Source organism: Pyrus communis, chromosome 15, assembly GCF_963583255.1.
Source record: "Pyrus communis chromosome 15, drPyrComm1.1, whole genome shotgun sequence".
Lineage (NCBI taxonomy): Eukaryota > Viridiplantae > Streptophyta > Magnoliopsida > Rosales > Rosaceae > Pyrus > Pyrus communis.
Genome location: NC_084817.1, coordinates 24,068,663 through 24,138,836, shown reverse-complemented (window position 1 = coordinate 24,138,836; position 70,174 = coordinate 24,068,663). Strand labels below are relative to the sequence as shown.

Sequence of the window (70,174 nt, the reverse complement as noted above, 5' to 3'; positions counted from 1 at the left end):
TTCAAGAAAGTTTGGGTGTACTTCATGATGGAGAAATCCGAGGTCTTTGCCAAGTTCAAGGAGTGGAAAACAGAAGTAGAATAGATGACGGGTAGGAAAATCAGATATTTAAGAAGCGACAACGGGGGTATAGAGAAAAGAAATTCTTCCAGTTTTGCAAGGAAGAAGGCATCACAATACACTTTACGGTGGAGAAAACCCCTCAACAAAACAGAGCTCCAGAGAAGATGAATAGAACTTTCTTGGAAAGAGAGAGAAGCATGCAGTTTCATGCGGGATTGCTTGACGCGTTTTGCATAGAAGCGGTTAACCATGCTTGCTACTTGTTAATCAATCACCCTCAAGGGTTCTTGACTTCAAGTGTGCAGTAGAGGTATGGCTTGGTAAACTTGTTGATTTTTCCAAACTAAAGAGTTTTTGGTTGCGCTTTTGTAGCGCATATGCTCATATTCCAAGCAATGTGAGGACCAAACTCAAACCAAAATCTCTTGAATGCACATTCATTGACTTTGAGAAAGGAATGAAGGGCTCCAAGTTATGGGATCGTATCAACAAAAAGAAGGTTTTAAGTAGGGATGTCATATTCGACAAAAAGACTACGCTGCTAAATAAAGTCAAGACAAATGAGGAGAAGAAGACTGATGTTGTAGAAGAAGCAACTGAATTTCTTATAACCAAATGGGTCATGGAATCCAGCTCAGGTCGAACACGAGCAAGCGGAGCATGACAATGGGGTTAATGGAGAAGAAGTAGAGCAACAACAACAATCACCAGTTTAGGCTCAAGTGGAGCTATCACCATTGTGGAACCAAGACTTCCAGGTTCCTCAATCACCTGACAGGTATGGATTTGATCGAGATCAAGTCAATTATGCTCTAAGTGTTAGTAAGGAAGATCCAACCATGTATCAAGTAGCTATAGCAAATAATGATCGGGAAAATTGGTTGGTTGCTATGTCTGAACTGATGAAATCTCTTTTGTAAGAACTCTATTTCGGAGCTAGTTTCTAAACCAAAGGAGCAAAGGATTGTAGGCCGTGAGTAGGAGTTTTGAAAAAAACAAGGAACACATGAAGACGATGCCATGAGATATAAAGCTCGGTTAGTGGCAAAATTCGCAAAAGGATGTAGTTAGATTATGACGAGATATTTTCTCTAGTGGTTAAGCATACTTCTATAAGAATTCTGTTATCAATAGCAGCTCAACAGGATATGGAAATAGAGCAGGTGAAGGTTTTGTCAAAACAGGAAATGAAAATCTGGTTTGTCAATTGGAGAAGTCTTTTTATGGGCTAAAGCAATCTCCAAGGCAATGGAGCAGGCGTTTCGACTCATACATGTTGTATATTAATTTTAGAAGATGCTTATATGATTGCTGCATTTACTACCATGTGTTCAAGGATGGTACGGTTATACTATTGCTGCTTTACATAGATGGCATGTTGATTGCATGTGAGGATGTGTCTAGAATAGTAGAATTCAAGAGTTAAAGACGCAACTGCGTAAGGAATTCGACATAAAGGATCTAGGGGCTGCACAACAGATCCTTAGAATGCAAATTAGGAGGGACAGAGAAGAGGGTAAGATGTGGCTGTCACAGGAAAAATATATTCATAATATATTGGAGTGTTTCAATATGGATGGAGCGAAGCCCGTGTCTACTCCATTGACAGCAAACTATCAGTTGAGTGCGCAACAATGTCCAACTACAGAAAGAGTTGGAAGCGATGAGAAAAGTGCCTTATGCAAGTGTAGTAGGATGTCTCATGCATGCAATGGTTTGCACAAGACATGACCTAGCTCAAGCATTAACTGTTGTTCCAGAGTATATGGCAAATCCAGGAAAGGAGCATTGATCTGCGGTTAAACGGATTCTCTATTACTAGAAAAGGTACAAAGAGTCTGAGAATCTTGTTTAAAAACGAGAAGAGGAAGCATGTGGGCTGGGTTATGTAGATGCTAACTATGCGGGAGATTAGACAAAAAAAAAGGTTCACTACAAGTTACATTTTTGTTTGTGGTGGAGGATCAATCAATTGGAGAGCTACTACAGTCAATTACATCATTGTCTACTACTGAAGCAGAGTATATTGCAGTAGCAGAAGCTGGAAAGAAAGCAGTTTGGATTAACGGTTTAACAAGAGAGTTTGGAATTACTCAAAAGTTCCACGGTGATTAGATGTGACAGTCATAGTGCTATTTACTTAGCAAAGAATCAAAGTGTTTTGTGGGAAATCGAAGCATATTGAAGCTCGATATCACCGGATTAGGGACTAGGTAGAATCGAAGGAAGTTATAACCTAGAAGGTTCATACACCGGAGAACATTTTAGATTACTTGACTAAACCGGTTACAACAGAGAGGTTCAACTATTGCTTGAACTTGCTCAATCTTACAACATGCTAAGGATTGGATGGAGCACCTTCTCACTTGTTGAGGCAAGAAGATTTTTGCCAAGGTGAAAGTTCTTGAAGGTTTCCAGAGTTACTTCAAGAAGTTCGAAGATATTCTGGGGCGCAACAATTATTTCTTGGTTTTGACTCACTAAGGTGGAGATTGTTGTGATTTGGCTCGTCAAAATACTGAGGCCAAATAGGTTTAGGTTTCTAAATGGTGTTGGGAAAGGAGAAAGGAAAGTGCAGAAATTATCTCTCATAAGAACTGGGAAATAGGTTTTCTTTGTAATCCCAACCAGTTTAGGATTAGGAAATAGGTTAGTTTTCCCTATTTTAGAAGGAATTAGGAATCCTATACTTGTAAGGCATGTAATCATCGGTCTATGTACTATAAATAGCCTTGTTGGGGGCTGTATTCACATGAACATCAGAGAACTGCAAGGGTAGAGAGCCAAGAGTGATAGAGAGAGATAAAGCAAGGTTTTGGGGTTTAGCATAAGGGTTTTGAATAAGTTCTTCTAACCGAGTTGTTGTTCTCCATAGTGCAGGTGATTTCTCAAGAGAGATCACATGAGTAGGCAAAGTTTGCTAAACCTCGCTAAATTGTTTGTGTTTGTGTGTGGCGTGTTTACTTTGTTGTTCATACATTCGCCTAGCATCATCTTATAAGTGTGCGTAAAGACTATAGACAAACAAGATCAAATAAAGGGGATTAAATCAACTACATAAGTGGTATTTACACAAAGATGAGCACACGTTGATTGTTGACTCTTGGGAATTCATGTGTCGGAATTCCTTTTGCACCTCAGGAAATATCAGCACACAAGTATATACTGCGGTAAATATATATCGTAGGGAACAGTACTGTGGTTTTATTTTACTCTGTTGTGCTGGTTCTATATATGATATCTTATTATAAGATGACACACAATGGTTGATGGTTCATTGGCCAATTTGAAGTAGCTGTGCAATTTATTTTTGTCCAACAATAGATTTGTTAAATTAGATGTCAGATTAGGGAGTGGGGTTCGAACCAATATATTAAAAGCATGAGGCGTGGGCGAGGCGTCCGAGGGATAGCCCAGCCTAGGCGTCACGTGACCTAAATTTTTTAATATATACACCGAGCATACACATATTATATTAAAAAAAAAATTATTAATCAATAATCATCCTGAGCACACACATATTATAAATACATATACACACATATATATACATATATTATATATATAAAATAGAGGATGAAAAGCACAATGAGCACACATATAACAATGCACGTAGACGGCACATACATCCTTTATATAAAAAATAAAAATTAGAAAACAAGGCAGAGAAATGATAGTGCAAGGAAGAGGTATGAGGTGGTTAAAACCCTACCCAAAATTTGGGTTTGGGAGTATTTAAAAAATAAATCTCCTGAGGCTTGCCTAGGCAGCTCCGGCAACGCCTTCCGGCGCCTTCCGCCCACTCCCTCAAAACAGAGGCGTCAACCCTCAAGCCCAGCCTCAGAGGATGCCTAGGCGCGCCCTGAGGCGAGCCTTTTAAAACATTGGTTCGAACCCATGCCGTGGTGCAAGGACAACACTCCTCTCCACCACTGTGGTAGAGGGCCACTTGCAAGTAGTTGTGCAATTTAATTTCATAGAAGACTTGAGATCCTCATCAGCTATATAGGGTTCGGGAATAAACATTACTTGGGATACTAAAGCTATAAACATTACTTGCTTGTCTAAATATAAATTTTACAAAAAGCTAGTGCTGGATTATTGTTGCTAATTTTGATCCTCGTCTTACACAAGCAGTAATCTGTTGAATTCATGATTCATATAGGTTGAACAAAGGAAAAAAGCAGCACTTGCCGGAGCAGGTGAAGAGGGACCTTCATCATTGGAAGGTTCATTGCAAGATGTTGCATCACGATATAGTTTCATGGATCTCTGGCCCTGCTCTTCAAAGGACTTGGATCATTTAGCCCGACAAGAGGTACCTTTAGTGAAAATGTTATGCTAGTATGTCCATTTCCACCATGAACATCTTTGTCATCAGCCTTTTCCTTTTTCGTAGTATGTACACATGCCCCATACTGCCATCTATTCAAAAAGCTGATGTCTAAGAGATTATATTTATTTATTTATTTTACATTTTCTTCATGCTACCGAAAACACTAAAATCATAAGAATGAAATATGTAAAGGGGACAGTTAAATTTAATGTTGAATCAGTATTCATTCACCATCCAAAGTGGAATAGTACTAGCTTATGTGTAGAGTAAACCCCTAGACGCTAGTAAGCTCTAGCCCTTGGCATGGACAAGGGCATTATTAAGCTTATTGTGGAAATGTATTCTGCGGCTGCTGGTACTTTCGCTGCAACTGGATGCAGCTCATTAGTTTCACTGTCTTGGCTCTCTTTTGATCAGTTGCCATAAGATTTGCAGCTTTGAGATCAAACATTTTTTTGTTGTGAATATCGCGTTTAAGAATGGGAAAATCAGAACAAACTCGGGAAATTGAAAAACAAAGTAATCAAGATAAACACACCAAGAATTAACATGGTTTGGCTATATGTGTCTATGTCCATGGGACAGCAACAACAATCTTTCAGATATCAATAATAAGTACAACGGATAATCTTGCCCAAGTCTCTAGAATTAAGACTTGACGAGAAACCTGAAAGAACAAGAAGAAAAAATACACTCTTATCTCTTTTCTTTTCTCTCGCACACACTTTGCCTTTACAATATTCTCTCACTCTTAAGTCCTTGAGTGGTATACAATTTATTGTTTTGCTCCAATTCAAAACTAGTACAATATCCCCTTTATGTAGACATATTAAAGGTCTTATTCAATAAGGATTACTAATACTAATAGGAATCTAGTTATCAATCTTTCTCCAATTGAGAAACCAACTCCAATTAGGTAAACAAATCCATTTGGTTTTCCCAATTCCAATTGGGTAACTAACTTCAATTGGGAAAACAATTTAATCCTCTAAGACATTTCCCAATAGCCTTAGGACAACTCATCATGGGCTGGAAAAACCCAACAATCTGCCCCTCCAGACCATGAGGAAAGTATACCAAAATATGATTGCTCCTATTGATCAAACTCCCATTGATCGAACTTCTCATGACCAGGCTCCCCCTTATTGAAATACTCATGACCAAGCTCCCCTTGATAGAACTACTCATCTTCATTGGTAAAGGCAACTATAGACTTCTTTGCCAGAAAACATCGATCATCTACATTAAGAAGCTCTTCATCGTAAGTCACAACACTTACAGTATTGTTCTCATTCTTTTGTTCCTTTTTCCATTTACGACAATGCTTCTTCATGTGACCCTTTTTCCCACAATAGTGGCAGTCGCCTCTGAATCTCGTCTCACCTGAATTTTTGCCTCTTTTCTCTGTGGCAAAGAGTTGTCCAGTGTCTGCACCTGGAGCTTTTCTCCTCGTTTCTTCATTAAACATGCTACTTACAAGTTCGCTTGTGGGGGGTGGGGGGGATGGGCCAATGTATTAGGATCCCTACAGGCTGTCATGATAAAACAACTTATAAAATAAGTGCAGAAAAGTATCTCCTACTAATGGACTACCGCTCGCTGCCAGGTCAATTGTAACATTGCTACAGAAACACTTCAAATTTACAAAGGATGCACTCCACTGGGTGTGCCTTTTGGCTTCTACATCAAGTCTCTTTGTTCCTCTATTGATTAGTACCTTTCTTTGTTTCTGATCTTTCAGTGGCTTGCTAAAAATATCCATAAAAAAGTGGAGAAGTCAAGTATGTTGAATGCACCTGGGTTTGCAGGTACCTCGATTGTCATATATCAGATCTGTTGCTACTGTTTGCTTTTTACTTAATAATTTGTGGCCTTTTTTGTGTAGAAGAGGGTTCTGCAAGCCTGATAAGCAATTTAGCGGTGTCATCACAAGTAGTTTATCCCGATACTAACCAAATGGTTATCTATGATCCAAGGCAAAAACCTGGTAGGCAATAATATATTACCTCTTTTGTATGTTTTAAGCAATATGGGGTGCAGTGCACATTTACACTAATAGCTACTTGCCAAACACCTTGTGAAATGGAATGGGTTTGAGAACTTCTGAATGCCTTGTATATGGTAAAGAGATCTAGAACAACTAAATTGGACAAATAATAAAGGAAAAAGCATCGGAACTTTTATCTGTTAATTGTAGCATGAGCTTGATATATTCTTGGGGTTATGTAGCTTATGCTCAAATGGCTGAACTGTATCTGTTAATTTTTTACTGCAGGGGCAGAAAATTTTCAAACCACAACAGCAGCTGGAGTTCCCACTGCGTCTAAATCCACATCAAATCCCATGATTGCAGCAGTGTGTGGTCAAACAATCAGTGCATTTGATGAAATATTAAAAGCTACACCACCTGCTTTGGTAGCGTTCTTAGCAAATTTGCCAGTCGTTGAGGGTAACTTTTTAAGTTTCTTTCAGTTAAATGCAATGTGATTTCTTTTTTAGTTTATGCTTTTGCTGAATGGAAATTTTATTCTTATAAATTTTCAGGTCCAACACCAGATGTTGATGTCGTGTTATCGATTTGTTTGCAAAATGATGTACCAACACCACAACCTGGGAAGTCAGGGACTGCTCCAATGCCATTGGCATCTATACCCGTCCCTTCTACGAGTGATCTTTCTGTTTCAAGCAAGTCTCATCCCATCCTAAGTGGGTCATCTTTCAAGCCAAGCAGGGGGAAAAGGAAACATTTAGATAGTACGTATATCCTTTCTTTGTTGAGATATAGGTGTGCATGCTACTATACGATTCCAGAAAGATCGTATAAATCTAACCCAAGCTTCTGGACTAGTTGATATCTCATGGTAACAAATTATCTTATGATTGATAGGCCAGGAGGACGACGAAATGACAGTCCAGAGTCACCCGCTCCCAAGAGATGCTTTCAGGATACGGCAGATCCAGAAGGCTCGCGGTACCACTTCACAGACTGGATCAGCTTCATATGGAAGTGCAATTTCTGGAGATGTATCTGGCAGCACTGGCTAATTTGCATATTTTGTTTTTCTTCCCTTACTGATGTACAAGATTAGTTGTTTTTTTCTTTAAATGAAATTTCTGCTGTACAACCTTTTTGTTTTCTATTTATATTAATTTCTTGTTTTCCGTTCGTTTGAAGATGAGATTCCCGAAAAATCTAATTGTCAATGTTTCTTGGTGGTTACTTCCCTTTTCGGACATTGTTACTTTCATTTAGGGGAAATAAATTTAGGATTAACCCTCGACCTATTTCAGCATGTAAGGCACCAGCCAGTAAGGATTTGCCGCATAAGCATTAAATAAAAGAAGGAAAAGAAAATAAAAAAAAATAAAAACAGAAGAATTATAAAGAAAAGCCCGAACGGATGGTGATTCACTAAAAAGGCCATCCATTCGATTCATGCTTACACAGCTACACGGTGCGATTGAAATGTCCAACAGAATCTACTGAACATAATGAAAATCTGCAACAAGAGTCATCAATGACCTAGGAAAGTAGGTGGAATAAGTTTACCAGGACTGGTGTCTTGGCCAATGCAAGTTGGGAATATTTTTGCTCATCACTTTCAAATGATAGTCATGGAGCAAAAAATAATCTCAAAAATTATGGAGCTGAAATGTGGACTATTTCCCAAGAAGGACAAGACTGCTCTTGTTAAATGAGCAGGGAGCATTCTCATTCACCACGCGCAGTTGAGATAGAATAGGCAAAGATCAACGATTACTCAAGGCACCCCTGCCCATAGGAAAAGTCAAAGGTATTTATGATAGAATAATTCCTTATTCATATTATAAATACATTCATAAGCAGAGAGGACTTCTTTGAAGTAAGTAATCCTAATTCAATTTATTTACCTAATTACTCCAAGATATTTATTTACACAAATATCTTGAATATTCTCACATAAAATACTATCCTAGGGCCTCTTGCCTTAGGGTTTCCTCACCATGAGTGGCTCTGATTCGAAGACTTGAAGAAGATTCTAGCTTTCAACTTCCTTTGCTCGTAGATCCATGACTACGATGGAAGGAAATTCAGAAACTACAATCAATGACTCTTGAAGTTGGGAAGAATTTCTCTAAGAATGCTTTCTTCATGCTTTCCCAAGAAGTAATGGTTCCAGGTGCTAGTTCATAGAACCAATCTTTAGCCTTGTCCATAAGAGAGAATGAAAAGGCTTTCATTTTTAAAATATTCCCATCCACGTTGATTGGTGTCATGCTCAAGCACACCACTTCAAATTCCTTAAGATGCTTGTTCGGATTTTCCATGGACAGCCCATGGTATTTGGGAATGTGATGCAGCAAACTAGACTTCAATTCAAATTCATCGGCCTTCCCTTGAGCTGCCCTAGGGTATTGAATGCAAAGAGGGACGGCATTGTCTAATCCCGAGGCTAAAAGTTCCTTGATTGTTCAATATTCCATAGCCAAGTCTTGTTCCTCTTCCTCTTCTTCTTCAAACTCGGATTCAAAGCTAGAACTAGGTGGGTTGGGCTCTGGCTCCTTCCTCTTCCTTCTCAAAGTTCGTTCAAAATCGTCGTCAAACTCCAATATATGCTCACGAACAGGTTGAGAACTTCGAGTCATAAACTAATACCTATAACAAAGAAAACTAAACAAAACTAAAACAAAAACACAAGAAAAGCAAAAACAGAAACAAAAGGGAGATTAGCAATTTTGCTAATTCCCCGACAACGGCGCCAAAAATTTGATGTGATAAAAAATAGCACACAAACTTAAACCCTCTTTTTGATAGTTGTAGTATATGCAAGTAGGGATCGTTCTAGGCCGGGGATCAGGAGGGATGCTAATCTACACTAATTAGACTCAAAAACATAAAACTAAGCTAAACTGACTCAAAACAAACTAAACTGACTCAAATAACTCAAAACAAGCACTTAGGGGTGATTTGGACGAAAATCTAACTAAATTGACTCAAAACATGAAAGGGGGGTTTGTTTGGACGAAAATTGACTTAAAACTAATAAGTTGCAGAACTAAGTAAAGGTTGCACGAAATTAAGGTGACTTAAGGGGGTGAAAGGCTAGCTAGAGGATTCTTCTCCACACATGAACCATATGCATATAAATCGATTTCCAGTTATTATTCCTATAAACCATGAATGACAATGCCCCAAGTTAACCGTGAACTGCACAAATTAACTCTCAGATTTTCCTAAATTCATTGAATTGGACTCAGCGACGCAACCAAATTATTCTTATCAAGTTCCCTATATGAACTGTATAATAGAGATACATATCAAAGATCATTAAGTTTTGTGAAAATCATAAGCATTGACATGGCATTCGTAACTATGAACTGCATGATAGTCCTGCCAGGAATTTACTTAACACGATTGTGACTAGCAACCTCTACTACTTGTAAATATAAGTTCATAACTATTAGGTGAAACTCCCTTATATTTTAGCATCAAATTCAAGCATGCAAACTAAGTGGGCCCCCTTAATCAACACACAAGAATAAGTTATCAATCAAACAGTTAAGTAAATTGCATTCACAATTTATGAAACAATAACGAGATGTAATCAATTCATATCACATATATGTTCATAGCTTTGAATTCACCTCTAGCTAAAACGAAATTAGTTCCTCATGTTCATCATAATTGAAAACCAAATTAAAATAAACATTAAACTAAAACTAAGGATAGAATACACCTAAAAACGCTCCAGCAATCCAAAGGTCTTGAATGGCAAGCACGGCTCCAAGCTTCTTCTTCTCCTTCCTTGCAAAATTGCGACACAAGTGTGTTTTTTCTGATTTTTAGGCTCTTGTGTGTGGTGATCTGAATGGTGCGGCATTGTGGTGTATTTATAGGTTGAGGGCACACGGCACAAGGTAGTTTTGGAGAAAGATTTGGCACTCCAAAGGTTGTGTTGGAAAAGGATTGCACAGCACAAACCAACAAGGACAAGGGATAAGGTATGCGACACCCTTTTAGGAAAAGGTAAGGCCTTCTAGAAATCAGGTTTTTTAGATGTCCTAATATGAAATAACTCCCCCTTGCAGCTAGAATTTAGGTACAATAGGATTAGGATAAGGTTAGGATAAGATAAGATAAGATAAGATAAGGTTTTGGATAATATTCCTTCTCTTTAGCTGATTCCTTATCTTTTATGTCTTGAATTAATTTCTTCAACTCTTTAGCACATTCCTAGTCTCTTTTGATCTTCAAAAACGTCCATCCACCTCTCTCCATGCATGTGCTATCCATTCCAAACCCAAAACTGTTTTAAAATGCTCCAAATTGCATTTTCTTACCACTTTTGCCATTTGAACCTACAAACACACGAAAATAGCTTAAAACACTCTAATAAATATAAACTAAGTAAATGTAAGGAAATATGCTAACAAAATCATATAAATATGCTCCTATAAGTAATCCCCATATTAAGCAGTAATTAACACAATATTCTATGAGAATTCCACAAGGGACCAATGCAATAAGGAACTCTGCACTTATTATATCTTAGATTTTATCTATTAGAATTATAGTTTGGAGTTTATTAGGACTTAATTACCTTGTTATTTCAAAATTTTACTTATTATATCGATTGTTTAAATGATAGGCGGTCTAGTGGTATTTATTTTTACTTGAAAGTAAGAGGTCTTAGGTTCGAATCTCGTGGATGGTAAATTTTATACCAAATTAGAATGCCTATTGTGTGACTTTACCAAACTTCCCCTCCTATTAGTGTTAAAATATCAATGTACTCAAAAATAAAATAAAAGGGATTGAGTCTTGAGTTTATACAGCGTTTCCTCATCCTCCTCGATCTTTTTTTAACTTCTTGTCTTACCCCCTCTTTGTCCTATATTAATTAAGCAAACTTCAATCTCAACTCTCACTGTCATCCTTGTGAGCATGTTGACCATGTGTGAGGCCCCTGTGACAAATCTACGCCATAACAAGTGTGGCCCCATACACCATAACCAAGCCATCAGCTCTTTTGTCGATCATCTGTGACTGTTTTGTTATGCACGCCAATGAACTCAAGACAATTGTGGCACAAACTATCAAAAACCACCAGTCTCAGTCTCACCACTGGTTGATCAACTACAACAACAACAACAACAACAACAAAGTCTTTTCCCACTAAGTAGAGTCAGCTATATGAATCTTAGAACGTTATTGCGCTCAGTTCTGTGTCATACCTCCGTTAGATCCAAGTACTGGTTGATCAACTAAACATAAAAAAATTTAGTTATCTACACAGCCCGAATGTACTTCTGGTCAAATGCCACCAAGTGCACACACAATAACTCCAATCTGACTCGATAAAAACTTACCTGGAATCTTTTGGAGTTGCAACAGTACCAGTAATCACTCAACATTAGCTGAAACTTCCTAATTAGCAGAACTTACCCAGAGCTTCTTCAAACTTGATAAAATTATCTTATTCTGCCTGATATAAACATGTTCCAACCATGATATGCTTTAATCGAGCATAATCTGACCCAGTTTAAGACTATATAAGCTTTTTCACAAAAAAAACAAAAAAAAAAAAAGAAGAAAAGAGCACTGTTTTGTTTTGGCCTTTCATTCCGAACTGATTTTTTAGCAACTACAGTGTTTGAAAATTTGTTCTTATCATATCAAGAACTAAAAACAACGTTTTGCAAAGAAAGATCTTCTAGATCTCTAGCAATACTATACTTAATCTAAGGATTTACATGAACACATATTTAATTAAACATTAACTGCAACAAAGAGGATGAAATATTTATTTGTACGTAGAAGTAAATTTTGACAATGAAATATGTTGTTTGTACACATAGTTAAGTATATGGTTACATGCAAATTAAATGAACAAAAGAGGTAATTATAAAAAATCATGAACAAAGTTGAGAGGATGAAACTGGCGAAGTTGTAGTTGTTTCGTTGGCAGCTGTTTCTTGTTGTACCATATCAATTTGAGATAACTCTGTATTCATCATGTTGTGTGTTTGTGTTCTCTTTGACAGAGATCCATCGTTATCTGTTTTATCTTGCTTGCCTTTTGCATCTCCCACCCACGAACCGATATATTGTTGTACTTTTTGATCAAATATTCCTTCCTTGTACATGCTACCCATCTGAATCATCCAAACGGAAGAGATTATTTACAGTACAAATGAAATGAAAAAGACAAGGAAAAACAAAACAAGCAGTGAGAGAGAGACCAAGAGAGAGCTTACCTGGCTGACAATTGTAAACAAAGGTAGCATGCTGTAACTGCAAAACACTTGAACAATCACACTGCATACGGTGATGGAACCATGAGATGAGAGTAATTAAGTACACAAGTTGCTATATTTTGTCGAATTGTTTCCTTATAGAATTCCATTACCCCATAATTAGTCTCGGCACGATGTACCCCAACTTTTCCATGATGCATGAATGAAATCCATACGTGGTCTGCAAACAAGTGAATCTTGACTGTCAGTCATACGCAGATCCAAATCTGGAAGAATTGTAAGATATATGCATTGCATAGTGCACACATACCCAGATCCAGAAGAAGAATGCAATCTCAAATGAATTCTGGAACAATATGAAGTGGATCAAATTCAGAACAATGCGAGGGTTGTTAAACCAAAAGTGTTTGTCTGAAGGCTTCACTGTTGCAGCTGCTTCATGATCATCCTGTGCTGTCGTCCCTTGCGTAACCTCCTGAGCCAAACAGATAATTATGTGTTCCAGCTTAGCGCCCACAAGAAGCAGAAGCTGTCATCCCATATCAAACATCAATCATTTTACATGCGATCATCTCCTCAAAGTCACTCAACAAGATTAATAGGAAATTATTGATTTCCAGTTCCACTTAAAATTAAGGGACCTTAAGGCAATACTCACAATCAGCGGCAAAAACGCTAACCAAAAATAGGTATGCCATCCTGCACATTCGAAGATATAGATTGTCAAGTACTTCACTCAGATATTTAATTCAGCTCAAATTGAGATTTTATTACAAGAGCTTACCTTCCACGTTCAGCAACAAAAATTGCACAACGAAGAGCCATAGGTACCAGCTACATACATACACACATATATAGGGTTGAATGAATATGTATTACTATATTAGTCGACAATCAAATTCCATCTAATCTTAATGCACAGCTCCGGCCACAAAAGGATCTTCATACATATACGCAGCTGAGCTGCTTAACAAGAACAACAACAAAACCTCAACAACCGGGCATTACCTTATCCCAACAATTTTTCTAAAATCAATTTCAAGTGTCCGCATCATGTATTTGTGAAAATCAAATCGAGGATTCTGAGGGAAGTGCTCCTGAAATGAAACCAAGTCAGTCCCATACATTTTTTGTAATGATATGCCCACGGGAGAAACTTTAACCTTGATATGTGAACCACATAGAAACAAGGAGATATTAACCTTGATAAACCCTTGTCGCAATGCAATGTAGTCCGACTTAGTGACAGAACCATAAAATTGTTTGAAGAATGATATCTAGGAAAGTACATTAAACTGAGTGTTATCAGATATCTTAATCCTTCATATTATATAGGAAATAATATAAAGCAACAAGGAATTTTCAGAACCGTGCATGTAGAGTCCATAATCTCCAACAACAAAACTATAGCAAACTCACCACCCAACCTAGGGGCTGGAAAAAATTCCCGAAAATCCCAAACCAAACCGAAAAAATCCCAAACCCAAACCGAAAAATCCCAAACCGAAACTATCCCAAATTTTGGTAATCCCATACCGAAATATTCGGTATGGAATTGGTTCCCAGATTTCTTTTCTTCGGTATTCCCGAAGTCCCGAAATCTTTTCTTGTTTTTGGTTCCTACTTTCCAAACAATGAAAAAATAAAACAAAAAGCAGAGCCTTTCGGTTCCACTAGCAAAGGAACAAAAATAAAATAATATGAACAAGGCATGTGATGGTGATGCCTTGTCGGTTTGGGATAAAAGCACAAAGCTTTTTGGGAAACTAAAAGCACAAAGCTTTTGTTTTGGTTTTGAATCTTGATTCTTGATAGTATCATTGTCTGCCATCTTCCCACTCCCACTGACAGCCATCCTCTACCTCTTCTCTCCCTCCACCGACTCCCTCAAATGAACAGAAGGAAGAAAGCCCAAGGCACTCTGTAGCTTCTCTTTTTTCTTTTTCTTTTTTCTTGTTTCAGATCTAGAAAGCTTCACGAATTCAGGATTTGGAAACAACCATACATTGATGTCATGGCATCAGAATTCTACGAAGCAGTGCCATCGCTGCAAAGCAGAGTAGCCCTCCGATGGCGATTTCGTTCGGCAAAACATGGAAAAGCTCACACATCGACGAGGATGGGTACCTAATTATGTTCGGTGCACGTCACAAAGCTCTCCGACTCCCGAAGGCAGCAAAGACAAACCCAGGAATGAGAGGGATGGAGATAGGGGTGGGTAGGTCGACAAATCTGGGACGAGGTGTGGCCGTGTGGGCTGGTAGGGGAGTGGGAGGTCCATGAATCTTTGATTTTAAATTGGGGTTTTAAATTTTGATGCAGGTTCGGTTCGGTTCGGTTTCGGAAAATCCCGAAATACCGAAAATATTTCGGGAATCCCGAACTTCGGGAATACTGAAATTTTGGTTTGGGATCGGTCCTTAGATTTTCATCCCGAAAATAAACGGTTTGGGACTGGATGTGCCGTTTTCGGTTCGGTATCCCATACCGAACCAGCTAGCTGCTCTTCGCCAATATCCTACTCCTCGTTTACTGAAGAATTCATGATGTTGGCATTGAGCATGCACATTTTCACGACTAGTTAGATCTGCATAGGATAACATATATTCAATCATACAAAGCGGATACAAGCACTTGGATTGGCTAAAATATACTTGCAAATCCAATTTCATATTTACCCATCCCAGATTTTGTAATATTCTGCCTAACATAATCCTCCCAGTGCTTCCATTGACGTACCTACATATGATAAACCGTATGTGTTACAACGTAGAGATACAAACCATAATCATTGCAGCACTATACAAACTGCAAGGTCCCAAACCATAAAGAGGTGGAATAGGACACCATGTTGTATCAAACATGTTGGGGAAAATTTAGAGTACACAACTCTAACACAAGTGTTGGAGAGACAATACAAGTAAACAAATTACTTGTATTACACAAACAAATATTACAACACTCTCAAAGACACTTTAGAAGCAATGACACTCACTCACTTTCTAGAGACAAACTCTAGAGCACTCACACTCTTACAAGACTACTTACAAGGCTTCCCACTCTCTTACTTAGCTCTTCTTAATTGATTGGTTGGTTGTTGATTTGTTGATTTTGTTGATACAAATGGTGTGGATGTCTTCTCCTTTTATAGGCATTGATGGAACCTATGAAAAGCATGGACACACCATGCTAGAGATATCTAGATAATTCCACTAACTTCCTAAGCTAGAATTATCTACACTAATCTTGCATGTTGGTGGAAACCTCACCATTCTTCTAGACTCTTCCACCAACTCAAGAAACAACATTCTAGTCATTTCTACAAAGTACTACTTTAACTTGGATAATCTAGCTAACCAACCTTAATGAATGTTCTAGAATTCTTTATTCTAGATTTGTGTAGGTTCTTTAATGAGATGGGGTTGATTTCTTTAACAAAACATATTTAGATAATCATCCAAATAGTAAAAAGATTCTGAAGAAGCATTACCCTTGCCCCTCCAAGAACCATAGTAGTGACACAAAAGATCACATGAACAACTGCCAATACAAAGATGAAGATGTGTAGATGATGTAGTGCTTCCAATGATAACAATGGAGCCTTCCCCTAAGGAAATAGAAAAAAGCAAGCATTGTCCTGTAACTTGTTCCGTCAAAAAAGGGGAATGCGCACGCACACACCCACACCAAACTCATATCACAAGCATTGTAAGTGGTGGTAAAATATATAAGGTACTAACAATACAGTACCTTTTGCAGACAATGGTCTGAATTTGTATCTGCAGACAAAAGCCGCCGCCGGTTGTTTATAGATTGATCAAGAGAGTAATGTGCGTTATTGTTTCCCTCAGAAGTTTCCCTTTTGCACGGAAGCATGTGATTTGCTAGATTAGAGGGGATGCATATGTGGATTATGGAATGCTGAGATACAGTTAGTAGAAGGGAAATGAACCCTAAAAGCATCAACTCTGTTTCAACGATAGGAAACACAATGATTAGCGTTAGTAAAGTATATAGGCATTCTTAATTTATGATCCATCCATCTAATTGGTCAAGATACAAGAAGCAAATGATATGTTGGGAGAGAGAGAGACCTTCTTTTAGTTTTTGTAGGGCTTCAAACAGCGCATCTTGTTCCTCATGCTTTAAGTACTGAATTTCCAGACAAAAAAAAACATTAAACCAAACAGCAAACTAGTTGAAATTTTTTTGATGTCCCCAAATTCATAAGCATGGCAGATTAAGCCATAAAATCTCCATCGAACAGCAAGAAAAACATGAGAACGAAGAACAACAAATATCAGAGTAGAGAGAGAATTATATCTTAAGGAAGAAGTTGTTGTATTTACTGAATCAGTCAATCCTATCCTTTACAGTGATATATATATCTAAAAGCTGAAAACAAACTTACAGCTGTCAAAACGTATTAACTAAGACAGCTAATCACCTTAACCACAGCTATACACAATATGACTAAAATACCCATACACATATTCCTTGGCTAATACTCCCCCTCAATCTCAACTGGGGTAACCCAGTCTGAGATTGGTACAATGATGAACAAATAAAGGACTGTGTAAACCTTTGGTCAAAACATCTGCAACCTAAGCTTCTGTAGGAATATATTGAACCCCTAGATCTCCCTTTTGAACTCTTTCACGAACAAAATGAAAATCAGTATCCAAGTGTTTAATCCGAGTATGAAAGACTGGATTAGAACACAAGGCTAACGTGGAAAGATTATCACAATGTAACAACGGTGCAAATGGAAGAAAAATATGAAGATCTTTAAGAACTAATCTAATCCAAGCTACATCTGCAGCAGCATTAGCGAGTGCTTTATACTCTGCCTCAGTAGAGCTGCGAGACACACTTCCTTGTTTCTTGGACTGCCATGATACAGGATTTGAACCGATAAATACAATATATCCTATGGTAGACCTTCTGGTGTTTATATCAGCAGCCCAGTCTGCATCACTATAAGCAAGTAATTCCATTTGTCCCTGAGCAGAATATGTCAATCCACACTGCATCGTACCTTTAAGATATCGAAGAATTCTTTTAATTAAACAAAATTGTTCTTCAGTTGGAGTTGTCATAAACTGGCATGCATAATTGACTGCATAGGCAATATCAGGCCTAGTGAAAGTCAGATACTGTAATGCACCAACCAAACTTCTATAAATTGTTGGATCAGCCATTGGTTGTCCTTCATCCTTCAATAACTGAGTGTGAGGCTTGCTCGGAGTTGAACAGGGTCTGCAATGCATCATTCCAGCCTTATTTAAAAGATCAGTAACATATTTCGACTGACTAATGAAGATGTCACCATTGTCTCTGTAGGTTATTTGCAAACCCAAAAAATAGGTTAACTTCCCCATATCTTTTATATCAAATACACTGGCTAAATCATCAATTACTTGTTGTATCAACTTGCAAGAAGACCCTGTGATGATAATATCATCAATATACAATAGCAAGATCACTACATCAGAACCACTGATCTTCACACACAAACTAGGATCAGAATGAGAAGATTGAAACTCCAAAGTAGGGAGATAACTTGTAAACTTGGCATTCCAGGATCTGGGAGCTTGTTTAAGTCCATATAGAGACTTAAGTAACTTGCAGACATGAGTAGGATATAGAGAATCTTGGAAACCTTGAGGTTGTTTCATAAACACCTCTTCTTGTAATTCTCCATGAAGAAATGCGTTATTCACATCTAACTGCCTTAAATCCCATTGGTTCATTGCTGCAAGGGACAAGACTAGCCTTACTGTTGTATGTCTGACCACTGGACTAAATGTTTCTTCATAGTCCAAACCATGTTCTTGGCTAAAACCTTGAGCTACAAGCCTTGCCTTGTACCTGGACACCTTTCCATCTTGATCCTTCTTGATCTTATACACCCACTTGCTGCCTATGACATTTCTGTTTGGTGGAACTGGTACTAATTCCCAAGTACCTTGTTTTTGCAAAGCTTCAAATTCTTCCTTCATTGCATTTCTCCAATTCTCCGAAGTAACAGCTTGCTTGTAATGAGTTGGTTCTGAAGACTCATGAATATCTAGTATAGCAGTCAAACCACTAAAGACAATATCATCACCAGATGAAGAAGAAGAAGAAACTGGACAAGAAGAATAAGCTGGACTCATAGAGACAGAAGCACAATAACCAGAATAATTCTTCCTTTGTATAGCTCCACTTTTTAATCTTGTAATCATATTATGCTCAGAAGGCACATTAATGACATCATTATGAACCCCATGATCATTGACATCATGAAGAGAAATAGAAGATGGACCAGCCACATCATCAAGAGAAACAGAAGATGTAACAACTATATGATCATATGTAGAACAAACATTAGGAGATAGATCTTCAGAGTTGGAAGTTACCTGAATTTGGGAAGGGTTATGGACATGCAACCTTGGAGAAGAAGAAGTTTGATGGAGAGTAGTAGTAGCTTGTAATGGTAACAATTATGAACCTGATAGTGTACCAGAAGATTGAGAACAAACAGAATGCAGATCCATGGATTGAGCTTTGACCACATTATTCATCCCATGTTGCTCAGATCCATTTGACAACACACCAGAAACTACTCGAGGTAACTCTCTTTGGGTTGATGAAGTAGGCACAAAAGAAGTAGCATTTATGGACTGTGATGTCTTAAAAGGAAAAACACTTTCATCATGAATAACATGCCTTGACAACAATAACCGCTTTGTAGGTATATTAAAACACAATACTCCTTTGTAACCTACTGAATATCCCAAAAATACACATTCATCACTTCGTGCTTGTAGCTTATTGACATTATAAGGTCTCAAATAAGGAAAAACTGCAGAACCAAAGACCTTTAATGACCCTAAAAATGGTGATTAACCAAACAACTTCATATAGGGTGATATCATTGCTAAATTCTGACTTGGCATTCTATTGATCAAGAATACTGCATGACTACACGCATGAAACCAGAACTGTTAAGGCAAATAAGCAGCACTAAGTAATGTCACAGTAGTTTCAACAATATGCCTATTTTTCCTCTCTGCAAGACCATTCTGCTGAGGGGTATATGGACAAGAAACAAGATGTAAAATACCATTGGTATCCAAGAAATTCTTAAACATTTTACTCATGTACTCTCCTCCTCCATCAGATTGTAAAGTCTTAATATTTGTTTTGAAATGATTCAGAACAAAGGCATGAAATTTCACAAAGACAGTATACACATCAGACTTATTAACAAGTGGGAATATCCAAGTAAACCTTGTGCATTCATCAACAAAAATTACATAATATCGGTAACCTTCCACAGAAACAGTAGGTGAAGGTCCCCATACATCAGTATGCACCTTTTCAAAAGGAATACTTGACTTATTACACTTAGAAGGAAATGGTTGCCTAGACATCTTACCCCTAATACAAGCTGAACACAACTGTGGACTCTTATCTACAGAAACAGAAATCTAAGAGTCTTTAAGCATTTTGAGTTGAACCTCATTGGTGGGATGCCCAAGTCGATGATGCCAGAGAGATGTCTTCACAAGTTGCCCCAACAAAGCTTGAGGTGTATTATTCATTAGCTGCGAATATTTGTAGAAATGCTGCTGAGGAATGTAATACAAGCCACTACTACTACTCCTTCCTCTCATTAGGATTTTCCTGGTTGCCTTGTCCTGCACCCAAAAACCAAATTCATCAAGTATAACATAACAATGATTATCCTTGCATAGTCTATAAACTGATAATAAGCTAGCTGCTAACTGTGGAACATGTAAAACCATTTGAAGAGTTAAAGGTTTAGAAGAGGTTAAAAGAGAACCCAAACCAGTGTTAGCAACAAGAAGTCCCTCTCCATTGCCTACTGTAATCCTGTCATTGCCCTCAAAAGGTGTCACAAGTGTCAAATTGTCAAGATCAGCAGTCATATGGTGGGTAGCTCCTGTATCTAACACCCAATTAGGCTGTGATGAAGAACCAAAATGCTGCTGAGCTTGAGCAGTAAGAGCAGTCAAAGAAGGAGATGGCTAAGCACCTTGATATGCATAATTGCCTATGTGGTAGCAGTTGAGAGCAGTATGCCCTTTCTTTCCACAAATTTGACATTCCATAACTGGAGGAGCTGAACTGGAACTTGTATCATACCGTGAGTAACAATTAGGAGCAGTATGGCCTCGTTTATTACAAATCTAATATTCAGGAATCAATGTTGGTCTGGAACCAATATTGCCATTCCAATTCTGCCACGTTGAACCACCTTTACATCCAAAATTAGAGCTCCTATTATGACTTGGGCTTCCAACAAAGAAATTGGAATTCCCTGAAAACCTGCCATTATTATTCCCATTATACCTTGGCCTGTTGTTAAACCTTCCATTGTTACCTCCATAATTCTGATAGCTCCTGTTATGCTGAGAATTTGCATTATTGTGTTGATGAAACTGAGGTAGAGAAGCCTGAGACACAATTCCCTATGTTGGCCTTTGAGTATTATTCTGAGAATTAGCATTAGCACCACTGAAAAAACCATAACCACAAGAAAATTGTTGAGACGATCTTTGACTCTGTGATGAACTAGCATTGGAAGATTCACCTTGGCAATACATAGCTGACATAGGAAAATTCATAGTAGACTGTGAATCTTCAGCAGTCCTCTCTGCTGCTAACAATTGAGCTCGAAACTCTTTAAGAGAAATAGGAGTTTCCCGAGCCACAATCACAGTACGGATCATGTTAAATTCTGCTGGCAATCCAGCCAAAGCAGCAACAATAAGATCATTTTCAGATACAACATCTCCTGCTGCAAGAAGTTGATCCTTAAGAACCTTGATTCGCAACATGTATTTCTCAACACTATCAGAACCTTTCTTAATTGTCAGTAACTCAGTCTTGAGATGATTAACTCTTGCTCTCGAAACAGTAGCATACCTATCTTGCAAATTCATCCAAGCTTCATGTGCAGTTTTACAGCCTACAACATATTCAACTGCCTCATCTCCCAAAGTAGCAAGCAATAGACTCACAAGAGCTCTATCTCTTTTAATCCACTCTTTATAAGCTGCTGTAACTTCAGTAGTTATACCACTATCTTCAGTAAAGACAAACTTTGGTGGACAGACAGAGGTACCATCAAAATGATCAAACAGATCACTTCCTTCAAGAACAGATCTAAACTGAAATGACCACTTCACAAAATTATCCTCCTGAAGTCTAATTGTTAACATTCCAAGGAGACTTTCAACCTTTATCATATTCATCGCCATAACTCCAAAAAATTTCAAGAACACCGTAAGTTCATAAGCAACACAAATCAGGAAACTGTCACGATTTTCACTTACAATCAGCCGTCAACAATCAAGAAACAATCAAGAGCTTCGTGCTCAAATCACTCACTAGTAATCAAGGAGCTTCGTGCTCAGAACAATCAGCCGTCAACAATCAAGAAACAATCAAGAGCTTCGTGCTCCAATCAATCACCAGTAATCAAGGAGCTTCGTGCTCAGAAAACAATCAAGACTTTGCAAATTGATAAAATCAAACAATTATAGGCTTCGTGCCCTAGAAAACAATTATAGGCTTCGTGCCCTAGAAATTATCACATTAAGCCACAGATCCATAAGTTATCATAACAGCGAGGCAAGAATTCCACAATTATACTAAGAAACAGCTCAATTTCGAAGATCAAAGCAGAAAAACCTGATGTCGCAACAAAGATCAAAGATCCCAATCCAAGCATATCAAGATGCCGTGCACAAACAGCTCAGAGACACCGCAGAAAAACCTTAAGCCTGATGAGCAAACCAGGATCCTCTTCACCCGTTTACTGAACCTTGGCTCTGGATACCATCATAAGCATGGCAGATTAAGCCATAAAATCTCCACCAAACAACAAGAAAAACATGAGAACGAAGAACAACAAATATCAGAGTATAGAGAGAGAATTATATCTTGAGGAAGAAGTTGTTGTATTTACTGAATCAGTCAATCCTATCCTTTACAGTGATATATATATATATATATATATATATATATATATATATATCTAAAAGCTGAAAACAAACTTACAGCTGTCAAAACTTATTAACTAAGACAGCTAATCACCTTAACCACAGCTATACACAATATGACTAAAATACCCATACACATATATCCTTGGTTAATACAAATAACCCCTTGAAGAATTGTCCTATAGATAAGTTCAACTTTCCAAAAACAGAGTTAAGAGTACGATGGGACTCAGTCCGTCAATAATTTGAAAGTAGGAAAAATCCTCGGTTTTCAAGATTTTGGACATGTCTCGTAGCTTATCAATGCTACGTGCATCTTTTGTGACTGAGACATCTAAATTTCTGATAAGCTCCAGAATTTATTTCCTACAATTTTCTTACAAAATTGTGATTACAAGATTCGTTTCCCTGCCTTGGAACTATTTGAATCTCAACAGTATCAATTTCTGACAAATATTTATTGATTAAATAAGTTCCCGCCCTCCGTATATGCATTGCATTTATCACCTGTCAATACATTCCTCCTTATTCACATATTTCCATATTCACCAGCTGCTAAGAATTCTATAGATTGAATAAGGAGCAGTATGGTGATGACTGTAGTCGATTAAGAACTAGCCTACTGTTATTACTTATTATTGTGGAACTGATGACAAAGGGTTATTTTTCTCCAAGTACCGATGAGGGACCAATGAAAGACAAACTCCATCCACCGCTACTGCGAGGGATCACTTAAGTTAAATCTAATTTATCAGTGTTCTATTACTTCTTTTGACCCATTACCTATGGTCCTTACCCAGGGGCCTGATTCAAGCTGTCAACACTTGTAAAATTCTAGCAATGTTGAGCTTTTTACGTAGGTGGTGTTAGCACTACATCTTCTGAATCATCATCATCGTCATGAACCTTGTGATCAAACTGATCCCTCTACTAAAGGATCTAGGCTAATTCAGTTATCAGATTTGTTAATGATTGTATTTGCTAATATTGTTTCGGGAACTGTTGGTGATGCTAGATTTGTTGTGAACAGTTTAGGTGAGGTGAAGGTGACATGCCGGGGGAATGGGGAGTGGAAAGCATTTCCCAGCATGGGAGGGAGAAAAAGCAAAAAGATTTCAAGTGTTATAATGACTGCAAATATGATAAGAGAGGGGGGAACAATGTCTGGATACCTTTCCGAGTTTATGAAGAGCGCGCTCGGCACAAGGAGAGAGCAGAACAATGACAAAGCAAACAAGTGCAACCACCCATGTCGGTGTATACTCTAAAGAGCTGTTGACTTCTTCTTCTGCCATAGCTTGGTCACACCAAAATGAACAATCCACCAACAAAGATTGCCGTGGTGAGCATATTAGATTGGGACGGAAATGAAAGTTGTTTTAATTGATTGCGAACTTTAAATATTTAAGTATAGGGAAACCTTGATTCTGGGGACAAAGAATACCCTTTTCCAAAGCAAAGGAAAAAGAAGAGTATAAGGGGAGAAGAAGCAAATAAATTAGGGGTACACATATTCGAGGTGGCCGTGCATTTCAAGTTATGTGCAGAATTTTACCGAGTAAATGAGGAAAGGAAGGTTCCCACTACAAGATCTACATCAACGAAAGTAGAAAGAGTTCCTTATCCAACTCACCAAAACTCTGCGCTGCGGCTACCAGAAAAATATATGAAAATATAAAGCAGATCGATGTAAAGTAAGAAGCTGAGTCGGGTCGAATCGTAGTATACAACTCAATGCTCATAACAGCATTAGCATGACAGGAGCATGACACATTCCTGTCAAAACACAAATTCAGGGGCGGTAGAGGAGCGAGAAAAAAAATATATGACTGACATGCAAAATTCAAATTTAAAATCTGTCAACCAAATTCAAATTGTTCACTTTCCATGTTTCAAAGAATACAGGATTTGTTCCATACATATACACTGTATATCACAAAATTCAATCAAAGACATTTTTATCAATTCTTCGCGACGCTATTTAGCCCCAGCCCAGCCCAGCCCAACAATCTCTCAATGTCTTGTCCATTACTTCCTTGCGCCCATCCTCTCGATCTTCATGTTACTGAGTTACTGTTTATGTCGACGAGATATAAGCTTCAAAGTCTATTACTGCAGCGAAATCATCTACCCATAAGTCGCACACATATTAAAACAACAGTGACCGCTTTAGCATCTCATGGTTTCCAGGGTGCCGGAGGTGGTGGTGGAGTGGGGAACATTGGAGGAATCGCAGAGAAAATCGTATTTTTGTCAATTCCAACAGATTTTTCTCCAGACAAAGCAACGAGTGCTGCTACCAAACCTGCATTTCCTGCGAGAGTCGGCTCTGTGTAGTTGTAATTAGAACGAACATCACGGAAACCATCATGTTTGTCAGGGCCAGCAACCATGGCCCCATTAATCGTGTTTGGATTTGCCTTTGAAGTGTCCCTCCATTTCCATCCCCCTTTACAACTGTATTTGATTTTGTTTTTTGGAATAGATGCGCCTCTGTGGTGGACATGTTTTGGGTAATGATTCCCAAAGCCCACGATATAACTCATTTTTTTAGGATTCTTGCCAAGAATGTAATCAATCTGCCAAAGCAGAGGGGGAAGAAAGAAGAAGTATTGGCCATCAAGTCTCAACATGAGTCTCTTCACATGTATGGGGAGTTCGCGCCCCATAAGCAACATTACTAAAAAAAAAAAATTAAAGGAAAGAAAGAAAATGAATACTATATACCTGAGTTTTGGCAAATTCTCGCAACACGTCAGTAGAGTAGAAGTTGGGTCCACAATACCACCCAGGTGTATCAGCAGCATCAAGATAATCACTATACAGCGTAGCTAAGAAGGCTGCATTGACTACATATTGAAGAGGTTGTGGCCTTCCATGATTCAACTGGATCAAGCCTCCTGCAGCAGGTCAGTAAGATGTTATATCCCATACTTGTGGACCCCATTGAGGTCAATTAAGTCCACAACAAAAACAATTATGCATTAGGAAACCTCGTACCTTTGGTTCTGTTAAAGGTTGTAAAAACAGGCAAGTATGAGCACATGATTATGCTAGTCTGGTTCTGAAATGTCCTCAAAATTTCTTCATACGGATACCCAGGGCTCAAGAATAACCTCAAACGGCTCAGAAGCACCTAGTACAAAGAATTTAAAGATTGTGTTGGCAATGAAAAATATGAAGGGACTAAAATTGTGAAGGTCGTAACCCGAATTTGATCTGATATAAGATAAAGACCTGATTAATGAACATAGAACTATCTGAAGATAAGACATGTACAAATGGCTTTTAGAAAATTTTATGCATCATATCAAAACATGAATTCTTCCGTTAGCTTACCTGAGCTCCAGCAAGCTTGTTGTCCCAGCTCAATACTCCATAATCAGGTCCTCCCCAGAAAGCACCGGCATGTTTAGCAAGACCTGGAGTTGTTGCAAGCTGAAGATAAGAGGAATTTCCAGTAGCATAATACATCCAAGCTCCACCCCATACGAACTCATCCCAATAACTGGTGGAATTGTAGAAGGTTGCCGCATCTGTACTACCACCAGCACTATATCTGCCTCTCTGCTCCCTTGAAAACCTGAAGAGTGTTGTTGCACCATGGACAAGTTTCTGAGAGTATGCCTTATTATCTTTGAAAACTATGGACGAAGCAGCTAGAGCCGCGGCCATTTCCGCAGCTAGATCAGAGCAACTGTGACACTCAGACACAGGACGCGGGTAATCAATATCCTCAGGACGCATCCAGCAATAATGATCATTAGGAGTAGTACTTCCTCCGGCAGTAGATCCTACCCCAACCTGTCAGATTAGCGAAGTAGCAGATTAGGAAATTAGCGCACTGAAAAGTAAACATAAAAAAAAAAAATAAATAAATAAATAAAAGGGCTAAGTATACCTGGGCAACAAGTTTGTCAATGGAATCGGCAGAATGGTTGAAGGTCTTCAAAAAATAATCGGATCCCCATTTAATGATTTCTTTAACATGGGAGAGTTCCCCGGCAGCTTCATACTTAGCACTGTATTCGATGACGCTCCAGCTGAGCATGGTCATGGCGAAGGAGGCGGGGAAGTTGAACTTGATAGCATCTCCGGCGTCATAAAAGCCACCGGCAAGATCTTTGAAAGTGGTGGAGGGATCATTGCCATCCTTTAAGCACGAATTACCCCTCCACGACACATTGTTATGCTTTGGGAGTTTTCCGGCTGCCATATAAAATAGGAAATTAACATGAATGAAATTATTATTGAATGAATGACAAACAAATTAGTGATGACAGGATCTGAGGAAGCCAAATTAACCAAAAACAAACAACAAATATGATCCAGATTTGACAGTTACACTTTATGATTTTGAGGAGTATTGAGTGAGTATTGAGACATAATTTCTGTAAAAATAAAAAATAAAAATAAAAAAGCACCAACCAAAAATAGAAGGAAGGGAAAAAGAAACATACATCGCTGGGCGTTGAAGAACATTAGGGACTTGCGAAGCGCCAAAGTGTAGTTGTCGGGGGGAGGGCGGGCGTGGCGGTGACGCGGCACAGTCTTGACGATGAGAGTGATGAAGCCCGCCAAGAGGGCCGAGACCAGCAGCGTCCCGACCGTCCACACAAAGATCTTACGGCTAACGATGATGCATCCCAGATCCACATACTTCTTCTTCTTCTGCTCGCCGGAGGGCCCCAGAAGCCAGCTCTGCTGAGTCTCGTCCAGCGGCCGCGACGACAGCGCCGCCCTGTCCAGATCCTGCAGGTTCCGGCTGCGGTCGTCGTCGGTGGCAGAGTCAGCCGTGTTTATCTCCAGCGGCCCCCCCCAGGGGTCCCTGCCGTACATGCTCATAGTTCTGATAGAATGCCCGCCGACCGACAGATGTTACTGAGTTTCCCACGGACACCGACACCAAAAGCAAAGCACCACCGGATCAGATCTGATGAGTAATGAATGAACTGAATTCACAAAAACAAACAAGCCAGTTGCTTTTGCTCGCTGTTGCTGGTAATAAATAGGAAATGTGGACTAAATTTGGACTTTTTCTGGTGTATTATCTATTAATTTATTCAATAATTGGGAAGGGTTGGGAAGGGTTGGGAAGGGTTGGGTCTCTCTGTTGGGTAGGTTGAACTTGGATGGGTGACGGTGGGAGAGGTTTTATTTTTCGACCCAATAGCAGATCACAGTTGTATTGAAAATACCTCATATATTCTTCATATCATGTGGCTTTCAGACTTAGGCCCTGTTTGGCACATCGGATAAAGGATCGGATAGGATTAGTTATACGGACCCGGGTGTTTGGCGTTCACTCGTACTAAATAAGCACCGGATTAATTTAACCGGTCGGATAGGATAATACGGTATACACCCGCTTAATAAAACCAACCAAAACGTCCGGATTATTTAGTCGGGGAAGAAGAATATGGGAGAGAAAGGGAGGGAGTTTGGGGGGTGTGGCGGAGAGAGCTGGGGAACAATTATTTGGGATTCTTCTATCGTCGGGGAAGAAGAAGGGAGAGAGAGGGAGGGTGTTTGGGGGGTGCGGAGAGACCTGGGAACAAAAAAATGATTTCATTTAAAAAAAAAAAATTTTTTAAAGTTTGATGCCTCCTATCTAGTATAATATCAAACACAGTATAAATAATACGATCGCTAGTCCGATACTGCACCAAACACCCGACTAATTTAGTCAGTACTATCCGGTGGCTATTTATCCTATCCGACAGAAATAGTCAGTACAGTCCGAGCTGCCAAACGAGGCCTTACAGTTGTTGTGGTGGGATGGGATGGGATTCTTTTTCTTCCTTCCCCTAATTATTTTTCTTTTTAATTTTGTTTATCAAGTTTAAGCAATATAATCAATTTAACATTTATTTGGTTGATGACACTGACCACTCCACTACTACGACAACGACACCCCGTCTAATTTTTCCTAGCCCTCGCCACGCGCCTAATAAGTAATGCCATACCAAACTGCTTTGCTTTGTTTACACTTCACCACTGCTGCTATTCCAATTTCCATCAATCCACCCACAAGTTACAAACCCAAGCCAACCCACTTTAGATCGAAATTCAATTTTTCCACGCGTCCACATTGGTTAAGAACGTCCCTCTTCCCCTAAACAACCATTTGGTAGTTCTTTACAGCTCACTCCTTTCCAATTCAAGCTCTCATTTTAGTACAATTTAAAATAGTAATATTGCTTGTAGTAAAATATAAAATAAAATCTATTAGACATTTTAATAAAAAACTTTTAATGTTGTTCATTTAAACGAAAAATCATATTTTTACATTAAAAAATCAACCATGTACCATTCACTTTATCCTTTATTTTGCTCTTATCGTTAAAACTCAAAGTTTTCAAATCATTTTCATTAGTTTTACTTAAATCAAAAGGGATTGAATAAACACAACAAAGATGTATTTAAAGTCAATCATATAACTTTGTGGACTAGATGTTAAACGGATCTTTTTTCAGTAACTAACAAAGTTGAGATTAAGGGCTGGTTTGGTATTGTTGTGCTTTGAAAAAAAGTTGCTTCTGCTGTGCTGTGAGAATAAGCAGCTGTGAAATAAAGCAGTAGAGTGTTTGGTAAACTTTTTTGTAAAAGTGCTTTTGAAAAGAAAAAAAGCAGTATTATAGTGTTTGGTAAACTTTTATATAAAACAGATGTGAAAAAAAGTCGGTTTTTCAAAGCTAGGTTTTGCAGCTTCTTGTTTTTGGCTTTTTTCACCCAAAACTAAGAAAAAAAGCTAAAGCTGAATGTTTACCAAACACAAAAACAGCTCCTAGCTTTTTTTGATACCAACTTTTTTCAGAATCATCTCAGTACCAAACCAGACCTAAGTAAGATATCAGGAAGAGATTATGAGTTTTGCAGCTCATCAGTTAAAGTATGCAAGTAAAAGCTTTTGTACGACACATTATATTTTTGTATGGTAGTTGATAGATATTTATTTTCTATCTGAGATTTCTTATTGTTGTATTTATGTTAAGAATTCTTTTGCTGATTGATATTTTTCTATTTATACATTCTCTTTTTTGGTGAACACCATTTGTACATTCTTTACATGCAATTTAATCTGTATATTCATGTTTTCATAAATTGATGAAATTTAGATTTTGGTTGAGCAACTTTCTAACAAAATGGAATAGTCCAAATCAACGTTTTGCAAGCTTTTAGAATAAGGGCCCAGGCGTGTAGTGTGTGGAGAAGGTAAAGCAGGTAAATTTAAAAAACTCATGTTTGTACAAGCTGTTATATTTTGAACAACTCTATAGGTGTCTATAGAGTTGTCAACAACTACTATATATTTTTTGTGCATACTTTTTATATTTTATGTAAATAGTTTTTTTAACATATCTACGATTGTGCTCACAACTTCACAGGTCACAACTCATTTAATCTCTTATTCTAACACTTTTATACAACTTATAATTCATTTGATATTCCCGCGGCAACGCGCAGTTACTAAAGCTCTAGTCTATATCTATATACATATTTGTGTACAATCATATAAATAAACAAGTTGTGGAGTAGGAGGCTACAGATCAAAACTATGGCTGTTGAAATGGAAGATAGGATGGTCCAACTGTCTCCTCAAGTTGTGCGACCTGATCTCTTTCGCAACACTTGATTGAAGAGTTGGAGGACCACACACAATGACACCCACATCAACATGGCCCCAATTCTTCGATACGCTTTCAAATATTTCTGCACTAACAAGAAAGCATGTATTAACTTAACTGTAAGCAATGGAAATTATTACGTACCCAAAGGACCTAATTTTCTTCTATAATAATTGGTCAAAGGATCAGTCTCTCTGGTTCTTCATTATTATGTGGCAATGAAATCAAATGGAGCTTTGCAGAACAAGAGTCCACCACCATCACAAGCTAATAAGATATTTTTCTCTAGATTGTTACCGGGCAAACAAAAGAGGACAACAGAAAGTAGAAGCCGATACAAAATGGTATGCTGCCACCTCAAAAATATGAAGCTACCAAGAAGAAATTATAGTTGTTTCATTTCAAACTTCTTCAAAATATCAATGAACAAGTTTCACTTGTATATGTGGCATGCCATTATCTTCAGTTATCAACTAGCTTTTTAACTATCTACATTCTCATTAACTTCATGTATTGTGTATTAGAACAGAAATAGACATGTAGGGAGGCATACCTTTGAAGTTTGGTCTTGCACCATAACGAATGCCAGTTAGCTTCGCAAGAACTTTCTGGTGCGAATCATTGTGAGCTACAGTTTCTCCATGCCCTGCCTTATCTGCATTTAGCTTAGCATCCTCAAATTGTTCTTTTTCTGAAATTCTTCTTTCCCAAAGATGCCATAAACCAACCACAAGACCCCCAAAGATAAAGACACTAAACACCATACAGGCAATGAAAAGAAGCCCTTTGTACCACCATGAAGATATGCGAAACGGGTTTATGTAGAAGGTATCCAATAAACCCATTAAGATAACAAAGCCAACCGTAGATGAGATTATATACAGTCCAGACCATACATTATGTCCAGTACCAACCAAAACAGACATGCCGCACCTATTCGATGTAGGACAAAGAGAAAAATCCAGAGTGTTCTGAACTTGACCTTCTTCCTGAAAATAAAAAGCACTCAAGCTCCTAAAACTGGAAATGATAACAGTAGAAAAAACAAAAAATTATGCAGAAGTTAGGAAAATGTGTCAAAATGCAACCGAACATACCAATGGAGGTTCAGATTCTCGAGTGACATAAATACGAATCTCAATATTTAGTTTATTAGAGAAAGATGGACAAATTGACTCCATGTCAATTGTTGAAAGAAGTGGAAGCTCATCTGATCTTTTGACAGCCCAAACAATTAAAATATTTCTTGGTATACAAGGTCTCCCTTCCCTAACGCAATGGAGAATGTCACTCAAGACGGCCAGGAAAGGTGAAATCCCAATGCCACCAGCTACTAAGATAAGATTTCCATACCTGAGATAAATTATATAAACTCATATAGTTAGATACAGAAAGAAAAATTCATTATTGAGCTAGATGTCTGGTAAATTCTCCTCTATTGATCCCAAAATAAGGAACATTAAACAATAGCCTGTATCAGATACAATTCCTTGCCAAAATGTTATGATAGTTGATATTTATTTTTCTTTTTTCTTTTTTTTTTTTTTGGGAGATTTGGAGGGGGATTGTGGAGAGTGGACAAAATAGCTTATCTTTCTTTCTAGAGGAATAAGGAATAGAGTACGTACATCAAGTGGTACGGTATCTCATGCCCATAAGGCCCCTCAACAGAAGCTGTTATCTTAGCACGAGGAGTCCAAGGTAGCTCTTTTTGGTGTTCTGCCTCTGAGTTTTTCAAGATATTTCCTCTCAGTTTTTCTGTCCATTTCCCTAGAACCTTTATGAGGACGGCAATATGATATTTACCATCCAAAGGACTGGATGAAACACTGAAAGGATGCCACTGCAACCATGATAATTCCCGAACTTGAAGAAAAATAAAACTGAGGGCATTGTACCGCAGACCTAAATGAGTCATGAGCTAGCAGTCACTCATTTGGTAACAGAAAATGATAAATGAAATAAAAAAATGTGTGAAGAACTTTTTTTTACATTTTGGTTTTGCGAGGACCAATTCTACAGTTCCACATGGAAGGCATTTCGCTGAAATGATATCCACAACCCTTCGAGATTGGCAGAATCTCAGAAAACGATCAAGAATAAAAATGAATATTCCTCCAGCAGCCATCGTGAAAATGAAATCACCAACGTGCAAAGCCAAGAAGACAACGAAGATGACATATAGTTGATGAGTGTAGAAGAACAACTCAAAATTCAGCTTTCTTACTGGAGGAAGTGATGTGACCCACATCAACAGACCTGCGATAAGGCTGATCAATCCTGGAAGATTGGCAATACCAATATCCTTCCAATCCAACATCTGCATCAAACAATTAAATATAAGTAATAAGTAGTTCGGCATCGTTATCTGAGTCTACACCTCCCCGTAGCAAGGCTCTTCCAAGTTATACTACTAGAGATGAGAGATACATGTACACTAATATATTTAATACACTTATAAGCAGTAAGTATTTCAGAACATTGAGGTATCCTGACGGATTGGATTGCATGGTCCATTGAGAAAAAAAAATGTCATAATGGTAAAAGGGAGGAAGTAGCTGTATTCTCTAAATTATCCCCTAATTTTAGCTAACAGCTAAGAGCTATGAACAACAACTAGGATTACTTAGAAGCAAATATGTATATCCAGCTTGAGTACTCACTTCATGGAGGAGACGGCCCTCAACCGTCCATGCCACTACATAACACAGTCCATGGATGGTAAAGAGCATCATGGTGAGATGTCCCAGCCATACATGATATCTTGTAGCATGCTCAAAAGGTATATTTATAAGTCGAAGAAGAACTGATCCCCTTGCAACCGGTAGGAACAAAAGTGCCAGGCAAAACATCCCAATTGAGCCTAAACGAAGTCCCAATATTTCCAGGAACAAACAACTGACAAGTTCAAGTACAAGGTAACTCAGGTAATGAAACCAATCTTAAACTGAAGATAGGGTTGCCACCTTAGAAGATTAGATTCTCAACCATTTAAATTAATTAACTTTACTGAGAGGCGTTTCGGCTTAAAAAGCCTGAATACCTAGATGAATGAATGTGCATCAATTTGGAACTTTAACTAAAACAGTAAAAACCCAGACAAATCTTATGATGGCTTAAATATTGTTTTTTTTATTGATTAAACAAAGCTTTCAATGAAGCAATAAAGACCGTCCATGGATAGTAACAACAACAAAGTGTAAAAGTCATTAAATTGGATAACTTTCTAGGGATAAACAATATACCTTTGCACTTTAAAAGTTAACTGATCAGACATGGAGCTGAGAATACTCGTGATATAACTGTAGACAGCCCAGATAACATACACAACAAAGAGTAATATCCCGATAAACTCGGCAGCAGAAACAACCCCAAATGGTCCATCCACAAGAACTGGGAACGTCCATAAGCGGAAACTCGGACATTTTGAAGTCTTGTTCCTACACTCATAAATTAATTACATACAAAGATCTCATGATCAAAACATGAATGAAAAGACGCATATTCAATCTGTAGGATAGGTAAAGAATATGAATATTTTCCAACTTAAAAATAGACATACTCGTGGAGCTGCTCTTCGCCAGAGATAATAAGAAATGCTATAGAAAGCAGTGCAATAGTGAGAATTGGGCTACTGAAAACCAGGAATAGGCTTCCTGCATATATAACAAGAGACCTCTAAGTCAGAGAGAGAGAGAGAAAGAAGAATCATGTAAAAAAGAAGTTGAAACGCTGCCCACCTGTGATCCCAAAAACAGTTCCTTGAGTGGCTTGGATCGATTTGTGAAATAATTTCTGCATGAAATCTGATGGGAACAGAAACATTAGAGCAACCCATGAAATGAAAAGCACCCACATGGCAATCTTGAGGATCCATTTTGCAAAGGTTACAGAAAGAGATGTCTTCCTGAGATTGACATAATAATTAACATGTCCTCCAAATCCTTGGCTCAGAAGAAGGGGTTGCTTGTTATCCATGGCCCAAATTAATTTATTTCTTTCTCAAACTTGCTTAATGCTCCCGACTAAAGCTTTCCAGCAACCTCAGTCTGTCCACTGAGCGAACCCAGAAGGCCATAGGCCTGCCAATATATATATATGGGATTCACAACATTGAACACATTGCACAGAGAGAGAGAGAGAGAGAGGGGGTAGAGAGGTGGGAAGCATCCAAAGTTGTGGACCGCGTTGTCATATGAACCAGGTATTTTTTAAAGGATATTTTCAACAAATGAGAAAATGATGCAACTATAGAAATTTGTGGACTACTAATGCTTCTACTCCGTCTGATATTATTTACTGGTAATGCTAAGTAGTAAAGTTTATGAATAAAATTTGTAAACTAAAATATATGTCACTAATAGAAAATTAACAAGTTTATTAACGTTTAAGTAATAATTTAATTGTCAACTTCCATATTATTTATTTTATAACATTTTATTTATAAATTTAATCTCTTTAACAATATCTTTATTTACTCGGTAGGAAGGAAGCGAATGCTTCCCACAAATATGAAACTGAGAAAAAAAATAGAGAAATGATGAAAATAGTGGCATGTAAGTTGCAACTAGTCGCGTACTTGTATGTCCTCCCGTAGGCTTGTAGCACTGACAACTGATGCTACGAGTGTTAATATTTAAGGTAAAGTACAAAAAATTACTTCAACTATTGGTGTCACGACACTTTCATACCTCATCTTTTAAAATTGATAATGTCATACCTCATCTTACGAAATTGTGCCAATGTTATACCTTCCATTAGTTTGGTGTGAATTTCTCAGTTAAATGCTGACGTGGCTTGATTCAAGACCCACTTTCTATTAAAAAAATTAATAAAATACTATTAAAAACTAAAAAAAAATCATTTAATATTTTTAAATATTAAAATAATAAAGAAAAGTACAAAACAAAACAAAACAAAACAACCCTTTCCCTCCCTCCATCCCTCCCATGCTGCAAGCCTGCAACCCAGAAAACAAAAGAAGAAAAAGAAAAAAAAAAAAAAAAAAACTTCATCCCTTCCCAACGCCCCCCCCCCCCACGCGTCCTTCTTTCTTCTCCCCCATCCCCCAACCTGAGCCCCTACCTGCAACCCAGAAGAAAAAAAAAATCCCAGTTCATCTTCCCCTCACATACACCCTCCGCATCCACCCCTCGCAAAATCGGCGAACGGGATTTGGGTTTTTTTTCTGGGTTTTTTTTTTTTCCTTCTTCTTCCTCTTCCTCCTCCTTTTTCTTTCTGGGTTGGCAGGGGTTTGGATTTGTTTTGGGAGGGGACGATGATGGGGAGAGAGAGAAGGGGGAAAGGCGGTGTATGGGATGAAAGGTTTTGATTTTTTTTATTTTTTTTGTTTTAACTTTTTTTATTATTTTAATATTTAAAATATATTAAATGATTTTTTTAATAGAAAGTGGGGTATAGATTAAGCCACATCAGCATTTAACTGAAAAATTAACGGTAGGCTAACGGAAGGTATAACATTGGCACAAATTCGTAAGATGAGGTATGACATTGTCAATTTTAAAAGATGAGGTATGAAAGTATCATGACACCAATAGTTGAGGTAGTTTTTTATACTTTACCCCAATATTTATTATTTACCAGTACCACTTGGCAGGATTTTCTTCTTTTATTTTCTCAAATCAATATAAGATGTTGACGTAATTTAATTTTGATCGTTCAAATAGGAGAAGATGAAAGAGAAAAGAGATTAAGAGGAAAGAGAATCGTCCTCCTATAATACCACTTCAGACTTCTCGGTAATAATCAAGAATGATAATGTGAAAAAAGAAAACGGCAGGGGAGTTGAGGATTTTTAATATCCTGCCACTCCGTAGTCCACACACTAGAGTCTACCACACTGAAGTGAGTCTGTCTAGCATGGAAACCCTGGAGCAGAGCACCATCAATTTTCGGTAACTAGCAAGGATGAATGGCTGATGTTCGCAACTCAAAGATACCCACACAAAAAGAAATAACGAAACAAACAAACAGATATTCCCTTAAATTTTCATTTTCTCTATACTAATTAGTTGTTGTAAGGATATAATTAAGCAAGGAAGCATATGATTCTAAAACCAACAACCACTCAAATATGAAATATTATGTGTACCTTACTTTTGTTGTGGATCAGGATAGTAACACTTGAGATCGAGGTGAGAGCAGAGATCCTGTGGTTGGCGGCTGGCCTCGTATTTCCTTTGTCTCCTTCCTAGCTACCTGATTTTTTGGCACTGCAGTCCCCAATCCCCCATCAACTTATTAACTCCCAACGGACCCAATTAATCCTACAGCCTAAAGCCTACACGTGTCCAATCCAAATATTGATTGTCAAAGAAGAGCCCACGAAAAACCAGCCTGCCGCGAGGACCACCACCATTCGCACCCTTGAGTCCTGAGCCCTCGAGTATCAAGAGCTTCTCAGGGCTAGCTCAACGGAAGGGGGAAAAGAGAGAGGGATAGAGGACATGGAGGGAAGGAGGCCGTTGGATTTTTTTTACGGCTTTGGGCCCTCTGGGTTGGGATTGCTTTTCATTTTGTATGCTTTTAACCACATGGTCTTTGAAATTGACCACCTACTCAATTTTAGTCACTAAATATTGACTATGTATCTCACTGAAACTCAACCTTCTCTCAATTTTATTTTTTATTTAGCTTTTTTGCTATTAAGTTATGTTAAATTTTCAATTAATGTGCTGACATGGTTTTTATGTGAGGTCCCTACAACTAAAGACATATTGTCACGTGGATAAACACAAGCTAAAACAAAATTAAAAAATAAAAAAAAATAAAAAAAATAAAAAAATAAAAAAATAAAAATATCAGCTGCAATTACAGACGCCACAACTAACGCCAACCAATGCATCCTTCGTCACATCCAACCCCTCTACTCTTTCTCAAACTAAAGAGAAAATTTTCATACTTGTCTTTTGTTTTTATTAATTTCATATTTGTTTTTGTGGTCTATTTTATCTGATAAGGTTATGGTGGCCGGAGGCAAGGAGAAGAAAGTGAGAGAGAGATGTGTTTGTAGAATTGTAGGGGAATGTGTGTTGTTATCCCTCCTACATTGTGCCTTTATTTATAGTAGTAAAAGGAGAGAAAATATTCCTTCATTCCCAAGAAATACAAGATACAATAGAAAATGATAACTAGAATCAAATCTAATCTAGGATTTACACAATCACACTTAAACTAAGAATGTTTACAACACTAGTTTGTTTGTTTACAAATTTTTTTTTGCTTTTAGTTCCCTTTTTTTTTTTATATAGTTTTACAAATTGTCTCATTATATCTATCGGGTGCTATCTTTTTGGATGTATGGGTCACTAGCACGTCATGTCAGCACACTAATGAAAATTTTAACATGACAGTATGGGCAAAGTGCGACACATACACTTAGGGGGTCAAGTGAGAAATTTTGAATTTCTTGGGACAATGAGTGGAAGGTTGAGTTTTAGGGGGTGTTGGAGTAAATAAGCCATTTCAATTTCGATCATTGTCATCCTTGAATATGAGTATCTAACATTTAATAATATGATTTAGAAATAATTCTTTTTTTACTTGTAAATAAGAAGTCTTATGTCCGATTCTCACCAAATACAACTTCAAACCAAATTATTATGGTAGCACATTGTCAACCTTGATCCATTATAACATCAAAGGTAAATTACATTTAACTACCTCAACTATAGATCGCATCACAATTTCATACCTCGTATTTTAAACATTGTAATATCATACCTCAACTTATGAATTCGTTGTAATGTCAGACCTTCGTTAATCAATCCGTCAAATTGGTCGTTAATGATGACGTGACAAATGCAGGGTCCATATTTTTCTGACGTAGAAGACCACGTAGATAAGAAAATAAAATTATAAAATAAAATCAATTTACAAAAATAATAATTTTTGTCTAAAAATTAAATAAAAATGAGTGGGGCCCACCCCAACCAAACCATCCATCCTCGCCCTTCTTCCCCCTCCATGTACCCCTCATTCCTTCCTTCACCACTAAAACCACAGCTTTGCTCCTCCTCCGACACCTCTCATCTTCCTGCAATTCCAATTCAACTAAAACCCACAATTCAGATTCAAAATTTTTGCTTCGATTTCAAATTTCATTAAAAAAATGCACAAACGAAACTTACCAGGTGGTGCTTGACCCTCTCAACCAGAGTTTTGCGGTAGCGTGCGAAGACAACTTCTCTCGCCGACAACGATCTCTTCTCGTCCAGACCTCCACGCCCACCTCCAAAACCATGTCCATCTTCTTCCTGAGCACCATCGTCGTCAACCTTTCGAGATCGTAGCTGCCGAGATGGTGACTATGTTGGCGGCTCTAGCTTCAATTGCGGCGGGATTCATCGAGGTGGGATGGTGGTTCTGGGTGCTGGCGTGGCGAGAGAGAAAAATAAGTGTGAGGGAAGAAAGGGGATGGTGGGGTGCGGCATGCACTCAGGAATAGAGGGGGAAGAAGGGTGAGGATGGCAAAACCCTCGTCGAGAGGACCAAGCACCATCTGAGTAAACTTTGTTTATGCTTTTTTTAAAATGAAATTCAAAATCGAAGTAAAATCATGAATCTGAATTGTGGGTTTTGGTTGGAATTGGAATACACGAGGAGGAGGGGTGTCGGAGGAGGCGCGGGGCTGTGGTTTTGGTCGTGAAGGAAGGAAAGTGAGGGCGGATGGAGGGGAAGAACGGCGAAGATGGATGGTTTGTTGGGGTGGGTCCCACTCCTCTTTATTTAATTTTTTGGGCATAAAATTATTTTTTTTAAATTGATTTATTTTATAATTTTATTTTTATCTACATGATCTTCCACGTCAGAAAAATATGAACCTTACATTTATCACGTCATTACTTAACAATTCGTTTGATAGATTGATTAATAGTGGTATGACATTACAACGAATTCATAAATTGAGATATGACATTATAATATTTAAAACATGAGATATAAAATTATTGTGTGATCCATAATTAAGGCAATTTTGTATAATTTACCCTAACATCAGTGCCATTCCATGTTAGGATTTCGTCCAAGCTTCTTTTCTTTTTTTGCTGATATGAATTCGCTAATGACCCCAACAATTCAATTACTTTGTGCCAGTTGATTATATAGGGAAAAAAACACTTTTTATAATGATTTTTTTTTAAATTTTTTTTTTTTTTTAACATTCCTCACATATTGTTGAATAAACCTCACTTGCTTAAAACACTCTACACTTTTTTTTTAAATTAAAAAATAATCTAAATACACCCCCACTTGCTTACCAAAACAACCCTCATACATCACATTCTCCACACACCTTACACGCCAAACCAATCTCAAGTTTTCCTGTGGTCAGAAAAAATTCCAAACCTTTGTCTTTACCACAAACACACCGTGCATAATTCTGCATGCCACTTCATATGTTGTCTGGTTGTGTAGAAATTTTCAAAAACTTCAATATTATGTTTGGACGAGAACAATAAACTTAAAATTTTGACAAAAGTCAGAATTTATAAATTGACATGAACCAATTCCGTTATTTAGATTCATAAACATAGAAATTTAGAACTTGCGCGTGGAAAAAAAAAAAAAAAACTTGAAATTTGAGACCTCTAATTCCAAGTTTAAATTTTATGTAAATAGGTGTCATTTCTCAATTTCTATGAGCAAGAGTTTAAAAATAACAAATTCCGTATCCAATTCCATTGTTCTTTTAGATTAACTAAACAAGAAACTTAACAAATTTTACCAAATAAATTTATGTCATTTCAATTTCCCTCATTTTATAATTCCATAGTAAATTTAAATTTCTTCATCCAAACAGAATATAAGTGGTTAAGTTTGAAATTGTGTTTGCTTCAAGGTTGAAAATTTGTCCTACATCAAGATTCATATTATGTTTTTTTGGAGTTCTTGTGGAATTTTTGTATCAGCTCTTCAAAAGGAACCCTAAAAAATTAGTTATCCTCATTTTGTCATTCGATTTCTTTGTCTGAGTAAAGGTTACCCGGGAAATAATCATAATTCATGATAGGGCAACAATTTAGCAATTACAAAGCAGAGGAGTCTGCTGGTTGAATGTGCCCTTCCAGCTTCTCATTTCTGCAATCATATATGCTTACATGAAATTGCACCCCAGTACTCATCATAAGAAACAAAATAGAAAACGTTCTAAATAATTTTTTATCATAATTGGTCTTTGAAATTTATCCACCTCATTTTTTATATTGAAAATTGATTAATGTAATCCATTTGCAAATAATCTATCAAAACTTTCGTTATGTGTTGACGTGGCACGTAATTGGATCCTATAAATAAGATAAAAATATTTAAATAAATAAAAAAATTACACAAAACTACCTTAACTTAATTGCGAGGACAATCTCATATCTCATGTTTAAAAATTACAATAGCCTTGTCTTATGAATTGGTTGAACGTTAGACTTCCATTAAAAAATCTGTTAATATATAACTACTGACGTGGCAGGCGAATAACCACTCTCGTGCCCAACTGATCGATAAGTGCAACAGCGGGGAGACCCCAACGGCGTCTTACTCTTCGATGTGGGGAAGCCACCCAGCTCGGAGTAGGAGTAGCCCTTCAGGATAGAGAGCAACCGCTCTCTCCTCCTGGAAATTGGACTTGAAAGAACCCGATGTTGCTGCCATTTTTGTACGAAGAGGGAAAGTGGAAAGCAGAAGGAATGAAAAACCTTTGGAAAAAGAAAGAAAAGTTATATAAAATAAGAAAAGTTAATTCAGGTTTTTTGCAGAATTTGAATAATGGCCTTCGCATCGGCATTTTTTTTTACGTCTGGAATATCTGAAAGTGGAGATTTCCGCCATTGTTGTCGAGGCAGTCGAGCTGCAGAGTTCCCAGTTCATCATTATATATATATTTTTTAAGTTTTTAATTATATAAAAATAAAAGATTTTTTTTATTTATAAATTAAAGTTATGGGATCTAATTATGTGTCACATCAACACATAACAGAAACTTTTACAGAATTATTACGGAAGTACTAAATTGATTTGCGGAACACATTTTCAAGAATTACGTTGATCAATTTTCAATTTTATTAGACCATTTTGATAGGGTAGGTCAATTTTAGGAACTTTGTGATAAGGTAAAAACTAATTTTTTTTAAATCAAACTTGCATACCAAATAATATGATTGTAGATGATTGAATTATTATTTAAGTATCAACTAATGTGTTTATTTCTGTACGATAACACATAATTTAGTTTATAAATTTAATTTAAAAATTAATTTCCTTATCATTATCCATTGAACAATACGTGGAGTATCAGTAAAACAATAATTTTTAATTGCGTAGAATCTTCAAACTTGAAACATTGTCGTGACTCGCGTTTTTATAAGTAGTTGCTTGCTATCCCATAAATAAAAATAAGTGTGTGAGAAGCACATCCCATAAATAAAAAGAAAAAAAATTGCGCAAACGGCAAGAAACCAATGTAAGTCAAACAAAGTAGAATTATCTGTCAAAACTCAAAACTCAGTAATCGAATAATCTGTCTGTCAAACATCAAAAGTTGAAAACTGCTGGGCTGGGCGAGGCTGATGCTGCTCTGCTGCGTTTAAGTAATTAAATGGTGAGTGAATTTCTTTTCTGTGTTCGATTAATATTCGGTTGATTGATTTGTTTGATTTGATAGATAACGATAACAAATGATAAGATGGAAGCACAGGAGGTGGAGGCGCAGGCGGCGACTGAAAGTGGCCAACAACAACTCAAGCTTTATTCCTACTGGATGAGCTCTTGCTCCTTCCGTGTCCGAATTGCTCTCAACTTGAAGGGTCAATTTTCCTTTTTTTTTTTTTTCTTTCTAAAGAAGTAAATATTCGTTTATTTGTTGGTTCATTCATGTAATAATTTAATATGTATTGAATTAATAATAATTAGGGCTGAAATACGAGTACAAAGCTCTGGTGAAGGGAGAGCAATTCAGTCCCGGTTAGTTTAGTCTAGTCCCTCCCTCCATTGACAATTGACAAACAACTAACTCATTTATTGTAATTTTGTCTATATTTTTTATTGTAATTTGGATAAAGCAGAGTTCAGAAAGCTAAATCCGATGGGGTATGTGCCTGTGCTTGTGGATGGGGACACCGTTGTTGCTGACTCATTTGCCATCCTACTGGTAATTGGTACCCTCTTCTTTCTACTTTCTCCTCTATCTTCTTATTACACTTGTTGATTGCTTCTCCTCCATCCAAATACCTAATATTCCATTGCATTGCATTAATCTTCTTCTTTATGTCTAGTATTTAGAAGAAAAGTACCCGCAGCATCCATTGTTACCACCAGATCTTCAGAAAAAGGCTATCAATTACCAGGTCAGGTCTAACTGCTTCTTTCTCTCTTCTCTTTCTAATTATTCATTCCTTTTCTCAACTATTAGTATTACCGATGCAACAGAGAAAGAAACCAAAAATGCAACAGAGAAAGAAACCAAAGTTACCAAACAAAAAAAGATGTATGCATATAGTCCTTGAAAACTCCCCTCCCGTTATATTGTGTTTTTCCATGTAGAACTAATTGAGCGGATCGTGCACTCAATGCCTTAAAAATTGGCGGAGTGACTCAATTTCTTGGTGCAATACAAGTAATTGCGCTGCAAAACATGTGCAACTTACCCAGAACTGCATTAATGAGTATGTGATGGCCTACACACATGATGTGGATCAGTTGCTTTATTGTGATTATGAGGAATGGAAAAATTAGTTTCACCTGTATTGGTGCTTACTATATTGTGTTTAAAACGCTGAGTGATGCTAATTCAACCAAGGAAAAAAGTATGATATAGTATTAGTAGTTTAAGTTTCCAAGTGTAACTGTGGAACATGTTCTGATCCGTTCTGACCCAAACAAAAAAGAAAAGTATTCGTAAATTTATCTAAAATATGTAAGATTTTAAATGTATGTTCAAAATTCTTATGCTATTAGCTTGTCCCTCCTCATCTGATATGCAGGCTGCAAATATTGTTTCCTCAAGCATACAACCTCTACAGAATCTGACTGTACTGGTAATTAGCTGAATATAATATTGACTTTACTTCTCATGATACTATTATATAACCTAAATGATATGGATCTTGTTTTGCTGCTTTTTCAATTTACAGAAGTACATTGAAGAAAAAGTTAGGTCCGTTGAGAAACTTGAATGGGTTCAATTTCATATTGGAAAAGGCTTTTTAGGTAAGATTTACAAAGCTAATGGTCCATCCCTCCCCTGAAAAAGAGAATCTCAAGAAAGCATTAAAAGTTAAATAAGGATTGTTCGCAGATGATGCCACACTTTTAAAAATAACGACACCTTTTTCATTTTAAAGTTCTTATACTCTATAACAACAACAAACAACAACAAAGCTTTATCCCACTAAGTGAAGTCGGCTACATGAATCCTAGAACGCTACTGTGCTCAATTTTGCGCCAAGTCTTCCATTAGCTCTTAGTACTCCATGTCTTTTCTTAGAGTTTCTTTCCAAGTCTTCCTAGTCTTTCTCTATCCCTTTTGCCCTGACCATGTCTCATAATCACATCTTCTAATTGGAGCATCTTTAGGTCTTGGGTTCATACATCTAAACCACCTTAATCAATTTTCTCTCATCTTATCTTCAATTGCAACCCCTCCTACTTTACCTCGGATATCCTCATTCTTAATCATGTCCTTTCTTGTGTTGCCACACATCCAACGAAGCATTCTTATCTCCTTTACACTCATTTTTTGCACGTTTGCTTGACCGCCCTGCTCTTATTGTCGTCTTATAAAACTTTTCCTTAAGCTTTAGTGGCATAAGATGGTCACACTATTTCACTTCATCCATCCAACTTGTATTCAATGGTTAAGATATCCATCCAATTCTCCGTTCTTTTGAAAGATAGATCCAAGATAATGAAAGCATTCACTCTTTGGTACTTCCTGTTATTCAATCCTCACTCCTATCTCATTGGACCCCTATTCCCACTGAACTTGCACTTTATATGCTCTGTCTTTTGACCTACTTAGTCGAAGACCTTAGATTCCAACACTTCCCGCAAACATTAAGCTTCGCATCTACTACCTCTTGCATTTCATCTATCAACCCTATATTTTCTGTAAAAAAACATACACCAATAGATATCATCTTAAATATGTCTCGTTAACTCATCCATCACCAATGCAAATAGGTAACGATTTAAAGCTGAGCCTTGGTGTAATCCTATGGTTATGGGAAAGCTTTCAATTTGTCTTTCATGAGTTCTTACTGGAGTCTTTGCTCCTTCACACATATCCTTTATTGCTTGGATATATGCTACTCGTACTCCTTTCTTCTCTAGAATCCTCCAAATAATTTCTCTGGATTCCAAATAATTTCTCTTGGGACCTTGTCAAACACTTTTTCCATATCTATAAAGACCATGTGCAAATCCTTTTGCATATCCCTATGTCGTTCAAATGATCTCCGTAAGAGATAAATTGCCTCCGTAGTTGAGCGCCCTGACATAAACCCGAATTTATTATCTAAGACCCGTGTCTCTTGCCTTAGTCTATATTCTTACTCTCGCCCAAAGTTTCTATACCCTAGAAAAGATATAATGATATTTCCACCTCAAACTTGCGTCTCTATCCCTCAACTCATCCCAAATGTGTGATTTGTCAAACCACAATTTTATTTTCTGTGGAAAATCCTACAATATATGAAACTCCTGTCTACAGTTGTTCTTTTCTAGGGATGGTTGTAGGCTTAATTATCTGCTATTTTCATGTCTTTCAGCACTTGAAGAACTGCTGAACAACCATGCAGGAAAATATGCAACTGGAGATGAAGTTTACATGGTCTGTTTGCTCATTTTGTCCTCTTTTTTTTTATTCTCCTTTTTAAGAAAGAAAAAAAAAGACTCGCAATCCTTTTCTATGTTGGAAAATAAGAACACTTTTAGAAACTTTTTGAAATAATATGACCCAAAAACTAGAGTCAATAACCAGAAAAGAAACCATTTATGAGGCAGGTTTAAGGTTACTGGATTTCTTGATTATGGTATGTTATGGATTGACGGAAATTTGGGGATATAGAAAGTTTTAAGGGAAATGAATGTTTTGGGTTTCTATAATTTTAGAGAAATAAAGAATAATAGGAGGTTAGGTTCGAATCTCGTGGATGGTAAATTCGATACCAAATTAGACTACCCATTGTGTGGCTTAGCCGAACTCCTCCTGCCCTTAGTGTAAAAATATCGATATACTAAAAAAAAAAAAAAAAAAAAAAAAAAAGAATAATAGGAGTGAAGAGAGAAGAAAGGACATACCAAGGCACCAAAAGATATACATATTTATAGGCTTCTAATAGGACTAGAGGTGGCAAATTAACCTTTTGGGTTGTTAATGGGGTATCCGTCAAGATCCATTTAATTTGATATCACCACAATATAAGGATGAGATTGGTAGTGCTGATGATGACGTAAGGTAAAATCAAACTAAATGAGTCATAATGGGTACCCATTAACAATCCAATGGGTTGATTTGCCAACTCTAAATAGGACTGCCAAACACTCCTAGAAGTACTAAGAGTATCATTAAGTATGAGATTATATGGAAATTGATGGATTTTACAAAAAAGTTTGTGGAGTTAAGAAGTTTAGGTGTATATATGATGTAGACTATTGAAGAGTCAGTAGTTTTGTGGTATTCAATTACAATTTCTAGAATTTTTAGAGATTCCATACAAGTCTTGTGGTATTCAATCAAGATTTTTGGAAAATCTGCGGAAGTTTTGTGATTTAGATTTTCAAAAAGTCCTTACATGAACTCTAAAATTTGAGTAGCATGTTTGCACGGCATTGTCACTTCATAATGTTCCACAGAACAAGTGTTCGTGTGAAATTCTTTATCTCTAAAATATTGACAAATATTTGCAGGCAGATTTGTTTCTGGCACCGCAGCTTTGTGCAGCCATTACAAGGTTCCAGCTAGACATGGTACTTATCAATCGATTCTTGTGCAAGTTACAACTCTAGCAAATGAACATTTATTCACTTGATTGTGTAATGTTAAATTTATCTGATTTGTATCATAACAATTTTCTTCTTCTTTTTTTTTTTTTTTTTTTCCCCCTTTTCGCGTGATGATGGAAACTAATCCAATTTTGTGGTGTTGTAATGTTTCCATCACATGATCAAGTTGTTGTCCCTTTTAGGTCAGAAATCAAGTTCCTATCTGATTCAACTTTCAGGAGCAACCTGTCTCTTTTATTCTAGCTATAATTTTTATCATAAGAATCAGTCACTGCTCGTTTTTGATCTGCACATCTGTTCTTATGATACGAATGGTAGCTTTTCACATTGATGTGGAAATTATAGTGGTCATTAATTAGGGGTTTATATCATGGTAGGTTTACCATAAATAAGGTACTAACAGGGACTCGGTTAAGAAAAGATATATGCAGAGAGTGCACCAAACGTCTCTTTCCTTCATAATAAAACTTTATTTTTCCCTCGAAATGTAAACTTAGAAATACCACATCTCTTCCTGATATGGGACTTTGTATCATTTCCTAGTTATTTAGGAGGTGGGGTGGTGCGAAGAACTCAATTGTACTAGTTCAAGGCCTAGGTTGACATTTGAAGTCTATTCAATGTGTTCAGCGTAGTGAACCTCTGTTCATCTCTTACTGAGCTTGTTAGAGCTGAGGGTTTTCAGTTTTTTAAGAATTTATGGTCTAACTTTCAAGTGGCTTTCTCCATCTGTATCTTCTGATTAATCTCTTTTCACTCAATGTTTGTGCAGACTCAGTTTCCCCTTTTGGCCAGGTTGCATGAGGCATACAATAAGATACCAGCATTCCTAGATGCTTTACCAGAAAAGCAGCCGGATGCTCCTTCTTCATAGTTAAACAATTGGGTTGAAGAGGTTTGAATTAAAGTTTCATAAGTTACTCTCTTGGTTAAAGTAAAAGCAGATATCTAATGTTCTGGTTAAATCTGGCATTTGACAAATACGTGAGGCACCATACGAAAGAAATGCCTATTGTTGCTTTTGTGTTGATTGGTGCTTCAGGGACCCTATTTGAATTCGTCAGTTCCATTCTTCTGAAACTCCCTTTTTTAATTCAGATGAAGCGTATCCATCCCAAAGTGCAAAATAAAGGGTCGACAATTATGGTCTGAGCTGAAGCATTTGTAATGTTGTAAAGCACTCAGGTGTTGGTCCGTCCAAATAAGGGTTATCCCATGATGGAATAATGATGAATCTGTAGAATGTTGTGGTTGAATTGTTGAGTGATGTAATGGTTTGGAATGTCTGTCAAAATAGTCATTTGAAGTACACATCCTGTGTACTTGGAGGATACAGCTTCCTGTATTGTCGATACAATGACTTATCAGTTGCCTAGCAATCGGGTTTATTACACACACACACACACATGTTGGCTATATGATTTTGTGTGTATTCTTAACAAGAGAAGAATTCCCAACTACATGAATCCAACCCAGGATAAAATGGAGTTTTTCCAATTTGTCCTTCACTCGGTATTCTGGAGTGTGGTGAGAACTCATTGGTACTTGAATTATATTTCAGTTTTTGTCGTAGTGTCCCATGGGGGGAATACTGCTGCCAATGCCGTTGTTCAGTATTGTGTAGTGATAGAGGAGAATTATCTCAAGTTTAATAGAGGAGAAAAATGAGTGATGGAAATACCTTCAGAAAGTAGGCAGGCAGCACGTTAGATCAATCTTCATAAAAGTTTAGCTAAGCTAAAATTCAAATTATTAGTTAATGGAAGCAATGTGGAACACGCGTAACTGAAGCTCTAGAGAGTAGGAACGTTGATGACGGGGGAGAAGGGATTGAATGAATGAGGTGGGCAGACGGAAGCCGTGGCACAATGGAGAGGGTCGAAGTGGTGATGGAAGACTAAGTTACCAAAACACGAAAGACAGTGATCACTGGATTTCTTTGAACGGCCAGGATTAAAAGTCCGGTATAGATTGGTACATAAGAAATCTGGTGGATGGGGAGGGATTGCGGTGCTGCAACTATCACTTCCGGCAAGAAGAGAGAAGATGGGTTGGGCAGGAGTAGAGAGAGTATGCAAGGCATCAGTGTGATACAAGCCGAGAAACCTTGGACGCCTAAACATTAATCCTTTCTTAAGAGCTAAGAAACAAGAGAGAAAAAGAAGAGAGGTCGACTGTTTTCTCTCTTTCCTTTTCCCCCTTCAAATGAAACTTTAATTGAGAGAGAGAGAATGGATCAGATAATTGGCAACGTCATAATTATTAACTAGGCTAATTAGGGTATGCCAAAATAAAGGATAACTAGGGGAGATTAAGTTTCTCCTCCACTTTGTAGTTTGTACAATGTAGGTAGTTGTGATCTCAGGATGTTTGGGCATCAGTAGGAGGAGAGGCTTGTGCCAGTTTCTTTAGATTTTCAATGATCATAACGAGTCTGTTGTTAAGTCGATTGACAAAGCACCTCGGCATCCATCCGGCAGGATCTAACTGCATTTTCATTCAACAATGACAAGAAAACCTGTTACAGTTATATGACTAACAATTGATCAAGGTTTTCATAACATTCATTCATACTCTGCAAACTGCAAATTCAAAAGGAAAATAAATAAGGAGGCGACCTGAACAACATAGGTAACCATGCAGGAGTGACCTTGAAGCTTATCAACAACCCATCCTGATTGCAGCAGCAGCCCCCTGATGGCGTTATTTTGCTTTGGTTCCAATCCGGCAGCTATCTCCTTTGGAAGTGAAGCAACTGCTACCACCAGTGTGCCATCTTCCATGGTTTCACGTCGCTCGTAGACTACGAATTCTCTGTTTCGAAAGAGGGGCTTTGAATGATCTCCAAACCTGAGACGGATGATGCTGAGGTTATCTCCAAGATCTTTTATGTACCTTGCTTCTACAAGATGAGGATCCCATTGCTTGGCAGCATCGATGGCGTTTGCAACGGTAATGAATTGCTGGGGTGACAGAGAAGTGAGGAGGCAGCGGCTGCGGAAGGTGTGAAAGGATCCAGACCTGCGTTTGGAGATCTCAACTCCGTTGCCAAGAGTAAGGAGGGGTTTCCAGCCGTCGTTGGGTCTGTTGGAGTCAGAAGCAGACAGTAATTCTTGAATGCAGCTTTCGCTTGCAAACTGCACATACCTTTTAAGCGAGTCCTCACTTATGGACCTATCAATTCAAAAAATGGAAATGGATCGAGTGAGTCAGGTATCAAGTGAGTAAGTAGGAACTAGCTAGAAACAGAGTCATGGATATTATAAAACAGTAAGTAGCCACACCAGGAACGGGTGGTGGTGGTGCTGCTGCTGCTGCTGCAAGGTGCTGGACTGGTAGTGGTCATCGATCTTGTGTCTTTGGTGGTTGTGGACGGAGGCTTATTTTCTCACATTAATTCAAGCTGAAGCAGCTTAACTTAAAGGAAAAACATGGAATGGAATGAAATGCAGTGGAAGAAAGTTGGCGAGTGGGCCTTTTGGTTAGGGGCACATGCAAATGCCAGAGGAGAGGAACCAACCGAGACCTCCACCATGACATGATTGAAGTGCACCTGCACCTGCACGTCTCTCTCTCTCTCCCCCCTAAAAAATCAGAAAAAGAAATAGAAAAATACAAGAATATATAGCAGATGGATTGATTCCTTTGTTATGAAAAAAGAAGTCACTGTCAGAACAAGGATAGAGGGGTAGTGGGTGAAGGGTAAAGGGTAAGGGGTAGGGAAGATGATGCACATGGAGTGTTGGGTGGTCACTTTTATCAAACAATAATAATACATAAAAATGCATAATTCATTGCAAGAGGAGACAGGTAGGCTTAACACTAAACTAAAGGCCAGAGCGCCAGGCAATCCAAATCAAATACAAATATACCATACAATACAATACAATACAATACAAATACAATACAATACAATCTGCTTTGCCTGGTTACAGGCGACAAAGACTGATACCCATCTAAACAACCTCTCTCATTATTCATTAGTACGACATTAGAACGGATCCCAATCCACGTGACGTGCCTAGCTCATTGTCCTGCTATTTATTCTTTCTCATTCATCTGCAATTGTATTGTATTTGTATGTGGCCATTGGCCAATGCCATGCTCTCTACATCATCAGTGTCGTTTTAGCAATCAAATTGCCAATGGGCAATGGCTACTCATCTCATTCCCTAAACTAAAATAAACAATAACCATATTTACAACCAACTCAACTGACCTGACCCTCATCAATACTTTTAAATATATTATAAATCACAATTATCAAACAAAACATAAACCAATCATAAAAGTCATAACTAGAGAGAAATAGTACTAAGTTATTATTATTATTATTATTATTATTATGTTCGCTGCCATCTCTATTTTGAGTTTGATGGTGATATTTCCGGCTTCAAAAAGCCTTTCGCTTTGAGGCTCTCCACTGTGTCCTGCACAGCATCTTCAACTGGTTTGAACACCAACCCCAGCTCAATTAATCGCTTTGCGGCATCCTTGCATTCCTTTAGCCCTGGCTGGGTTTCCCCGCTAAACCTGTACGGATTTCGTTCAAGTCAAACATTACCATCTACTTCTACTTCTACTTCTCTAAGGAACAAGCCAACCAGACAGACAGGAAAACAATAACGATACTAGTAATTCAACCGACACGAATAAACATTATCTTAATCAGTACATGTCTATATTGTTCACAACTCAAACTGTACTCAGGCAAGTCCAAATTGACTGATGATAACTTTAGTTTTGTTTATATTTGATTTCATGGATCTCTGGGCGTTCACTTAAAATTTGATTTGTAAAAAGGAGAGAAAAGAATAACCAAGTAATCATAAACTACATGAGGCAACAAGATAAAATTACAGGTATCGAAAGTGTTTGATTATCTTCTATAAGTTGCGCCAGAGTGAATGAGATTGTTGCCTTCGCATGTATATGGTAATAATAGTTCAAAGTGCTAGCAAAATAATACTTCCATAAAATATAACACAATCACATTTATGATTATGAGTCCCATTTCCCTCCACAAAAATTCTTTTGTGTTCCTTTTGGCATCCAAAAAGAAAGTCTACGCACAAGGGATAAAATGTAGCAAATAAATAAACTAGAAGCAGCAAACCTACCTGTGAATGGGAAACTGAGGGAAGAGTTTGGAGACAGTGAGGGCAAAGTTAGCGAATTGGAAGATGCCATTGGTGCAGAGGTACCTGCCAGAAGCAGCACGAGACTCAAAGAGCAAAACTTGTGCCTTGGCGACATCTTGGACATGGACAGCCCCCAACCAGTGATGCTCTTGGGTGTCGTTGGATCCGTGGAGCAAGTTGAGCAAAACAGCAGAGCTTGCATTGAGGCTAGGCTGCAGGAGAGGCCCAAGACATGTGGCCGGATGGATGGCTACCACATCCAGTCCATGCTTCTCTGCAAACTCCCAAGCTGCTTTCTCTGCCTCTGTCTTCGACACCGGATACCATTTCTGTCCAAGATTAATAGATTATTACTGTTAACTACTATTATGGATAAAATGTCGATGTTCATTGTTCATCTTCTCTTCTTACGAATAAGTAATTATATATGATGATGATGATAATGAATGATATCATCATCAAGTAAGTAACTTAATTTGGGTTGGGGATGATGATGATGATGATGATGATAAATGATATCGTCACGTAAAGTAACTTAATTAGCATTAGGGATGATGAATTAATTAGGGGCACAGTTACTACCTGGCGGGCTTTGCAGTAGTCGAGGTTGGTCCAAGAGGACTCGTCGAAGGGCTTGTGAGGAGGCCAGGAGGGGTTGGGGACCATGGCAGAGATTGAGGAGGTGAGGACGACGCGCCTCACTCCGAACTTCGAGGCGGCTTGGAGTACATTGAGGGTGCCCTGCACGGCGGGCAACACCAGCTCAGCCTGGGGGTCGGTGGGGTCGTCGAGGGTGCAGGGGGAAGCCACGTGGAAGACACCCTGGCAGTGCTGGACGGCCCTGGCGACGGCGTCGGCGTCTAGGAGGTCGGCCTCAAAGACCGTGATAGTGTGGCAGTCGGCGCCGGGGAGGGAGAAGAGGTGGGAGGGATCGGAGGCAGGGAAGATGGAGGCGTGGATGCGGGTGTAGCCCTCTTCCAGTAATGTCTTGACCAACCACGACCCTATGAAGCCATTGGCTCCAGTCACGCACACCGCCTCCTCCTTTTTCTTTTCATCCATTAATTGTTTCTTGTACGAGACTTTGAAGCTTCCTTCCACCGGCCACTCGGAACGCTCACTCCGATTTATTATTATTAATGGATGAACTGGAACCCATTCTTCGATTCATTCAATTCGAGGGTTCGGATTATCCACAACAGCAATAACCTCTCTACGTAATCTACAGAGTATAAATATTAAATACTCTTCTGAAACTGAACAATTAAAATTGTTTGGATCATTTGTCCTTGTATGAATTTCATTTCCCTCGTATCGATGAAATAATAATAAGCTCAGGTTAAGAAAACTGAAGGCATGTCTTAGTACTTAATAAGATTTTCAATATATGCGATGTTACTATTTTAATTTATAAACGATATTGTTTTGAATTTAAGAAAACTAATGAAAATGATTTGAAAACTTTGAGTTTTAACTATAATGACAAAATAAAGAATAAAATAAATATTACCAAGATTAACTTTTTAGTGTAAAAATATGATTTTTTGTTAAAATAAACAATATCTAAAACTTTTCGTTAAAATTCCTTTGAATTTACCTTTGTTGCCTCGTAGTTGCAGTTCAGTCAAGTAGTAATTGCTCAAGACTCGAGCAAGGTAGTGTAGGCAAGGCGCTTGTGGTCCAGTCACCAGTGAGTGAGGCAACGCGTAAAACTTTGGTGACATGAATGAATTATTTTTTGAGTGATATACGATAAATCTGCAGACTTTTGTAGAATTGGGTGACATAAGTGTGATGCGTACAAAATATACGTGACATATTTCATTGTATCTTACCAGCCAGTTAAAGAGAACTTCGAATAGAGAAGATGACAAAAATGTCCTCAACACTATATAATTGACAAGAAATTGCAAACAAAGAGAAGTTGATGAAAGAATTGCCTGTACTTTCTCAGGTCGATGAATCAATCAATATATACTTAACCTAAAACAAAAGCCACTTACAACGATAACCTATAGAGTAAAATAATCAATGGTGTTACAGGTAAACAAAATGGTATGAACTTTGGCCGCGTACACTAGAATTCATTCATGCAAAAACATAATCACATTAACCAGAGGCAATGACAATTACACATTAATATCGGAGCGCTTTGATCTAGCTGCACTGCTGATTTCTGAGTAACTATTATGGGAAAACCTAGGAAGTCTGTAGTTTTCAGAAACCGAAACTGGTTGCTGAGGATAAAGTGTCGGAGGTGGTGTCAGATTGCGTTGCGCTGGAAGAGGAGGGAGCATGTTGTACTTGTAAGGATCAGCACGCAAGCTGCCAACAAAGAAAAAGAAACATCACTCGTCCAGTCATAGTAAAACAGCCTATTGTGAGGAGAGAGATGATGGTGAATAAACAGTCACGGGTTAGTATTCAAAACATCATGACTTGGGTTGTCATATAACTGGCATGCCCATGGTTACTTATAGATTAGCATTCGACACAGTTATAGAGTAGGACCTGCAACACTTACGCATCTGAACACCAAAATGCAATGAATCGCTGTTTTGCATTTTATCACACGAAGACCATCTCACTTGTGAGCCAGCATACCCGCCATAAATTATTTATTAATGGTGATAAATATAACAAGTTAAGGAGAACAATGTAACTAGCTGAACCTACCTGGCATTCCTGTAGGAATGATCCTCGTCACTCCAATTTTCATCTACAGTCTGTGCAGGTCTTTGTACTTGAGAACTAGACCATGGATTCTGTGCAGGTAAATCATCGGAAAAATATCTTCTTTTGATCAACTGAAACAACCGAGACAAAAGTTGGAATCTTTCATAAGGCAAAAAGAAAAAGCTAACAACGAGCATGAACACAGACCACACGGAAAAATTTCATCACAGCTTCCTTGTCATATCTTGCTTCTTTGGCAGCCTGTCAAGGTTTAATAGACCAACATATATTAGAATGTAGAATAACTACAGCTGTAATAAATTGATCAACAACCATATGTAATTCCACATTACCAATGATTCCTCAACATGGCAATCATATTCTCCAACAGAAATTAAATCATTTCATTTTTGTACATAGAAAAAGACGACTTTATTGATCAAAGTGAAAAGTTTGAAAAACTTTTGCCTGGCCATGACAGCAGATCCACAATCTAGTCAAACTAAATTTAGCCTATTACATCCAGAATTGAACTTCTCTCTAATCACAGAGCACCAAACTTAAGACCAATTTATTAGATATGAATATAATGCAAAGATTTTCTGTGGGTTTATGGCACCAATTTCGAATAACATAAGCAACCTCATTCCCGAGTAAATGACACGTAAATGGGACAGAAAACAAGAACCTATTCTGACCTTGCAACCCAAGCATCTAAACAAAGAGTTACAGTTGTGAACTTGTGAAAATACTTATTCAAGTACCAGTACCTACCCGCTTCCATATTTAATATCCTCTTCTCTTATTTATTAAATAAAATAGCAATCATTAACATCTACCAAATGTCATGGATACAACTGTAAATAGGAAAATCCTTTGCATGTCTACAACAACAACTAACAACAAAAAATGAATTCTTAGTGTTCACATGTGCAGAAAATGAATTCTTAGTGATCATAAACATCTACCAAATGCATGGCTGAACCTACGGTGTTCTCTCACCAGACTTATGTGGTGAATTTGGATGCACACAAGTATTGATTTGAGCAATTACCCAGATTCACAATCTAAAAAGATAATCAGCCAGCTTAGAAAGATAACACTTTCCCCGTATATGTACGAATAAAAGAAATAAACAAACCAAGTAGCAGGCAGAAACCTTAAAGCTTAAAAAATAAGGGCATCCCACTAACAAGTAGAATATAAGAGCTTTTACACTTTTTTGTTGCAATGAATGTAATTCACACATGTACTCTACATGTCATATTAATGATCTTGGATTATCCGTATGTTACATGATCATGTTTAGGATTTAAGTGTGGTAAAATATGTCTTTTACACGTATTTTCAGTGATTCTGTACACATGGTGCTATAAAAAAAAAGAAAAAAAAGGCTACTTCAAGCCTTTAACGTTAATATGAAAGGAATCACAGTTCTTGTGATTTCCTGCTCATTTGTGAAGCATGAGTTGACTTGGCTTGTGTGCAAGACACTTTCTTGTGATGCCGAAGGCCGGTGCGCCAAAACAGTCTAGCTTCTGTGGAGTTTTTTCAAGAAAACCTCTGTGACACCAAAGTCCGGAGTGAATCTCTCCTCCTTTATTTTACTTTTGTGTCATAGAACTTAATTAAAATTCTGTCTACTTAGAGCATCTCCAATCATGCTTTCTATTTTTTTTTTTTGAGAAGAAACTATAACAGTTTATTAAAAAGAAAAGTGTAATACACAGAAGTGGATAAGAAATCCACCAAGAACAGAACAAGAAAAACTCTCCAGAGGATCAGATTACAAGTAGGACAACCTCAACCAAAATCATTTTACTACTGCTAACATATCCCACAGTATGTGAGAAAGAGAGTAATTCTTAAATTCATTTGAAACTGAAGCCCAGAAGGCTGCCCAATATCTTACTCTTCCCCATAGATCTGCTGCCCCCACACCAGTATAATCCTCAAAAATTCTTTTGTTACGCTCCAACCAAATGTTCCAAAAAACTGCCGACACCAGACAACCCCACAAAGCTTTAGCTTTCCTCCCAATTCCTAGAGCCTCAAAATTAGTGCTTAGAAGCTCGAAACAACCCTTTGGGATGACCCAACTTACTCTAACCTCCTGAAACAATTTCCACCACAGTTGAATCGTGTAAGAACAATGAAGAAAAATGTGGTTAACACTTTCCTCCTTTGCTTTACACAAACTGCACCAATGGGGAGAGATGCAAATAAAAGGACTTCTCCTTTGAATTTGATCACAAGTGTTGAGCCTCCCAATAGCCACTAGCCACACAAGAACTTTGACCTTCGGAGGAACTTTTGATTTCCAAATCTGAGAAGAGGGTGGAAAATGTTGCACAATCCCATTGTTGCTCAAGAAAGAGCGATATGATTTGCAAGTGAACAATCCTGATAATTCCAGTTTCCACCTTCTATCATCCGCTCTTGATTGAGACAATCGAACATTTTCCACTTTCTGTAATAATCTAGCCGCCTCTTCTATCTCCACCTCATTCAAATTTCTCCTGAAATCAAAATTCCAGCTCAAAGAATTGATAGAAAGATCCACAAAACTTGCAATGTTCTGGTTGTGCATTCTCGATAACAAGAATAATCTAGGAAATTGTTCTTTCAATGGTCCCCCTTCCAACCAACCATCCTCCCAACACCTCACCCTCTCCCCATTGCCCACCTCAAACTTGCAACATTGTAGAAATGATTGGAGACCACACGAAATATCTTTCCAGGGGCTTCGACTTGAACCCCGCAATGGAGGATTTGCATTCCACCCATTATCCTGCAGCCCATACTTGCTTCTTATCACCTTGTGCCAGAGAGAATTTGGTTCCTTTGGGAATCTCCACAACCACTTAGCCAATAACGCTTCATTCTGATTCCTCAAATTCCCTACTCCTAAACCCCCTTCCTCCTTACTTTTAATAACTATCTCCCATTTCACCAGGTGGTTTTTCTTTCCTTCCTCCACCCCCTCCCAAAGAAATCCTTTCATTAGTTTTTCTAGGCGTCCAATCACCCCGCAAGGAATTTTGAACAAGGACATGTAGTAGATTGGCAAGCTTCCCAAAACAGATTGAATCAAAGTTAATCTGCCTCCTCTGGATAAGAAGGCCTTCTTCCAATTTTGAAGTCTTTTTTCCATTTTTTCTACCACTGGATCCCAAAACGTAAGTGCTCTAATAGGGCAAATGACCAGTCATCTACTGTAGTTACTGTTAAGTAGTATGATAAAGCTAAATGTAATCAGTTATGTTAGTTACTGTAATTAGTTAAGATAGTTGAGGGTATTCTTGTAATTAGACTAAGGCAGCTAAGGCTATATATATTCACATCTGTGTAACTGATTATTCTATTCAATACAATCAGAAAACTTACAAAGGAAGTTTTCTGTTTCTATATGGTATCACGCCATTCTGCTTCCCAGCACTGATCTTCTCTTCCGCTCGACAAATCGATCGTTTCTTGATCGTTTCTCTCTGATTCTTTGCTTTTTTGTCTTCGATCTCTCTTGAATCTTGATCTCTTCAAGATATGGCTGCTCAATTTGACTCACCACCCACTGGATCGTCTTCTCCGATCATCTCTCCTTCGATCCAAAACCCTAATTCTTCCTCTAATCCCAGTCCTTTGAACTCATATACCTCTCTTACGATTCACAACATTGGCAGTATGGTGCCGATCAAGCTGAAACGATCTAACTATCTGCCATGGCGAGCACTGTTTGCTCCCATTTTCCGCCGCTACAAACTTCTTGGTATCATTGATGGCACTGAGATCTGTCCTTCGCCCTTCCTGCCAGATCGCTCGATGAACCCTGCTTTTGAGGATTGGTATGAAAAGGATCAAAATCTTTTGATTTGGCTTAATTCTACCCTCTCCGAAGAAATCATTCCGTTCACAGTTGGTGTTTCTTCGTCTCGCGAGCTCTGGGTAAAGCTTGAACAGCGCTTTGGTGGTGTTTCGGAAGCTTATATTCACCAATTGCGATCGCGGCTCCAGTCAATTCAGAAAGGCTCTCAATCCATCTCTGATTATCTGCAACAAATCAAGGAAATTGCTGATTCCTTGCAAGCTGCTGGTGCCTCAGTGTCCGATCGTGACCTAATTGCTGCTACACTTCATGGATTGCCTGATGATTTCGAATCCTTTATTGATTCCATTATGTTGCGGTTATCTTCTACCTCCCTTGATGAGCTCCATGGTCTTTTACTCACCAAAGAGTTATCTATGGCTCGTCGCCGGCCTATTATTCCTTCTTCTGCTACTGAGCCGTTTCAAGCTTTTTCTGTCCACTCTCAACCTCCCCTGCTTCCTACTCCATCTGCCTTTGCTGCTCAACATCAACCTCGTCACTCTGCTTCTAGGTTTAACTCCAACCGTGGTAAGCCATCTCGAGGTTACTTCTCTTCTAATCGCAACAGTCGCAATTTTCACAATTCTCGTGGTACTTTTTCTCCAAATCGTGGCAATCGCAATTATCAAGGATCTCGCCAATTTCAAGGTTCTTCCACCTTCAAAGTTCCGTGTCAGATCTGTGGTTCTACAAGTCATGAGGCACTTGACTGTTTTGATCGTATGAATCCGGACATCTGTGGTCGAATCCCTCCAGCCAAACTTGCTGCTATGTGTGCGCACAATTCAGTCAAACCATCTCAGCCTTGGTTAATTGACTCTGGTGCCACTTCCCACATCACCAATGATGTAGCCAATATTTCTTCTCCTACTCCCTACACTGGAGAGGACAAAGTCTACATTGGCGATGGTAAAGGATTGTCTATTCACCACATTGGTTCATCATCTCTGCACACTCCCCATAATTCCTTTAAACTGAGCAATGTTTTGCATGTTCCTTTTATGAAACACAATCTCCTATCTGCATATCAGTTTCTTAAGGATAATAACTGTTCATTGACTCTTGACCCTTATGGATCCACTGTCAAGGATCGCATTTCGGGGAAGATGCTTTTGCACGGCCCTGTTAGGGATGGTTTCTATCCTCTCCAAGGTTCCACCAGTCTTCATTCATCTCCCTCAGCTCTTCTCAGCATCAAAGCACCTGTCACACTATGGCACAAGCGCCTTGGCCATCCTTCCTCCTCCATTTTTCGACGGGTTATATCTACTAATAATCTTGCCTTACAAGGCAAGAAGAGTGTTGATTTTTTCTGCTCAGACTGTGCACTTGCCAAGAACCACAAGCTTCCTTTTGGAGTGGCTTCTTCATCAACAACTCAAAGTCTCCAACTTCTGCATTGTGATCTATGGGGCCCTGCCTCTGTTACATCTAATTGTGGTTTCAAGTATTACCTACTTCTTGTTGATGACTTTAGCAAATATAGTTGGTTTTTTCCATTGAAGTCCAAATCTGATGTATTTTCTACATTTGTTACTTTCAAAAGCTATGTAGAAAATTTCAGTGGCAATAAAATCAAGATTCTGCGCTCAGATTCAGGGGGTGAATTCACCAGTCACTCCCTTGCTTCTTTTCTTCGAACACATGGCATCTTACATCAATTTAGTTGTCCACATACTCCTGAACAAAATGGTTGTGCAGAGAGGAAGCATCGCCATCTTGTTGAGACAGCTCGAACATTACTTGTTGCCTCTCATGTTCCTCAAGTGTTTTGGGTTGAAGCCTTCTCCACTGCCATCTATCTTATTAATAGGCTTCCTATTTCTGGTCTTACACAGTCTCCTTGGGAACTTCTCTTCAAGCAACATCCAGATTACTCTAAACTGAAAGTTTTTGGCTGTCAATGTTATCCTTGGCTTAAGCCTTACATTCCTAGCAAACTGGATGCTAAAAGCAAAAGTTGTGTGTTTTTGGGGTATAGTCTCCAACATAAAGGCTATAGGTGTCTTGATCCCGTGACCAACAGGATCTACATCTCTCGACATGTTGTGTTTGATGAACACTCTTATCCATTCAAGTCCCTGCTGAGTAACAGTTCAACTTCAGAGACTTCTTCTTCAGCCTATTCTCCATCCTTGGATCTTCACTTCCGCCACTATGTCTCAAGTTCTCCTACACCTAGTACCTCTTCAGACTCATCATGTCCTTCTGCCCCTCCACCTCCACCTCCCCCTGCAGTTCCTTCATGCACTCAGTCCGTGGATCCTTCTTCTAGTTCATCCAGTTCTGTCTCTCTTAGTAATTCCTCTCTTGTGCCTCTTCAGACAAGTCATCCACCACTTTCTGTGAATACACATCCTATGATTACAAGATCTAAGGCTGGAATAAACATGTCTCGCGCTTATTCAGCAACCAAACATCCACTCCCTGTTGATCTTGACCTTGTTCCTAGTACCTATCTGCAAGCATCAAAGCATGCTCACTGGAGAGCTGCCATGCAAGCTGAATATAATGCTTTAATCTCCACAGGAACATGGTCTCTTGTTCCTCCTCATCCTTCTCAAAATGTAGTTGGTTGTAAATGGGTTTTCCGGGTTAAGAAAAATCCTGATGGCACTCTTGACAAACACAAAGCCCGCTTGGTGGCAAAAGGATTTCATCAGCAAGAAGGGGTTGATTTTCAAGAAACCTTCAGTCCTGTTGCAAAACCAGTTACCATTCGAATTCTTCTTGCCCTTGCTGTCCAATTTAATTGGTTCTTGAATCAGTTAGACATTAGCAATGCCTTTCTTCATGGTGACTTAAAGGAGGATGTTTACATGCAACAGCCCCCAGGTTTTATTGATTCCAATTCTTCCCATTTTGTTTGCAAGCTGAAGAAATCCTTATATGGTCTTAAACAAGCTCCTCGAGCTTGGTTTGATAAGTTGTTTCACGCCCTTCATACTCTTGGGTTTCACCAATCCCAATCTGATGCTTCCTTGTTTGTCCTTCCTGGTCCTCAGCAAGTCATTGTTCTTGTTTATGTGGATGATATCCTAGTCACTGGCCCTGATTCTCAACTCTGTCAACAGTTTATCCAGCAACTTAGTAATCTGTTTCCAGTGAAAGATCTTGGCCCTTTACACTATTTCTTGGGATTGGAAGTTCACAGGTCTTCCAATGGCCTCTTTCTTCATCAAACTAAGTACTTACTTGACCTCCTCAAGAAAACAAATATGGAAGGTGCCAAACCTTGTTGCACTCCTCTCGGGTCTCAAAAGCTGGACCACAGTGGGCCTCTCTTATCCAATCCCACTGAATATCGTTCCATAGTTGGTGGACTACAATATCTCACTTGGACTCGCCCGGATCTTGCATTTGCTGTTAATCAGATCTGTCAGTTTATGCATGCTCCACGAGAACAACACCTTCAAGCAGCAAAAAGGGTTCTCAGATTTCTTAAAGGTTCTCTGTCTCATGGGTTATGGTTTACTAAAGGTACCCTCGCCCTTTCAGCTTACTCTGATGCTGATTGGGCTGGCTGCACTTTTGACAGGCGGTCTACCAGTGGTTATTGTGTTTTTCTTGGCCCTAATCTCATCAGCTGGAGTGCAAAGAAACAAAGCACTGTTGCTCGTTCCTCTACAGAAGCTGAATATCGTTCTTTAGCTCATACTGCAGCAGAACTCACTTGGGTTTGCAAAATTCTCAAAGATCTTCATTTCCCTCTTCCTACTCTACCTACCCTATGGTGTGATAATATTTCTGCAATCTCTTTAGCCTCTAATCCTATTTTTCATGCTCGAACCAAGCATGTTGAGATTGACTATCACTATATCTGAGAGTTGGTTCTTGCAAATCTCATCAAAGTTCAATATGTGTAGTGAAGACCAATTGGCTGATCTTCACACCAAATCTTTGTCCAAGAACAGGTTCTCTTTTCTCTGTTCCAAGCTTCCAATTGGAATCCTCACTGATTCCTCTTTTAGCTTGAGGGGGTGTAATAGGGCAAATGACAAGTCATCTACTGTAGTTACTGTTAAGTAGTATGATAAAGCTAAATGTAATCAGTTATGTTAGTTACTGTAATTAGTTAAGATAGTTGAGGGTATTCTTGTAATTAGACTAAGGCAGCTAAGGCTATATATATTCATATCTGTGTAACTGATTATTCTATTCAATACAATCAGAAAAAGTTACAGAGGAAGTTTTCTGTTTCTATACTCTTGGCCTACCCCCAAGAGGGAGACCCAAATACTTTATTGGCCAACTACCCACCTCACAACCCCAAGAATCTGCCAACCTTTTTAATTTCTCACAATCTGAGTTTATTCCAGCCAAAGAACACTTTGCTTTGTTGATTTTCAACCCTGAAACAGTACAAAATAAATTGAGCACCTCTAATAAATTGTTCCAAACTTCCTCATCATCCGCCAAGAAGAAAATAGTATCATCAGCAAATTGAAGATGAGATATCTCCACCCTTTCTTGCCCAATGCCTAAACCTTTGATCAGCTGATTTTCTTGAGCCTTCTCCATTAATCTACTCAAGGCGTCCACTACTAAGGTAAAAAGAAAAGGTGACAGTGGGTCGCCTTGTCTCAAACCTCTTGAAGCATGAAATTTTCCCCTAGGCCTCCCATTGATCAAAACGGAGAAATTTGCAGAATTTAGACATCCCTGCACCCATTTTCTCCATCTAATGCCAAAGCCTTTTCTTTGTAAAACTTCGTCTAAAAATCTCCACTCGACATGATCATAAGCCTTTTCAAAATCGATTTTAAACACCAATCCCTCCTCTTTCTTCTGCCTCACCTCTTCTACCACCTCATTTGCAATAAGGACAGCATCCAAAATTTGTCGGCCTTTAACAAAAGCTCCTTGATGTGGAGAGATTGTGCTGCCCATAACCTCCCTTAATCTTGAAGCTAGGGTTTTCGCCACAATTTTGTATAATCCAGTAACTAGGCTTATAGGCCTGTAGTCCGTCACTTTCAAAGAATCTGACTTTTTCGGAATTAGACAAATAAATGTTTCATTTGTCACCGCATTTATTATTCCGGCCTCAAAGAACTCCTCCATGACCTTCAAAATATCCACTTTCAGGAATTCCCAACAGTGTTGAAACATTTGCAAGGAATAACCATTTGGTCCTGGCGATTTATCCCTTCCACAATCAAAGACTGCTCTTTGTACTTCCGATTCCTCAAAAGGCCTCTCAAGCCAAGCTGCCTCAGATTCACTTATTGAGGCCCAATTGATGCCTTCCAAGCCCCAACATACCTCTTCGTTACTACTAAACAGGGACTTGAAGAAGTTAACGATATGTTTTTCTATCTCTTCTGCATCCTCTACCACTCCCCTATCATCCACTTCCAACCTTTCTATATAGTTTCTCTTCCTTCTTCCACTTGCTATTCTATGGAAAAATTTAGTATTACCGTCCCCTTCTTTAGCCCATTCCACTTTACCTCTCTGTCTCCACTTCACTTCTTCCTTATAAGCTAGATCTTCCACAAGGAAAAGTAACTCTTCCTTCTTTCTTTTAGCAGCAACATCTAGCCCTTCCAACCCTTCTCTCCTATCTAAATCCTCTATGCTAGCCTCAGCATCCTTAATTTGTTTCTCGACATCACCAAAACTTTCCTTACTCCATCTTTGCAACTTTCTTTTGATAGCTTTTAACTTGTACAAAAATTTATAACCTTCCCAACCCTCCACCTGCTCAGATTGCCACCATTGTTTGAACTTGTTCCTGAAATCTGGGTGCTGTAGCCACATGTTTTCAAATCTGAAAGGACTTGGCCCCCATTTCACCTTGTTAGTATCTAGTTGGATTGGACAATGGTCAGAAGTGACCCTTGCCAAAGCCATTTGTCTTACCTCTGGAAAAATCTCTTCACAACCTACCGAGATCAAAAATCTGTCTAACCTCCGACACACAGGTTCTTCTCTGAAGTTTGACCAAGTAAATTGAGCATTGAGCAACTCCAAATCCTTGAGTTCTGTATCTTGGATGAAATCATTAAAGTTCCTCATGCTTGTAGTCATTCTTCCCCCATTTGATTTCTCATTTACAAATCTCACCACGTTAAAATCTCCTCCTACACACCATCTTGGTCCGCAAAGACCGTAAAGGCCAGCCATTTCTTCCCAGAACTCCTTTCGCTCTCTATTTTTGCAGGGACCATAGACACCAGATAACCACCAGTCTAACCCATTGAGGGCTTTAACTTTTATGGAGACAGAGAAACCTCCAACCAAAGATTCAATAACCGAGATGTGTTTGGTGTTCCAAATCACAGCTATACCCCCAGATCTTCCTTGAGCAGGGGCGTAAATCCACTCTTTAAATCTGCTTCCCCAAACACTAGCCACAAGCGATCTGTCAATTGATTCTTTCTTTGTTTCTTGTAAGATAATAATATCGGGCTTTAATCGCCTGAATTGCTGTTTCAAAATCAACCTCTTCTGCCTACTTCCCAATCCTCTTAACATTCCAGCTAATTATCTTCATTAAATCTGACAATGCCCCCTTGAATTTTCTTTTCTGCCTTGTTTCCACCCACAAGCTTGCTAGCAATGCCTTTCCCAGTATTCCTCTCAAGAAATAAAGACCTTTTCAGTGGCACCAAAGAAACTTTCATATTTGACATGAATTTGGTAGTTCGAGTTTGTGCTTCACGTTTGACTGATACGCTAGCCGACCTTTTCCTTCTGCTGTACTTTAACAGTTTCTTGTTTTTTCCAGTATCTTTGTATTCAACTTGTTCCACATTGTCTAAATTTGCTATATGATGCGACTGAGAAGGTACCTCATCCAACGTCGTCCTTGTTTCCATTGTTGTATCAGTGAAGAGATTGTGAAACACATCGTTACAGCGATCAAAAACATCGAAGGTTTCATTTTCGTCTTGTGAAGAATCACCAAACTCCTTTGAAACTGATGATTGTGACATGTATTCGTCTTCACCAAAATCTGATAATTGAGAATAATCCAGACCAAGATCCTCTGTCAACCTCATCCTTTGTTCAGATGATTCCTCTTCAATCAACCTGCCCGATGGCCTAATTGGAACATCATCGACATCACTTTCCTTTTCATCCATCTGTTCACAAACATTATTTAAGAAGGTGAGATTGGGAGATTGAATTTCCTTCAGTTTAGGCCTCTCGAAAGGAGTCAGATAAGATCCGAACTCATCTGGAAGAACAAGCTTCAGTCTTTTTCCACAAATATCAGAATCGCCAAATCTCCCAAGGAAATTCAAATTGAAACACATTGGAGTTTTACTTGAAACACCCTTGTGATGAGCTTTCATAGCCGAAGAACATTGAGAATTGTTCACTGTTGAATACTCCAGCAAGGATGTCTGCATATTATCCATGGTTGACAAAACCATTCCTTCTTGTAGTTGAAATCTCGGCCCATTGAATTCTAGATTAATTGGGCCTACACATGACCCTGCAAAAAGATTATGTGGGTCAAGACCCACCATCCTTGCAGAGTGAAATAAAGAATTCTCCTTATTAATGGAAGGCCCACATGCCTCCACTACCATTTCTTTATTCCAAAATAGACCACTTTTGAGATTAACCTCCCTTTTTGTCCTATTAAAATAAAACCCCTTCGTTGATTTTTGTGCTCCTTCGGTGGGAATACCACCGCCACCAACTGTCCCACATACCTCCAAGCCCTTGCCTATATCCGAAAAGACCACTTCTTTCTGACTTCCTTTCTCTAATGAATTATTAAAATAATCCCCTGCAACTGCCTTTTCTGCTCCTTCTGAGAAATCCACCGCTTCTGTCATTTCCACCGCTCCTGTCAGTTTTCCTACTCTCTGCTGTTCACCTTGCTTTCTTACAGAAAAAGTAGTCATTAATTACAGGCTTCTCAACCCGCACACTCTCTGTCACATGCATGCTTTCTCCTTGCTTTCTTTCAGATCCAACAGTGACAGGGCATTCAAAATCTCCAATCTGAAAACAGACACGTGTCCCTGATATAGGGGTAGTCTGTTGAAAATCTGCTTTCGCCGGAGGGATAATTCCGGTGATCCTTTGTAACTTCGATTCAGTCTTCAAAGAGCCCCTTGTTATTGTGGTTACTCCACAATCTGCAGCCGAAAGATTAGGTCTCTTTGCTGGCGAAAGTTGACAGATTTTTACCCTGAAAACTGATTCTCCATCTACCACATTTACGAACTCTGGAATAAAGCCAATGTTGTTGGGTTTGATTTTTAACTTTGCTTCAATCAAAAAACCAAAGTTAGCTGTTCTACGATCAACTTCTACCAGACCACCGCATGCATCGCCAATGTTTTGGAAAAAATCATTGGTCCAAAGATGCGGTGGTAAACCTTCCAGAGCAACCCATCCACCATAACTAACCACCTTTTTGTCGTTTGATTTGATACTGTCCCACCATCCAGACAGCACCACATCAGGTAACTTATTCATGGCAAGAACTCCAAGTTGTGCAATTTTTGTTGCTTCCTCTTCGTTCTGACAAACAAACAAGGCCTTCTATTTTATAGCAAAGTTTTAGCTAAAACTATCAAAAAGTTATTTTAGGAGCCCCCTCCGTACTCCCTACTTTAGAGTCATAATGACTATGCGTCAATAATTAGCCAATAGGAATTAATTATTTATTTGAAATAATATTGAAACAGTTAGCATTAATTATAAAGAGCCAATAGGAGCTCCTTTTTCCCTCCCTATATTTAGGATCTCCTAGATCAATCCCTATCTTAGGAGGAGGTGGGTAGGGAGCATTATTGGAGTTGATTTTTTGAAATCCTCCCTAAATTCTAGTTAGGAGCTCATATAGAGAGCCCATTGGAGATGCTCTTAGAATCTAACAGCATTTTGATACACGTGTGAAGTTTCCTCCCTTTGTCACTTTCTACGTCAAGTACAAAGTTCCATGGCAGCTCGAAAATTGCAAACTATCCAAGTCAACAAAAAAGAGAGCATAGTAGCAGCTATTAAAAGAAATCCTTCCCAAATGTCGTTTTCTAAGGTGAGGCATTTTACCCAATGAGACAGCAAAACAAGGTCAGTTGCCTACAAACATGTCTCATGCAACCACAACCACATTCATTGAATGCTAAGTTACCATATACTAATTTCATTTTCATTGATATAATGTCTACAGCGTCAATAGAGAAGGGAAAAAGGGTAGCAAGAAAAACAAGAATAAAAAACCTGCTGCTTACCGCAATAAGGCCTCCAGCACCAGGGAAACTCTCAGTCAGTGGAAGTTCTTCACTGGATGGAAGCAAACCTTGTTTCTCAACCCACTGTCGAGCTACGTCAACAAGATTGCCACTGCTTCCCCTTGTACCCTCTTTTGCAGCAATATCAGCTTTGTTACCTATAACAATATATGGGACAGGAAGGCCACCAGGACCTCCAGATCCTAGAGGAGCCGAAAATGTCCCAGTTGCAGCAATCTCAGCTGCCCACTTCTGTAAGCCAGTTTTTGTCCTCCTCTGGGAGAGATCATGAACAAAGATTACACCTGCATATGAATGTCAAAGTGTATCATGAGCTGAAAAATCTAAATCCGGCAGCAACATGCTGGTTCCATAGTTTTTATAGGAAATAAATTGTGTACAATCGTATTGATCATAGCTGAATACCACCATGACCTACCACTAAAATTTTGTCAACACCTATCATGCTTTTTTTTCCATCATTATTATAGAACATGGATGCAACAAGAGATGCAAAAATGGTTAAATTTAAGCACTTACAAGCCCAAGAAGGCTGTTGATTTCTAAATTAACAGTAAATAGTCAATTAAATTGTCCCTTAGACTTTCTTTACTTCACGGCCTTTGTCTCTACCTTGTATTAACATGCATACTATTTACCAGGAGAATAAAATGTTTATAGAGGGAGAGAGGTCCCAAACTTGCCATTAATTTGGGAATAAAAAAGAGATCGGCATTCTTTGTATCTATCATGTCCAGACACATCCCAGAGTTCAATAAAGAAATCTCTCTCAGCGTCACCTTTAATACTGCTTGACGAGCTACCCAAGTTTCCATAAGTAGTATGCTGGATAGAAAAACAGTAAACAATTATTGAGACTTGAAGTTCAGAAATAGTTCTCAATATCCCATCAGAATCAAAGTACTGTTAATTCTCACCTTTACACCTACTGTACACCCTACTGTCTGAGGAGGACGCGTGATGGAAGAACCTTTGACAATCAGATGAACAAGAGCAGTTTTTCCAACACCTACGAATACATCACAATATAACGATGAAGTTTGATAATAAAACTGAAGTTACGAGATGTAATGTACAACAAAAGAGATTGGATAAGTAAAATACTCCCTAATGCATTAAACAATTGTTTTTCGCGCACATGTGCAGATGTCAAATTACAGGTTTAGAGGATTCCAATTCTGCCTACCAAAAATTAATTTGAGCAATGCAATATCATAAACATTAAAGGCATTACACTTCTAGCAAGCTTAGATAATATATTTTAACAATCAAGCACATCAGAATTGAACTTGACACAACTACTTGAAACTAACATGTGTAGAACCACTCCATGATTGAGTAAGCATCACAACATTACCTACTGGTTCAAGATCAAAACAGGTAAAGGTTTCATTAAACCTGGCCAACCTATTTCCAAAATATAAAGATGCACAGACCTTTCTCAAGCCAGAATGCAAAAATGAAATGTGTAGATATCTACTAATCAAGTTCCAAAAATTCCATGACAAAGTCACTCTCGCGTGTCACTTAAGCCTCCGAGTTCAAATTGCTTTGGTACACCGCTACAAGAAACTTTTAATCGAATAATTCTGTAACGAACTAATTGAAGAGAAGCAACCACTGTGGTCAGAACTGTCCTGTCTCCAAACTCATATCTACAACAATTTGGTACCAAAGTTGTAACGAAACTTTATTGTCACGATCCATATTCCTCCTAATTACAAACATCATGACACCGATAGGATACGAGCACATACAGCACGATCAAGGAGAAAGCAATCAATCAAAATTTAGGAAAACCAAAACACAAAAGAAATTAAAAGAAAATCAAAAGTTAGAAAAAGAACAAGATACCAGAGTCGCCGACAACCAGCACCCGAACCTGGCCACAAGGCGGACCGCCGCCACCGTTTTGGTCTTTGTTGTCCCTCTCACGGTCACGGTCCCTCCAGAACATGTTGTCCTCCGACTCGGAGCCTTTGGAACCGAAATAATCACCACACCACACCTCACCTCAGAATCAAATCTCAAGTCCCATCAAAATCGAACACGCACAAAATCCAACAATTTCTCCAAATCTCTACTTCAAATCTAAATTCCATCTTTCTTGCATGACCACCAACACAACAAGCCCAGCTATAAACATGTCCCGAAGCCAAAACCTAGTTTCAAGTTTCACCTACAGATCCAATTCTCTATGAAATGGAAGTAGCAACTGGATTTGGCGTCAAGTTGAAGCAGTGAATGGATACAGCAAGATCCGAATTTCTGAAATCTATGCCTATTGATGCGAGAGTGAGAGGTTAATTAATGCAACGTAATCATCCTTTTCTTTTCATTTGCTTGTATCGTGTTTCTCTCTCTTTTGGGATTTGATTGAAAATAGGCTAATTTGGTATTCGGTGCTTTTTGAAAAAATTGTTTCTGACGCACAACGAAGATAAACAGTTCTAAAATAAAATTATTGAGTGTTTGGCAAAATGTTTTCTTGTAAAAGTGTATTTTTTTAAAATAAAATAAAAGTGTGTAAGTATTTGATAAATTTTATATAAACAGTTGTGAATATGTTAAATAATAAAAATAAAAAAATTATATTTAATGTGATATAATAATTATCAAAGATAATATATAGGGACAAAAACAATATAATTTGTAAAATATAAAGGATTATCCTTGTCATTTTCAAAATTTTATTAAATGAGAATTGATTATAAGATCAACTCCAATCCTGACCTATAACCTATTTTTCCCCTTATATTCCTCCCAAATCCAACCCAACCCAAGTGGAAAATTGGACCTAAAACCTATAACCCAAAATAAAATAAAAAATAGCCCAGGATTTAGCCCAGAAAATGACGTGGGCACCACTAGCGGGATCTGTCACATCCCGGCCTGGGGCGGATCACTTCCCGGGCCCGCTCCACCACCGTAGCACGATATTGTCCACTTTGGGCTTACCATTCCCTCACGGTT

General features: G+C 38.3%; 7 protein-coding genes and 1 pseudogene across 14 annotated transcripts in view; 2 read left to right on the top strand and 6 right to left on the bottom strand.

Moving 5' to 3' along the window:
- LOC137717730 (cleavage stimulation factor subunit 77) overlaps window positions 1–7,561 on the top strand; it is a 19,062-nt gene extending 11,501 nt beyond the window's left edge. For 2 of the 3 annotated variants that reach the window (XM_068457193.1, XM_068457191.1), the window contains exons 19-24: window positions 4,229–4,381; window positions 6,141–6,207; window positions 6,285–6,386; window positions 6,675–6,848; window positions 6,944–7,153; window positions 7,287–7,561. In XM_068457193.1, coding sequence (XP_068313294.1) covers window positions 4,229–4,381; window positions 6,141–6,207; window positions 6,285–6,386; window positions 6,675–6,848; window positions 6,944–7,153; window positions 7,287–7,444 — 864 coding nt within the window. In that variant the 3' untranslated portion in view covers window positions 7,445–7,561. The remainder of the gene's footprint in view (window positions 1–4,228; window positions 4,382–6,140; window positions 6,208–6,284; window positions 6,387–6,674; window positions 6,849–6,943; window positions 7,154–7,286) is intronic. The other variant, XM_068457192.1, reaches the window with a different exon arrangement.
- A 5,224-nt stretch (window positions 7,562–12,785) lies between these two features.
- Window positions 12,786–23,948, bottom strand: LOC137717228 (MLO-like protein 13; annotated as a pseudogene).
- A 547-nt stretch (window positions 23,949–24,495) lies between these two features.
- On the bottom strand, window positions 24,496–27,733 carry LOC137717463 (endoglucanase 25-like). The gene is made up of 6 exons (XM_068456847.1): window positions 27,114–27,733; window positions 26,555–26,862; window positions 25,993–26,457; window positions 25,654–25,789; window positions 25,381–25,553; window positions 24,496–25,232 (listed from the first exon to the last, which is right to left on the bottom strand). Exons 1-6 carry the CDS (start codon window positions 27,496–27,498, stop codon window positions 24,831–24,833), a joined length of 1,869 nt encoding a protein of 622 aa, XP_068312948.1. The 5' UTR covers window positions 27,499–27,733; the 3' UTR covers window positions 24,496–24,830.
- Window positions 27,734–29,961: 2,228 nt separating this feature from the next.
- Window positions 29,962–34,439, bottom strand: LOC137717509 (ferric reduction oxidase 6-like). The gene is made up of 9 exons (XM_068456893.1): window positions 34,022–34,439; window positions 33,844–33,937; window positions 33,527–33,721; window positions 32,945–33,179; window positions 32,274–32,601; window positions 31,910–32,186; window positions 31,379–31,634; window positions 30,835–31,270; window positions 29,962–30,366 (listed from the first exon to the last, which is right to left on the bottom strand). Exons 1-9 carry the CDS (start codon window positions 34,257–34,259, stop codon window positions 30,197–30,199), a joined length of 2,229 nt encoding a protein of 742 aa, XP_068312994.1. The 5' UTR covers window positions 34,260–34,439; the 3' UTR covers window positions 29,962–30,196.
- Window positions 34,440–41,702: 7,263 nt separating this feature from the next.
- Window positions 41,703–47,674, top strand: LOC137717259 (glutathione S-transferase zeta class-like). 6 transcript variants are annotated; one of them, XM_068456565.1, is made up of 11 exons: window positions 41,703–41,892; window positions 41,989–42,097; window positions 42,204–42,254; window positions 42,356–42,441; window positions 42,566–42,637; window positions 43,274–43,327; window positions 43,424–43,499; window positions 45,059–45,120; window positions 46,200–46,259; window positions 47,068–47,190; window positions 47,394–47,674. In XM_068456565.1, the coding sequence occupies exons 1-10, from the start codon at window positions 41,890–41,892 to the stop codon at window positions 47,167–47,169; spliced, it is 675 nt and encodes a 224-aa protein (XP_068312666.1). In that variant the 5' UTR covers window positions 41,703–41,889; the 3' UTR covers window positions 47,170–47,190; window positions 47,394–47,674. The 6 variants fall into 6 exon arrangements, 5 of the variants coding, with proteins under 5 accessions (XP_068312666.1, XP_068312664.1, XP_068312663.1 ...); XM_068456563.1 differs by having other exon boundaries at window positions 41,977–42,097; XM_068456562.1 differs by having other exon boundaries at window positions 41,956–42,097.
- An 870-nt stretch (window positions 47,675–48,544) lies between these two features.
- Window positions 48,545–49,859, bottom strand: LOC137717258 (uncharacterized). Its single transcript, XM_068456561.1, has 3 exons — window positions 49,580–49,859; window positions 48,914–49,469; window positions 48,545–48,782 (listed from the first exon to the last, which is right to left on the bottom strand). The coding sequence occupies exons 1-3, from the start codon at window positions 49,639–49,641 to the stop codon at window positions 48,657–48,659; spliced, it is 744 nt and encodes a 247-aa protein (XP_068312662.1). The 5' UTR covers window positions 49,642–49,859; the 3' UTR covers window positions 48,545–48,656.
- A 289-nt stretch (window positions 49,860–50,148) lies between these two features.
- Window positions 50,149–52,737, bottom strand: LOC137717257 (phenylacetaldehyde reductase). The gene is made up of 3 exons (XM_068456560.1): window positions 52,019–52,737; window positions 51,416–51,765; window positions 50,149–50,828 (listed from the first exon to the last, which is right to left on the bottom strand). The coding sequence occupies exons 1-3, from the start codon at window positions 52,496–52,498 to the stop codon at window positions 50,657–50,659; spliced, it is 1,002 nt and encodes a 333-aa protein (XP_068312661.1). The 5' UTR covers window positions 52,499–52,737; the 3' UTR covers window positions 50,149–50,656.
- A 623-nt stretch (window positions 52,738–53,360) lies between these two features.
- LOC137717256 (small GTPase LIP1-like) lies at window positions 53,361–69,622 on the bottom strand. Its single transcript, XM_068456559.1, has 7 exons — window positions 69,056–69,622; window positions 68,119–68,210; window positions 67,885–68,026; window positions 67,181–67,485; window positions 54,320–54,373; window positions 54,113–54,243; window positions 53,361–53,761 (listed from the first exon to the last, which is right to left on the bottom strand). Exons 1-7 carry the CDS (start codon window positions 69,156–69,158, stop codon window positions 53,566–53,568), a joined length of 1,023 nt encoding a protein of 340 aa, XP_068312660.1. The 5' UTR covers window positions 69,159–69,622; the 3' UTR covers window positions 53,361–53,565.
- Window positions 69,623–70,174: the final 552 nt, after the last annotated feature.

Bases quoted from the DNA above. Each gene is read 5' to 3' on its own strand.
- LOC137717258 (XM_068456561.1), bottom strand. From the start codon at position 49,641: ATGACCACTACCAGTCCAGCACCTTGCAGCAGCAGCAGCAGCACCACC. The intron at 49,470-49,579 runs GTGTGGCTACTT...TTGAATTGATAG, and splicing joins ACCACCACCACCCGTTCCTG to GTCCATAAGTGAGGACTCGC. The intron at 48,783-48,913 runs GTCGCCTCCTTA...ATGAAAATGCAG, and splicing joins TGGTTACCTATGTTGTTCAG to TTAGATCCTGCCGGATGGAT.
- LOC137717509 (XM_068456893.1), bottom strand. From the start codon at position 34,259: ATGGATAACAAGCAACCCCTTCTTCTGAGCCAAGGATTTGGAGGACAT. The intron at 31,635-31,909 runs GTACGTACTCTA...AATTTATCTCAG, and splicing joins GAGATACCGTACCACTTGAT to GTATGGAAATCTTATCTTAG. The intron at 31,271-31,378 runs GTATGTTCGGTT...TTTTATTTTCAG, and splicing joins GAGAATCTGAACCTCCATTG to GAAGAAGGTCAAGTTCAGAA.
- LOC137717259 (XM_068456562.1), top strand. The intron at 43,328-43,423 runs GTAATTAGCTGA...TTCAATTTACAG, and splicing joins TACAGAATCTGACTGTACTG to AAGTACATTGAAGAAAAAGT. The intron at 45,121-46,199 runs GTCTGTTTGCTC...AAATATTTGCAG, and splicing joins CTGGAGATGAAGTTTACATG to GCAGATTTGTTTCTGGCACC.
- LOC137717257 (XM_068456560.1), bottom strand. From the start codon at position 52,498: ATGGATGAAAAGAAAAAGGAGGAGGCGGTGTGCGTGACTGGAGCCAAT. The intron at 51,766-52,018 runs GTAGTAACTGTG...AATCTTGGACAG, and splicing joins ACTACTGCAAAGCCCGCCAG to AAATGGTATCCGGTGTCGAA. The intron at 50,829-51,415 runs GTAGGTTTGCTG...AAATCCGTACAG, and splicing joins CCTCAGTTTCCCATTCACAG to GTTTAGCGGGGAAACCCAGC.
- LOC137717256 (XM_068456559.1), bottom strand. From the start codon at position 69,158: ATGTTCTGGAGGGACCGTGACCGTGAGAGGGACAACAAAGACCAAAAC. The intron at 68,211-69,055 runs GTATCTTGTTCT...ATGTATTCGTAG, and splicing joins GCTGGTTGTCGGCGACTCTG to GTGTTGGAAAAACTGCTCTT. The intron at 67,486-67,884 runs GCAAGTTTGGGA...ATTCATATGCAG, and splicing joins TTTTTATTCCCAAATTAATG to GTGTAATCTTTGTTCATGAT.
- LOC137717463 (XM_068456847.1), bottom strand. From the start codon at position 27,498: ATGAGCATGTACGGCAGGGACCCCTGGGGGGGGCCGCTGGAGATAAAC. The intron at 25,790-25,992 runs GTAAGCTAACGG...TCTTTGTACTAG, and splicing joins ACAAGCTTGCTGGAGCTCAG to GTGCTTCTGAGCCGTTTGAG. The intron at 25,554-25,653 runs GTACGAGGTTTC...GACCTGCTGCAG, and splicing joins AACCTTTAACAGAACCAAAG to GAGGCTTGATCCAGTTGAAT.